Consider the following 72,089-nt stretch of genomic DNA (forward strand, 5'->3'; position numbering starts at 1 on the left):
AAAGTGCTGATAACCCTAATGATTATCTTCATGCACAGAAAGGATTGCTCTCTTTCAAGCCTATGTCTTCCGCTATGTATATGTTTCATATGATTTGACTTGACCCTAAGTCTACAAATATAGTACCTTTTCAATTTTTACTTCCTGACTGTTACTGAAGAAAACTATGTGGCTTAGATATGTCAGTAAAGGAAAAAAAGGGAGAGCCAGCCATGTGATGTCATCAGTGATGCCATCAATGACATTTGTGATGTCATCTTTGATGTCCTGGGTGTTAGTGTGAACCATAACGTCCCTTTAACAAAGTTTTTTCACTGAATATATATATATATATATATATATATATATATATATATATATATATATATATATATATATATATATATATATATATATATATATTACATGGACGCGGTAGCGTTCATGTAGTTATGGTTAAGTTGGTGTTTCCATAGGAAGAGCATTTTTTGGGTGGTTTATAACTTCGCTCCCTCTGGACGAATCCTCACCAAACTTTGCAAAAAAAGTACACGGCCCACTCTTCCTCGTCACAGTACTGACGACCCTCCTCACCCTCCCTGCGGGGAAGGTCCCATGCTCCGGCTTGGTAATATGAAACTGAGTGATGTGGATGTGGGGGAGAAGTTATAGGAATTTAAAGAAATAGAAGAAGGTCCTGTGTCGGAGGCAGGGGCCTCATGAAGTAAGTACTGGGACGAGAAAGAGTGGACGTGGAGGTAATGTTTGCAATTAAACAAAATGGGGGTGTTCTGAGAACGCTGTTCGTATTGTTCGTTGTCAGGTTGAAAGTGTTCTAAGAACCCTCCTTATGTCCGTTGACATTACAATTTCCTATGGGCCTTACCCGACTTTTTGTCCACTAAACAAACGATAAATCAGGCTGCTGTGTGCCGACATTATGTGATAATCCTATCACTTGCCCCATCGACCTGGCTGACCTGCTTTTGCGACACTAAATCATATCTCCCGCCCCTAAGCCTGACATTATCAAAGCATTCATATTCCCCGTCTCTCTCCGTGACGTTACAAGGTGCATAGCCAAACGCGCCCAGTCGTCTCCAGTCCTATGCGACTTTACACAGAACCCGGAAAACAACACAGATCATCTCACAACACAGCATGCAACAATTCGGAATATGAAACTGTGATTTAAAAGCAAACAGCAAGATTGTACATTTCGTAAAGTACTTTTATTTGACATCAAATGTTTAGAGAATATTCAGCGATTTGCATTTGTCTTTGCTGTCGATCCGCAAAAGGGCATTAGACCACCATAATGGTTGGTATGTTGCTTCTAGCCCCTAGTACCGCGTAAGGGCATATTTGTCTTGGGCGATTGTCCCATAAAATGGTGAGGGTCATGAAGTTGTTTAGAAGTAGCTGCACATGGCAGTTAAAAAATCCGTCGGCCGGGGTCTGAAAATCGTGGCATTGACAGTAGGGAAGGACGTACCTGTTTTAAAAAACATAAATTAGTCTCACCAGCCGATCTTCATTAAAAATATTAATTTTATTTATTAGGGCGTGAAACTATTTGCTAGCGAGGATAGTGCAACGGAGTATGTTAACTTTTTCCCATTAACCCACCCTCTGTACTCTGCCTTTTTCAGAGCCCTCTAAGCGACAGGCAACCAATTAGGCGGTGATAGTGCGCGGTAGAAAACACTATGCCACATTGAACGAACAAGTACAACTTAATCAGGCTTTAACGCCATGCTATTGTTATTATATTCCGGTATAAAATAATCTAAAGGGTTACTTACATTATATTGGCATTTTCCATTGTCTAAGCGTAGTGCAGTCCCAAAATACGACTCTGTCTGTGCCAACGATCTTTCTCATAGTGATATAATATATAAAAGTGGTTTTGTTTCAGAAATTTCATCCTTATCGTGTCTTACGTTTTTGCAACACTCCTTCTGTCTGTCAAGGTCAAAAAACAATAGAACCTTATAGTGCGAGTCATGGGCCTCTCCGGCACGCAAGCAAAAAATGGAAGCAGCTGACCTTCACTGTAAACGACCATAAATTCTTAGTTTGCAACATTCTGTGTACAGCCATCTCTGAAAAATTGCTTTTTACACTCCATCTTTGTATATTGTTTGCGTGCTAATAAAAAAACTTTGTTAACGGGACGTTATGGTTAAGATACGCTGCTAAAAACCTATGAAATTCAGTGAAAAAATCTTTGTTAAAGGGACGTTATGGTTCCAAGTAAAACCGGAAAACCCCTGAAATTCGCCAGTTATGGTAAGCTAAGCAACCATAACTCGCGCCACCACCGTGCACTGCTAAGACTAACAGCCACAACATCAAAGATGACATCACAAATGTCATTGATGACATTACTGATGACATCACATGTGTGTGTACTTTTCATGAAATATGTGTACAAGGGATTCTTATTATAATGTTGCGAAAAAAGTGTCAAGGATCATTGCAATAAATATCATACCCTAATTAGTGCTTTGAACGATGCATTGATATAAATAGCATTCTATTATGGGGTTCTATCTAGTATACTAAGCTACTAATGTACAAACATAGCATTGTGTGCAGCGTACAAGATGAAGGTATAATATTTGTAATGTTAATGTGTTGAATAATGAAATGATAATTGTTTACTTAATAGATTTTTGTGTACTGTGAAATATGTAATAAGTAGCTAATAAAACCCATGTATTACATAATTGCATTACTATAGAGAAAACACAAAGAGACAAGAACACATACCAATATACATATACATAGGGTAAATAGCAGCTTTGAAACAGAGAAATCATCATTTATTTGCATGAAAATAATGCTGTCTTTAAAGCTTGTGTCTTCCCCTATGTATATGTGTCATATGATGTGACTGGACTCAAGGGAATTACTGTAAGAACCTACTTGTAGGATACGTCTACAAACAAAATACAATTTTTAGTTTCTGATTATTACTGAAGGAAACCATGTGGCCTAGATATATCAGCAAAAGAAAAAAGAGTGAGCCAGAAGAACACTTGCGGTGTCCTGAAATGTTCGTACATAAACAAAATGGGGGTGTTCTGAGGACGTTCTCCGTATTGTGTGACTGCTTAGCTGTATGCAATGAGGAAATGGCACAGAGAGTGAAGTGGAAATGGTAGAAGGGCTGTCCAAGAGTTACGCGGTCCGCGGACACCGCGGCTGTCCGTGGACAGGGCGTGCTACATCCAGGGTTTTCCAGCAAATCCAGCATGGAAAGAAGACTGTAGGGATCAGCCAATCAGATTTTGAGGTTGCGGATTTGTGTTGAAAGAGACTGTGTGTAGTGAAGATGGCAGACATGTTTGTGCATGGTTTACAACAGTATGCTCAATGCAGGCATGTTGCAAAGAATTTTGATGTTAAAGGAGTGGAGGTGGTGTGGAGCACTGTGCCTGATTGCAATGTACAGGGAATTGTACAAGTTTGTGAAGATATGGGCAGGATCAACAGTCCCCATGTGGTAGTTTTGCACTATGGTGCTTTCCGTTTGGGCTATGTCAGTGCCCTACTTTGTTGGCAGATTTGGAACACTTGGTTCAAGCAGTAATGAACATCCTTCCAAATGCCAAAGTAATTTTTTCTGGATTACTACCTAGGGCAATATGGGACAATAGTTCAGTTTTTGTCCTCAGCAAAACAATGCTAGGTGTGTAATCAACCAAGGCATGTGTGCCTTCATGCTTAGAGCTGGTATGTTCTTCTGTAATAATGAGAATTTTGATTCCAGTAATGCTGTTTATTTTGAAGAAGATGGCATTTCCTTATCTTTTATGGGAAATGCCATGCTGTTTTGGAATGTAAGGCTTGCTTTGGAGAAGGTTATGTGAAGATTTTAGGAGTAAAGTAAGAAAAAAAAAATACAAAATAACAGGTGTCTGTCAAAGAAAACAATGAATACTACAAAGACATAAACATAGAGGAAAACTTAAGAAAAACCATCCAAAAAATTGAAGACTCACCAGCAATTGTCCAATTTGATTGTGTAGATCATGTTACTGCAGCCAGCATTTTAGACCAGTATATGATTTAAAAATGCAAGTGACATACTTAGGGGGTAATTCATAGAATTTAGTGCACAAGTGGCGCACCGGCTGGCGCACAGTGTGCGCGTGCGAATCTCTGCGCCAGCCGAGTATGCTAAAATCCATTTCCGTGCACAGAGTATTCATTGATTTTAGCTACCAAAACCAGCCGTGGCATACAGTGGCGCAGCGACCCTGCAGCAGCACCAGTTACGCCCCCAAGAACGCCCTTCGCGAAGGGAAAAACAATAAAAATCCCCAATCCAGCGCAAAGGGCTGTGCTAACCCTGTACCAGTATACATGGCCGCCACACAGCACACGGCAAGTGGGGAACGTGTATTACTGGGGTGCGCGGGAAGTTTCACATGCGATTGGCCCTGTGCGAGTGGGGTACGTGTATTACTGGGGTTCGCGGGAAGTTTCACACGCGATTGGCCCTGTGCGAGTGGAGTACATGTATTACTGGGGTTCGCGCGAAGTTTGACACGCGATAGGCCCTGTGCGAGTGGGGTACGTGTATTACTGGGGTTCGTGGGACGTTTCACACGCGAAAGGGCCTGTATGAGTGGGGTATGTGTATTACTGGGGTTTGTGGGAAGTTTCACACGCGATAGGCCCCGTGCGAGTGGGTTACGTGTATTACTGGGGTTCGCGGGAAGTTTCACACGTGAAAGGGCCTGTGCAAGCGGGGTACGTGTATTATTGGGGTTCGCGGGAAGTTTCACATGCGATAGGCCTTGTGCGAGTGGGGTACGTGTATTACTGGGATTCGTGGGAAGTTTCACATGCAAAAGGGCCTGTGCGAGTGGGGTACGTGTATTACTGGGGTTCGCAGGAAGTTCCACACGCAATTGGCCATGTGCGAGTGGGGTACGTGTATTACTGGGATTCGCGGGAAGTTTAACATGCGATTGGCCCTGTGCGAGTGGGGTACGTGTATTACTGGGGTTCGCTGGAAGTTTCACACGCGATTAGCCCTGTGCGAGTGGGGTACGTGTATTACTGGGGTTCGCGGGAAGTTTCACACGCAATTTTGCAGTCAGAGCGTGTACGTGTATTTAGTGGGGTGCACAGGGAGTCCCACATGTGAATTGGCAGTGTGGGTCCTCCCAGGTGTGCCCTCCACCCCATCCACGGCCCATGCAGGCAACCTAGAACACAGGGGACTACCCTGCACACCTGGGCATGCCCCCCAGCCAGCACACATGTCACCTTCCACTAGTGATCACCAACTCATGTCCCCTGCACCCCCGCCCCCCAGCAGTGAGGGGCACCTGCCAGCAGACCCCAACTCATGTCCCACTCATATCCCCCTGCACCCCCACCCCACAGCAGTGAGGGGCACCTGCCAGCCAGCCCCCACTCATATCTTCCTGCACCCCCACCCCCCAGCAGTAAGGGTCACCTGCCAGCAGACCCCCACTCATGTCCCACTCATGTCCCCCTGCATCCCCAACCCCCAGCAGTGAGGGGCACCTGCCAGCAGGCCCCCACTCATGTCCCTCCCTACACAAAATAAAGAAGCACAATCATGGGCCACTTCTACACCAAAAAACCACATCACGCCACCCCATTCTTGTAACGCAATGGTTTCCCAATCCACCCCACACTGACATGCCTATATCAAGACACAAACCAAAAGTCAACTATGTACATCAACACATGTCCTTCACACAGATACACTGGTTGGCATCGGTTGTGTAAAAACATTTTCAAATGCATCAACCCAATGAGCGAATCCCACACATGGAAATAAAATATGAATATCTATTATGTACAACAAAAAAAAAATGAAATGAAATCATACAAAAATAGAAAACATGATATGAAAAGCATGTGCAAAAGATTAGTGAATGAAAATTATAACCAATCCAAAAAAAATTGAAAGAAAAACAGTCCAAACGCTCCCTCCACCAACGCAAATCCAAAGGAAAGGTAAAAAAAAAAAATCCATTGCTTCATGTTCATATGAAAAAAAAAAATTCAAATTATTCCATAGTCCAACTATTTACAATACATTGTCCCAAAAAAAAATCCATTACTTCATGTCCATAATGAAAAAAAATATTCTAATTAATCATTGATCAAACTATTCCTAATCCATTGTCCAAAAGAAAAATCCATGAATCCATGTGCAAAATCCAAAAAATAAATCAAATCAATCCATTGTCCAACTATGTAAAGAGTCCATGAGCCCAACCAAACAAATGAAACCTACCTAAGAAACTACATGAAAATAAAACTATAAACAAATGTGTGTGGCATTGTCCATTGACCACAAATAAAAGGAAAAGGAAAAGGAAACCTAACTCTAAAAACTATTTACAATGGCAGCGGGCTAGTCTGACGGCTCACTTCCTGATTTCCCAGGCCAGGGCATCATCGAACTCCTGCTCGATGTCCCGGAGGCGGTCGTCTTCCACGGCCCCGAGGGTTCGCAGGGACGATAACATGTGGACCTCCAGGTCCCTGCGAATTGCCTCAAGGCACTCGGCCAGCCTCAGAGCCCTACGCATGGAGTTCTCCGTCCTGACCATTGTGAGCCGTGCCTCTTCTGCTCGCTGCCGCTCTGCATCTATAGCATGGCCTAAACGCTGCCACACTGAATACATTTCCAGTCCTGGGTCCTCCTGCCCTGTGGCCAATGCCTGCACCTCCGATGTTGACGGCCCCGAGCCATCATGGCTCCCACCTTGTTGCTGCTGCTGCTGTGTCTGTGCCTGTGCCCTGGCTCTTGCTGCCTGTACATCCTCCTCCGGCTGGGGTGCAGTTGTTGAGGTGGCCACCCCTGCTGGACGTCCGACTCCCGACTGTGGCAGGGTCAGAGGCAGCAGGGTCAGAGGCAGCTCCACATGGTACCTAGGTGATACATGGGTGGGAAGATGGCATGGAGGACGACTGGCGCATAGGGGGTTCAAGTGAGGGGGTCGGAACAAGGTCCAGCAAACGGAGGAATCTGGCCCTGGTGACTCGTCCCAGTAGATCAACATGGTCAACGAGGCATTCCAGATGACGTGCAGTGTCCTCACGAAAACACTGCAGGTCACCTTGCATGCCCCGCTGACGCAACGCCATCCCACTCAAGACAGGCTCAACCCGGTCCCGGATAGCCACGTCCACAGGGAGAGGAAGGCCAGTTGTTGTAAGCGGATCCCTTCCCTGAAAATGGGTCTGGACGTAGGCATCCCTGCTTGTGCAGGATGATGCAGTCACAGGATCGGGGACAGGATTACACACATGCACCTCCGCGGTCGTCTGTGCTGTCTCCTGTACCTGCCCCTGCACTGCACCACTAGCACCAGTGGAATCCCCACCTCCCGACCCCGTGTCTGTCCCTTGCACGGCCTCCTCCTCCACCAAACCCCCCACCAACCTGGATGACTCCGTGCCATCTTCCTCCGTCGGACCCTGTGGTGTCTCAGCTGCCCCTTCTGCTGCCGAGGAGTTCAAATATGACCTTTGCCTCTTGGACCTACCCTCGTCAGCTGTGGCCTGGGACGCGGCACCGGACTTCTCACTCCCTGACGAGATGGCAACCTGGGAGGGGAGCCGGGCCTTGTTCTCCGGCTGGCGGTGCGATCCCTGCCGCTGTGCTCCACAGCACCCTCTCCGCCCTCTTCATCAGTTGACGCTGCAGGCAGGGAGAGAAAGGACACAGGCTTCAGGGCACTGTACAATGGACTGATACACACATGACAGTTGCACATGAGTGGCAGTGTCAAACTTCAGACATGGCATCACAATCCCTAACACACATGTCATTTCAACTCACACACATGAGCAATTCCACAGCCATATCACAACAGCCAGCACCATCCATACACATACAACAGCATGAGCATCCAAAGGTGAGCCAGACATCACATGAAACACAGGGAGTGCAGTAGACATGCACACACGCCACCACACTTACATGCATATCAACATCTCCTCCAACTGTTGCAGTGATGAGATCGCCATACATGTCAGATCTGCCATTCAGCCTTCTACATATCAGTGTCATATGCATCCATGTTGCATCACAATTGCACACTTGTCAAATACACACACATGCACATGTACACAATGCAGATACATGCATTAGGAACCACCATCCATGCCACAACCATGCCAACGTACATACACAGAAATTCAAACATGTGTGCTCCCACACCTGCATTTGTCCAGCATGCTTACCAACACATACACCATCAATGTGTCTCACACCTGAACGGACACACATGTGGCAGCCTCACGCCCATGTTCATATACATCCCTACATGGCCCTACAAAAACACATGTGTAACCTGCACACTACTGGCACACCACGACACGGTCAGCGTCCAATCACCCTGCATGTACACTTACACTTGACTCCAGACGGGTCTACCTCTCAAGGATCTGGACATAGAGCGCTGGGCATATGCGTTCCAGGACCCTCATTTGGTGGTCCGACAGCTGCCCCGGCGTACCTCGGCATCCGCTGCATTCGCGAGGTGCCGGGCCTTGTTGAGGGTCCTGGTACTGAAGTCCTCCCAGCGCTTCTTGACATGATGTAAGTCGCGGACTGCCACCCCCTCCGTGTTGATGGCAGTCACAATGTCCATCCAGATCCTGGTCCATCCTTCATTGTCGGCGCACGAACTTCCAAAGAGGGCATCATACTGCCCCAGGACTTGCTCCACCAGGACACCAACTATTCCTGGCACTGAAGCTCTTGGCCCTCTGCCTCTCTGGCTGAGTTTTGCCACTGCTGCCAGATAGTGTTGTGCTGGACATGGCAACCCCAGAGTCAGGAGTGGGTGGGCAACTGGGTCCTGGGGCTGGGCTGTGGAGCGATGGAATCCCAGTCGGGAGTCTTCAGTTCCAGCAGGGGTGGTCACAGGAACTGCACCCCTGGCTGACGTGCAGGCAGCAAATGGCAGGGCACGTGGGCAGCAGGCAGTGAGGCAGCAGCAGATTACAGGTGGGAACGTGCTTGGGGCTCTGGGGGGCAGTAATTCAGCCTTCTGGGCAGGAGCATGGTAGTCCGTGTGTTTTCACGTGGCCAGCTTGATATGGAGTGATTTGGCACGTGAAAAAATTGTACGTCAGCGTGTAATTGGAGGAAAGGCCCTAAACGTGTAAGCGCGTCAGCACACGTACGTGTTTTCATTGGACCAAAGGCACTTAGTGCGTAAGCGCTTCTCTGACGTTATGCGCGCGGGCCTTTCCCTCGTGACGTGGGCATAGTGGTTCAGCGTGCGTGAAAATACTGTGAATGCGTGTAATCTGAGGAAAGGGCCTAGGCGCATAAGTGACGTGATGCGCACTGGCGTTTCCCTCAGCACGGGTTAAAGGTGAGCGGGGCCAGCAGTTCACTGTATGTGCCTTTCGTGGAGACTGACATGTGTAGCTGCTTCGTGTTTTTTCGCGCGTCATCACATCTTCACAGCGATCGAGGATGTATCTCTTCTTTTGGCGGGGGTATTGGCTACGCGTGTTTTTCATTATCACGCTAGTCAGACGGTGAGTCACGCACGCTATTTTTCCCACTGCGGGTGCCCCTGTGTATAACACCCATTTTCGAGGTCATAGTAGCCTGTGTGTCCCACGCGTATGCATTTTTTGTGTTACTGGGTGCCACCGCGTACTGCGGGAGGTTGATTCCACGCACGTAGGCTGCAGGGTTGCGTGCACAATTTTACTGCAGTTCTGGGGTGCCTGAGCGTAGGGTGACCCGTCACTACATCACCGGGGTCACATACAGCCTTACAGGTGCAGGGGGGATGTTAACATCTTGCATCCCACACCCTTCACCCCAATTGCCCAGGTCAATTGTGGTGTACACCTCCCATTGGCACTACTGCATCTGTGCCGGCACTACTCCATCTGTGCCATGGTTGGGAGGCCACCGAAGGTGAGGGGCGCCTCAGATGGGCGTACTCCTCGTGGCGGGCGTGGTCAGGGACGTGACCGGGGTGACCAGTGAGTCGGGGGACTCCAGGGTCTCCAAGGTGGCCGCAGAGGGGGAAGAGGCAGGGGTGTGCCACTTGAGCTCGATGTTGTGCCATGTGTCGGTGCAGTCATGCCACCACCCTCTGTGGTTCCAGGAGATGCAGCTTCTGCATCTGGCACTGGCGCCCGTGTGACCCGGCAGTCCGTTTCATCGACTGCCACGGGCCCAAGGGTAGTGGTAGCTGCAGGTGCAGCTGTGGACACCACCACCCAGGCTCAGGGTCTGCCAGCGCAGGCTGCGTTGGCGATTGAAGAGCCCTTGGAAGATTTCCAACAGGACCGGAGGGAAACCGTAGGGGCACGCAGGTCTGCCCTGACCAAGACACGTGTCCCTGGGGCAGTAATGTCATCTGCTGCCCCGAACAGCTGGGTGTTGGCAAGTGCAGGGGCAGATGCAGCCAACAACACCCCGGTTGTGAGTCTGCCAACCAGGACAGTTTCACTCAATGACCCTGCCACAACGGATGTCGATGCGCAGGGTCCATTAGAGGGCACCCAGCTGCCACTGACACAAGTCAGCCCTTTGGTCGTCCCTCCACCTGCCACTCCTTTGGCTCAATCCACAAGTCCCACTGGCCATACTGATCAGGGCGGCATCAGCTAGCCAGGGTCTGTGCCACAATCCAAGAGGAGGAAGGTTGCACCTGCAGCACAGGCTGGGACCCCACACACAGCCACGACCTCCTGCATGTCGAGGAAGAAGCCTTTCTGCAACCAGGAACTGGACTTCATCGTGGGCTACGTGCGGAAACACAGCCGTGACATGCTAGTGGGTGCTAATTGTCAGACTACGGCTGCCCACCGTGATACCCACTGGGAGCAAGTTGCGGAACATGTGAGTGCATTCGGCCATGAGGTGCGCAAGGCGCAAGAGTGCAAAAAGCGTTGGAATGACCTCAAACGCAGCGCTAAGGCTAAGCGTGCCTCAAATTACAACTTGACTCTTGTGACTGGCAGTGGGCCTGCACCGGAGGAGGAAGACCTCTCTCTGTATGAGTCACTCGTTGCGGAGTTCATACCATCTGAATTGGTCGAAGGAGTGGGAGAGATGCCGGACTTTGATGCACAGTCCGGTGAGTGTTGATGTGTGTTTGTCGAGGACGTGTGTGTTTTACTTATGTGATGTGTTGTGCATGACTGCCACTACATGTCACGTGTACATGGTTATGATGTGTGAGTAATGCAATGCTTCCCTGATGCATGTCTACTCTGCTGGATGGAGGACATGTGGAGCAGACAGGGACTGCCCACATCACCACTTTTGCACCATAGTCACATGCTGGTTACCAGTATGCCCCTCCGGTCCATTTTCCAGCTCACTGGCACTTCTGCATGTAGTGTGGGGTGAGCTTCCTCTCAGCCCAGGAACTATGCATAGCATGACCGACATGCATGTGTCCTCTGCCGGCAAGGGGGTAGCCAATGTGGGCATGCTCCCTTGCCCCTCAACCCCCTGCTCTGCACCCAATTCCATCTCAGCACTGGTCTGCAACAATATTGCTGTTGATTACTTCCCTGGTCATGCATCCTGTGTACATTCTAACATCCAGCGGGCAATCTGCCAGGCATATCCATTGTTGTACATCCTTATTGCTTGATGCAGGGTGTATCACTTGGACTGTGCAGAGGTCAGATGCCCCGCAGGGACATGAGTGCCGATTCATGCTCCATGTGCACTCCATGCATGCCCATATGTGTCCATGACTGGATGATCACTGTTATACAAGTCCTTGATGACCCAAATTGCATGGCATTTCATCTGCCTTCCCATTTCAACTGTGGCTCAGTACTGCGTTGCACACATGTTTAGGGTCTGACAATCTGTGAGGGTCACAGGCCTCAGCCTGTTTAATGGCCAATGACTCTTCTCCAGCAGCAGGCGGCACGGTCCATGGCCCGCTCGCTCAGGCTGGGCATGGCGGCCTCAGACAGTGCACGCCAGGCTGAAATGTCGTCCCTGCGTCAAGCAATTGCTGCTCACGCAGAGGCACACATGAAGGCCCCGAGGGAGGAGCATGCTTCCCTCAGATCCACTCTGGGTGTCCTTCTGATGTCCCAGAGGGAGCGGGCAGAGGAGAGGTTTGCACAGCTTGAGCGTACCATCTTGGCTGTGCTACATGCTTGCCAGGAGGTGCAGTGGTTGTCCAGCCAGGCCTTGCAGGAGGAACTCCGTGTTATACGTGCTACCTTGCAAGAGGAAGCACGTGTATCACGGGAGGTTCTGCATGCAGACCTACTTGTCATCGCCACACATAACCAGGCTCACCCGTCCGGCAGACCTGCTGCCGACGAGGGGCAAGCTGCGGCTAGGCATGGTCATGCTCCTGTGCCACGTCCTCCTTTCCAGGAAGAGCCAGACTCGGACGACAATCTATCTCCCACATAGGTCGGGCTGTGCAGGCGTTGAGCCCATGGAGGTTTTTTTTTTCCTCAGCATCATCGCATGTGGGTGTTGAGCAGCACCCTTTACCTCCCCCTCCTGGGTAACTCCCCACCCAGGTCGTATGTGGCCATTTTTGATTTTTCTTTCAGTTTAGTTAGTTAAGTTTCTGTTTGATAGTTAGTTTAAATAGGTAAAGTAGGTTTTTCATAGTTAGTGTAATTAGTTAATATAGTTAAAAATTGCTAGTCTATTGTGCTTTCATGTGATGGTGTGGTGCTTTGTGGCTTTTGAAAGCATCCACTGTCTGTTCTTCAAGCTTGTCTTGTGTATGTGTTTGCTGCTTGGGGTCCTTGACTCACATATGCCACTCCTGCTTCCCTTATCCATGGGCTCGCAAGGATGGTTCGGTGTAACAGCCTATTACACAAGGGCAATGAACTGTCATATCTGTGGCATGTCTGCTGCTGTGGAACTTGTGTTTACAACCCTAGTGGGGATGATTGGGGTGTAATTGACCACTGTTCTTCTTTTGCTAGATGGTGTGTTTAGTGATTCATGTGTACATTCATTGCTATGCATTGTGTAGTATGTTTCTTATCTTTAATGAACATGTGCTTGTTGAAAATCATGCCGTAGATAGTGTGTTCCACACTGTTGCTGTGAAAGACGGACTGATGGTGTGATTTCTGATGTACGTCTCTGACATGGTCCACTCATGTAATTCCTGAAGTGACACACACAGATGAATATTAAGCATTAATCATGTGTTTCATGGATTTTCTGCAGGGGGATGAGCCTCAAGACCACCTTTGCCAGCAGACATGGGCCATTGGACGTCTGGAATCTGGACGCGTTTGGTGGTGCCGGCATGCGCATGTGCACGCAATCAGAGGCACAGGGGTTGCGATCATACATCCACCTGGCCAGTTGAACATGCATGCCTAGTAGCAGCACTGACGGTGAGCTTGGACAAATATTGGTGTTGAAGCACACAATACAGCTCAGATGTGTTGGTGGACTGATGGCTAGTTGATGGGAAAGTTGTCTGGGGCACCTGCATGGGCAGTGGCACATACCCTCCGTTCTACCATGGTCCATTGAGGCACTTGTATTAGGCATGTGGAGTTGCAAGACATGGAATGAAGCAGCTCACAGGGACAGAGAGCAAGGGACATACTCGGGTGCAGTCCATTTCATTTCCAAGTAGAATTTGATACATGCACTGGCTACTTTATTTTGGTCATGGTGGTACAGAACTTGTTCTGAAGTCAGACCTTGCTATATGCGTCTGTCTGCTTACCCAGGGAACATTGCATGTTGTGTGAATCGTGACACATTGGTGTTCCATTTGCCACGCACCCACTGGTGCCTGACTTAATGCATTTACTGTGTATGAACCATCACAGGGGTAATGTTACGTATGGGTATGAAGCATCCACACAAGATTGTCTGTTTGTAGAGTATTTTGTTACTTTGGGGCATATTTGGTGTTGTGTTTGTGTGTTTTGGGCATGCACAGATTATTAACTGTGGCTCTCTTTGCAGCATTGAACTGCTCCTGTTACCGGACCAGAGAGTGCGCAGGCAGGAGGCCAGCACTCACCCCAGAGATAAGTTTATCTTTGACTTCCTTTTGAGTAATTTGCTGCTATGTGCATGTGAACATGTTTGGTCTATTTGTGTATGTGTTAATGTGTGTACTACATTTTGGTGCATTCCCTACTTTCCCGTTCAATCCTACTCCCCTCTCCTGCCCCTCATTCCGGTTATACAGTATGCCAATGCCTGTGCCGACTGCATATCCCTGACCCTCCTTCCCCACCAGGGTCTCAGAGGCCTGTGTGAGTTAGACCTTGCAGGCACCTATTGGGGGTGGTTGTTTTGTGCCACTCCTGCGCCTGTACATGGGAGCTGTGACAGTAGACATCCTTTGTGTTGCATCATTCTATGTTATGTACCACACATGGTTCAGATCCTGTTGTGACATTGTTTTACTGTGCTACCTTGGTTGTTAACATCATTGTGGTAGTACTTGGCCTTTGTGGCGTACTGCTACTTGAAGTCATCTCCTGGAGGCTGTTCTGGTTTGTTTTACTGCCTGCAGGGTATTTGCTTGGCTTCTGTGTTATCCTGCTTTGAGTTCTCTTGGATTTTGTGCTTTTGCAAATCTAGGTGGACTCTGAGGGTGCTGGCAACTTTTTACACACAAGGTGGGAGATGGTGACAAAGGGGAAGGGTGATCCTGTGGCCAGGTGGAATTCAAGGATGTTGGATGAATAACCTAGATGCAGTTGTTCAGTGGGTCGTGATGATTTCTGAGGGAGGCGGGGTGTTTTGTTGTTGATAGTTGCCTTTCCCTGCAGTGTGATGGGCACCCTGAAATTGTAATTGTGCTTTACTATGTACATGATGTATTCTGCTCATCAATGCCTGTTCATGTGTTGTGTTTACCTTTCAGGTGTGAGGGGATAGTTGTGGTTTGACATGCTGGGGTATACACATGGTGAATGTTCACATGTGATGTGTAGAGTACAGTGATGGTCACTTGATTTCACATGCATATGTTGAGTGCATGTCCCTACTGACCCACACACTCGCACTATGATCCACTACATGTACAACCACCTTTACATGTCCACATGTACACTCTGTTTGCCTTCTGGTGCCCACTGTGTCCCTGCAGCGAATGTTCTATGACCATTTGTGGATCCTGTACATGCCTAATTTTGTTATTTTATGTAGTTTGTCGCTTAGATGTGATGCTCAGGGTGTGCATCACACACAATGGCTGTTCACTGTGCTGTTGCGCTGAGCAGTGTGTTGCAGGAGGTGGACATGGCACACAGTAGCTGCAGTGTTGATTATGCAATGCACATTGTGCATGTGGACAGGCATTCATTGTTATGTTTCAAATACGACTTTTGGAATGCATTTGGGTATGACTTATTTTGGGTGGGAGGTTGTTGGTCAGTCATTTCATCTGATTCCATGCCAGGCATCATTGTCTGATGCCCATTTACATTTTTCACATGGCAAGGTGTACCTTATTGGTACTGTGTTGGTGTATGGCTATTGCTTGCCATGTCATGTTGTGGTTTGGGAGGGTTTGAGTGACATACCAGTGATAGTCATGGCCTGTTTTGCAGGTCTGTGTGACTCACACCTTGCATGTGTGCCTTTTGGTCACACAGGATTGCTTGTGTTTAAGTATCTAGGGATGCACACAATGTGGCAATTCCATGGCAACAATCTCAGGGTGGTAAGGCTGTGACAGTTGGCTGTCTCTTTGTCATCAACGATTGTCACCTGGTATGTGCCAGGCCTGTGTGCACTCTGCAGGGTTGGGAGTTTAGGTGAAAAATCTGGCCGCAAGCTGGAACCGGGCTTCCTCGACACGTGCCCTATCCCCTCCCATGGGCAGTGCCTGTGCCTGTGGTTGGGGATGTGGGGGCACCACCATGTCCACCGGTATGCCCTGCCGTGGTGCAACATTGTGCAGGACACATGCTGACACAATTATCCTGCACACTACTGAGGGTGCATAGAATAGCTGCCCGCCAGAGCGGTCAAGGGAGCGGAAGCGTGACTTGAGCACTCCGAATGTGCGATCCACTATGGTCCTGGTTGCAATATGGGCCGCGTTGTATTTTAACTGGGGTGGTGCGATGGGGTTCCGGAGTGGCGTCATCATGTGGTTGCTCAGAGGGTAGGCACTGTCCCCTGGAGAGGTGATAATGGTTGTGATTATTGGGGTTTGTGTATTTGTGTGTGTGTGTGACATGCATGCATGTGCACGGGCATTTGTACTCACCTAGGAGCCATGTGTCGCCATGCTGCCCAGCTTCCAGGGCCCGGCTCAGGGCAGACATTCTGTATATGAAACTGTCATGGGTCGAGCCACGGTAGTTTGCATAGACAGAGGTGATGATTCCCTTTGCATCGCATACCACCTGTTCGTTGATGAAATGACAGTGCTTGCGGTTTTGGTAGATGTGCTCAGTGGCCCTAGGTGGACGTAGGGCCACATGGTGGCAATCTATGGCACCGAGCACTTTGGGGAAGTGTGCCACCCTGTAAAAGTCCTGGACAACGGCCGGCCTTTCTGCAGGTGTTCTGGGCATGTATATGTGCCTGCGGACTGAGGGGCGCGCTGTCATGATTGCCAATACCTGGTGTATGCAGCGTGACTGCGTGGCTGTGAGACCCCACTCACTATGGCAGTAGTCCGCTGAAAAAACCCAGTGACCAAAAAATGCAGGACATTGAGCACCTTCTCCAAGGGGCTCAATGCTTGGGAGCAAAGGGTGGGGGATGTTAGGTCATCTTCCCACTACCTGACCAGGTCTAGGATGATATGGGGTGGAAACCTATACCTGCCATAGACCTGGTTGTCAGGCATCCCAAAAAGTCTTGTCTGTGGTGATAAAATGCGTGCCCTGGCTAATCTCCTCCTCCTGCGGTGTCCCACGATCTGTGCTGCGACAAATGGGGCATTCATCGTAGCTGTATATACATGTTTGTTGTTTGTGTGCACTTTTATGCTGTGTGCATGGACGCTTCTGCCTGCCTTCGTGTGGCGGATGTGTTGACGCCTGTGTTCCATGAATCGGCCCCTTGGTGTTTTGCACTCATACAGTTTAACTAGAAGGTATCTCCTTTTAGTATGGTGTGCAGTCAGCATTGATATATGATTAAACTGGTTCTTAGATCTACTTTTATCAAGACAAGCAAGAGAGTGACCCTAAAGTCAAATTTGTTCACAAACTTCACAGTCATCTATTCTTTGTAGCATCTTCATCTGTCTTTGAACATTATCATTTTTGTGCAAAACTGCCACTCCTCACAATCCTTATTTCGGCTTATTTTTGACTGACCTACACTATCAATTTCTGTATTATTACACAGCATAATGTCTTCTTTTTTTTAGGAATCACACCATTTTGGACTTCATAGCTACGTCCACTCTCATCAATAGCTAGTGGAACATTCTTTCCTTGAATGTAACTCTCCCCATTAAAAAAAATCTTTCAGTATGAGAAGTGTGTTTCCCCTCTCCACCAAAGATGTCTCAAAAACTCTCACATGAAATTACACAAACTGCTTCTATTTTTGTATAGAATGGTGTAGTCACCTTAAGTAATTTCTTAAGTGTATGCAATACAAAAATGAACCATTTTCTTTTCATATCAAAAGCTTTATTAATCATTACTTCTACTTTTTTCTTATCTTTATTTTCTGTACTAGCTAGTAACATATTTGATACATTTATTTCTTGTTTTACTTTGAAGTAAAACATTCTTGTTCCCAGCAATACTTTGTGTTGGCAAATCTCTTATTTGAAATTGCACATTTTTAAAACTATCATCAACACCAGGTACTATTGTATTATCTACAGGATTTGTATCTACCGATATAAAAACAGTACCTTTTGAATTATGAAACTCTAGAACTTTGCTTCCCTGCAGACAACCCTTTCTTATGGATCCTTGTTGTTCCTTTCTTGACGGCATCTTAAAAAAAAAACTGTATTAAAAAAATTGAATGATTAAGTTCAAGCATTGTGTTTCTTTATGTTTTCAATATATATTATAACTTTCAAGCTCACGCTGATAGGTGGAGATGGAATTTAACGGCTAGCCAACCCAGAATTTGTATGGCCAAGTGAAACAAAAGACTCAGTCAAAGCTGCAGGATGTAAAATTGTGTGTCTGCCCGTAAGCCCAGATGTAATAGTTATTCGCACCCTGGGATTTGCCTGTGGTGCAAATCAATTTCATTTTTTTTTATTCCTGACAAAAGATAGGAGTACACCACCCATCAGAAAAAAAAAAAAAATTGCCCCCGCAATTTAAATCAAAAGAGCACAGGTCCCTTTTCAGATGACAGCAAACATAAAAAAAAACTGTTCCAAATTGGCCACTATGATTTAAATATTAACCTTTACTTTGAACTAATACTACTACTACTAGTCAACAAAACATATCAGCATGTATATCCTCTCTCCACTACCCATCCCCACTATCACTACAGTTTGAATGGCTAAGTCCCCTGGCAGCACCATAACACTACCTATCAAACCTAATCAATAACACTGTAATCCCCATACCACTATACACTTCTTAAATAAAACCTCACATACATAACTTCAGAGTACAATTCACAAACAACTATAGAAATAAAGTTCACTAGAAACAATGTCACATTTCTTAATTCACATTCATAAAGGATTTCTCAAATATGTAAGACATCTTTGCTCTAATATACCAACCAAATACTCATTCATCTAGGTTATCTTCTCAATTCAGAAGTAACGTGATAACAGAACATAGTACCAAAAAAAAAAGATAGTGCACTGCCACTTAGTTGGTCCAACCCACTCCAGTTTTCACATCTCACAAGCCTCTGATTTAAAGCTGAATGCTCGCTCCAGGCACACACCATTGAGTATAATAGTGGTCATATAACTAGGCCCTACCACACCTTTGCTTCTCCCAACACCCATTTAATTACTCATTATAAGCCATCATCACCAAAAAAAACATGCACAATTAACTACCTCACCTGTTTTCACCTATTTCAGCATAATAAGAATAGCCTGACTGACAAACTAATAACGACTACTGCTACTCAAATAAAGATGTCAGCATGTATGTCCTCCCTTCACTGTCCATCCTACTCCACAAACGTTTCAATGGCCATGTTCCCTACGCAGCCCCAGATAGCTTTCTTAACAAACCTCATCAATAATACTGTTTCCCCCAACCCACTATGCACCCCCATTCATCACATCTCCCTATGTCAGTGCAATGCATAACAACATATTGCATTACATAGCATGGAACCCAAATAGATTCCTACCCTTCCAAAACACACCGTTAGCAAGCAAATTGGAAACATTCCAAATATGATTGTTTATTATTATTTCTAAATTACTACCAACAATGACATGGCAGTGAAAATCCTGCATTATATAACAATGTGCCATATAATATCAAATCCTATCCACATATCCACTAAAAAAATCACCTTCTTCACTTCATGAATTCAAACTTCCACAATTCTAACACAGTAAAAAATCCCCAATATAGGGACACAAAAAAGCAGCTTAATATCCAACTACAAAGCACACACCCAGTGACAATATTTGTCAAGGGTAGAGTTATACTGCTTGGTTCACAATAGGTTTCTTATGCACTCTCATTTACATCACATCTTCCAATGTCACTGAAAAACAACATTTATTCGGAAATATATTTTCTGTCAAATATAAGCATAGCATAACATGTCATACTGCTTCATCACTCTCCTAAATACACTGAAGTAAAATATGGAAAACCCTAATTTGCAAACAATACTTATATACTTGACCAAATGAGACACCTAAACATACTTCATGTGTCTTACAAATACAAGTAAAACACGGGCAATTCTCAGTCACACTGCACCGACCATTGCAAAATGGGCATGTATTACAAGTAATTGAAAAGAGATGTAATCATGAGTCCAACGGATTTATTCAAGAAGTAGACTGACACGTGTTTTGAGTCTTGACTGACTCTTCATCCGAGGCAAAACATAATACAATGCACAATGATAAACAATTTGTACACCATTAAATAAACAATTAAAGTTGGAAAAGCATCCATTGAACACATTGAAAACAAAACAAGAGGCATAAAGTACAGGGGCAACAAGAAAGGGTGTAGGCAAGAAATAATGTCATATGTCAAGATATCAGATATAAAAAAACAAACATAAGTAATGAGAAAAAATCAAAAAAACACACATTACCACATTCACATGATGTTGAGTTGAATGGGAATTACATGGAGTCAGAATACAAGAAGTAGACAGGGAACAAAGCAAACAAAGGTGCAATAGTTAACATGCATCCACGGAAATGACTGTAGCAGCGCATTCAAAGAAGCAATGTTGACCATTAAAAACAATAATGGGGGCTTGTTAAGTATATGAACCCTTGTCAATTGAATGCGGATAAAAATTGCCAAAACGAAAGTACCTTGAACTGAAGATGGGACCTAATATTGAATAATTGTGGGACGCTACAAAAGGGGGATCGAATTGCAGCAGCAAAAAAAGGAAAAAAAAGTGTGTTTTCAAACGCCAGTCTCCACAAATATATCAATCCCAGGCATACAACCTGGGGCACAAGAGGGGGGGGTGGGGTAGTCCAAGGCAGCGGAAACGCACCACCCGCCCGAAGACTTACTAGAGCAATGTCTCAGCAGCAATTGTCCAATCTGAACCCACAAACTTATTCACTAATTTAAGCTCATATTCACTCTCTATGGCTGAAACAACTGTTCTTAACGAGAGTCTTTCCTTTGTTCCATCAGCCTCAAATAATTTTGTGGATATTCATATTGATCTTTTTAAGTTTACACGTAAACTCAAACTTCAAAAAAAAATTTGAGACGCAAGTTCGGAATTACAAACCTCCACCACCCACTCCTATTCCATCTCAGATCTCTATGCAAACACTCCTTACTACCCATGTCCTAATGACACTTGAGGACACAGCACCTTAAATGCAAACCAGTATTTCACAAGTATTAAAGGAGCTCAATATTGTTCAACAAAACGTCAGCATTAAGATTAAGAAATCAAAGTTTTCCCCTTCCTTTCCTTCCGATAATGTTATTGATACTTTCTATCAGGCAGTCATTAAGGACACTGATCTATTGGAAGACTCTGTTTCAACACACAAATCCACTTATAAGTGTAATCTTAATAAACTTGAGTTTCAAGCAATTCAACATTTGTCTGGCAACCCTGAATTAATCATCAAAGAGGCCGACAAGGGTGGGAATGTTGTTGCCATGAATCGTCTTGATTATATTACCATGGCTATGCAGCATTTGAATTCAGTTGGTTGTTATTCCATTTTTCCCAACAACCTCCTGAAGGCCATTCATGCGGTAGCTAATGATTTAATTTCCAAATGGCACAAAATGGGCCTGCTTACGGATGTAGAAGGGCATTTCCTCACCGTAGACGGACCCATTATGCCCATCGTATATTTCCTTCCCAAAATTCACACAAAATTCACAGATATACCAGAAGGGAGACCAATAGTCAGTGGTGGTGGTGGTGTACTGGAACCAATTTCTATTTACATAAATTAATTCTTGTTACCAGTGGTACTTAAGACTCCAACATATATCAGAGATACAATGCATACACTAGAAATTCTAGACAATCTGGATTTTCCAATCAATTGCTGGTTAGTCACATTAGACGTTGAAGCATTATACACTTCCATAGACCACCAGAAAGCACTAGAAAGTGTTGATTTCCTTTTCCATGAATTCTCTGCATCCTGTTTTGATCATATCGAAATGGTGAAGGAGTTTTTGATATTTACTTTGCAGAACAATGTTTTTGTTTTTAATAATAAATACTTTAAGCAATTAATTGGGGTGGCTATGGGTGCTAGATTTGCACCAGCACTCGCCAATGCCTTTATGCTTTCTTTTGAGCAAAAATGTGTATTTGTCAATTCTGCTTATCTTCCCTACATGAAATTGTGGAAATGATATTGTCTTAATTTGGACTGGTACACAAGAATCACTGCTAGAATTTGTTGCTTATCTCAACAATAATGATTGGGGTTTACAATTCACCTCCACCATTAGTCAAACTCACATTGATTTCTTTGGACCTTTCAATTGATCTTAATCCAAATGGTTTGGTGACAAAAACTTTCCGCAAGGCTACTTCTGTTAATTCAACTTTACATGCGGACAGTTGTCACACAAATCATGTTAAAGCAAAAATCCCCAAAGGTGAGTTTATTCATGCCAAGAGGAACTGCTCGGATTCCAAGGACTTTCATTATGAAAGCATTGCTGTTAAATCACGGTTTCTTGCGAGAGGCTATCACCATAGCTGTCTCGACAAAGCAATTGCCCCAGTTAAAGAGAGCGGATTTGCTAGCACCCAAAACTCGAGAGAAGTCATCTGCGACTCAGAAGATAAGGTTCATCACCAGATTCAATTCAGATAGTCATAAGATCCACAGGATTTTGGAGAAACACTGGCACCTGCTACACCTTGATTCTGACATTGCCAACTGGCTTGATCCTACTGTAAGAAATACATTCAGTAAAGGCAAATCGCTTAAAAACAAACTTTGCCCATCATTCATGAGCTCACCTACTCCCAAAACTACTTGGTTGGACTCTGCACATGCTGCGGGTTTCCACAAATGTGGATTCTGTAAAATGTGTAAGTATACTTTGGAAACTTCACAGGTCTCTTTTGGTACTCGAGGAGACCATATTATCAATTCATTTCTTAATTGTAACTCTAAATTTGTTGTTTATTGTGTAATTTGCACTTGTGGACTTAAATATATTGGTAGCACCATCCGACCGCTGAAGATTTGCATTCGAGAACATCTCACCACAATTGGTAGTCAAGAATCCAAATACCCACTAGCCAATCATTGGCAAAAACTGCATCAATTAGACTGTAAGGACGATATCCGATTTGTGAGTCTATGCAAAGTGTCACTGCCGCCTAGAGGGGGCAATTTAATGCTTAAGTTACGCCAACTTGAAGCGAGACTAATTTGTAAATATCGTACTGTATTTATTGGGTTAGATTCCGTTCATGAATTTGCTACCTTCTTGTAAACACTATTTCGTTTATTATTCATGTTTATACTCAGGTGTCATAATTCCCACTCTCCTGTGGATACGTTTTGAATTCATTCCTTCTCCTGTTGTGTTCAACAGGATTAGTGTCACAAGTACTGTTACACTCAGCTCTATTTACCCTGGATGATTATTACATTGTTCCATGTAACTATGGGTGTGTAAATTCATTTTTGCATAACTGATTAAATCAGTCATACATAATTGTCAATAGCAGCGCACTCACAGATAGCGCCTGCACCCAACCGGATCGTTTACACCTTTGATAATGCTCTGTTTTCCTTTCCTTTCTAATTCTGGGATGATCTTCTCATTATTTAGGTTTCCCATCATTTGGTTCTTCATATTATCACCAGTTTCACACGGTCCAGCCCGACATGACTGCTATCACATTACAATATATTTTTCCGCCAATATTGATTTCTTTTTTTCCCCTTTCAAATCTGCAAACATAATTCTTCTTAATTTCTTTCATTAATATTTCATCTCACTGGTACATAATTAAATTGGTCGCCTGATTGATTGCAGCCTTTTTCACTATTGTTTCCAATAGCATTGAGTGCTTCCAATATGGCGGCGCAATCCATATTCAATTGTGGCCATATTTGGACCATTTAGCCATTAACCTGCCCTGAGGCTGTTTTCTATATAGTCCTTTTTATATTCCCGTGACCCGGGCAATCTTCTCCGGTTCACTTTTGCTTATATGTCGTGCTGGTAAGACCTTTTTCTACAGCCTCTGCACGTCGCAATTAAGTAACTTATGAATCTTTTCCTCACCAGTCATTTAATTACTGTGGCCTGATCACGTGGAATCGTGTTTTTTCTATTTGTTTACGGTGTTAATTTTTAATTTAGTCGGTCAGTTACAATAGCGCTGGTATTTCCTTATGAATAGAATTTCTTGTGTCTTTTACAGAATTTCCGCAATTGCGAAACCTCAGGTATATTTCCAGTTTACTTACCTTCTTGCTCCTTCAATTATCTTTTTAGGCATAATTCTTGATACTATTCTTTCCTTTCACTTTTTCAGAGAGTTGTCCTGGCATTGTCCCACAAATATTCAATATTGGGTCCCATCTTCAATTCAAGGTACTTTCGTTTTGGCACTTTGTATCCGCATTCAATTCATAAGGGTTCCTATACTCAACAAGCCCCCATTATTGTTTTTAATGGTCAACATTGCTTCTTTGAATGCGCTGCTACAGTCATTTCCGTGGATGCATGTTAACTATTGCACCTTTCTTTGCTTTGTTCCCTGTGTACTTCTTGTATTCTGGCTCCATGGAATTCCCATTCAACTCAACATCATCTGAATGTGGTAATGTGTGTTTTTTTTATTTTTTCTTACTACTTCTTTTTTTTTTATATATCTGATATCTTGACATATGACATATACCATTATTTCTTGCCTACACCCTTTCTTGTTGCCCCTGTACTTTGCCAGGACAGTCCACGCGCATACAGAGCCTTTTTCACCATGCAGCCCCCACCGTGCAATTCCGCATGGTGGGACCGCATGGTCCCAATTGCACAATAATACAGTTACCCATTTGCAAAATAATTCACCACTAAAACAGCAACTAATACATTGCAGCATAATAGAGGTAACCAATCCCCCTCCTTTTATTACAGGGAAAGCTACCTTCCTTGGAATCCGGTTTCGGACCCATCATGTCAACGCTGGAGTTCCCTGTGCACACGCCAGCGACCCCCAGGTAGTTATATTGCGCCACTATTCCTACCTTCATATTTCATGCACTATCAACAACTGACTCAGCAAGCACATGGGTCCACTTCATGTTTTTCAGTTGAGACTGAGCGTTGGCCGACAACGTAGAGATACAGGAGGACCCTTCTTCTTTCTGGGACGACTAAAAAACATCTGTGTTCCCCATGGTGAAACTAACCTCCTGGAACATCACCGAGGTAATAAATGTGGCCCTTCCTTTTCCTTTAAATATGGCACCCCATACTTAGAGACAGGGGTACCACACAATTTGCTCCCACTAATTTGAGATCCCCTTCATTTTTGCTCTTTGTTTTTCGCACAAACAGGGAGCACCACAAACAGAAGAAAAGGGCCCCCTCAGTAAGGGCTCGACCCGTCAACTGACTGGTTGGACCACAATCAAGCCAGAAGAAAGCCACAACATTTGAGTCTAGGGACTGCTTGGCGCCCAGGACTGGAAGTGACCCATTACTTTGGATTACAGTATCGGAAGGTAAAGCCATAACCGAGAAACTTGAGGCTAGATTCAGATCACTAATTGTCTGACACATCCCGACTTATATTGAGATGGGGAAGTATAATGTTTGTTTTCTTTTACACATTCACACAGGGTCTTAGAACAAGATGCCTGATGAAGGCGGCCTAAAAGGTGTCACATGACCGCCGAAACGGGCAGAGCTTGGCTGGAGACCAAGCCCCACATAGGCAAAACATTCTTTAACTTCAAAGACCCAGTTACAGGCTGCATTCAAGCTTCAGGACATTTGTTATCCTTTATTAAACCTGGTACTCGCCCCATAATAGAATAACTGGTGAGGAGAGACACAGGGACTTTCTTAGAACACCCTGATTGGGTGCATGAGTAGGGAACTGAATTTAAGTTCCCCCAATAATTTCTTTTAACTTATTTTCAATGCCATATTTAGAAACTTTAATTCTTGTTTGTATGTTGATCAATGCTTTTTTTGTCATGATGTGTCACGATTGAGTTTATCACTATGTGTAGATTTCTGAATATTTTTTTTGTAATGATGCTCACTTTGAATTAGAACATATTTTTTGAATCATGCAAATTAAAAAAGACATGTTTTAAAAAACATTTACTTCCCTCCTCAGTATGCTCAATTATTCAAAGACTCTCACAAATAACTGATTGGGATCAATTGAGACATAACAAGTTTCACCCATAGAGTAATTATTGAGTGATGACTTAAATTTTTGTTTTAGACTTCTTCCTTACAGGGTGGGATACACTTTTACTTACACAGCCCCTGTACTTTATACCTCTTGTTTTGTTTTCAATGGATGCTTTTCCAACTTTAATTGTTTATTTAATGGTGTACAAATTGTTTATCATTTTGTATTGTATTATGTTTAGCCTCAGATGAAGAGTCGGTCAAGACTCGAAACACGTGCCAGGCTACTTCTTGAATAAATCCGTTGGACACATGATTACATCTCTTTTCAATTACTTGTAATACATGCCCATTTTGCACTGATCGGTGCAGTGTTGCTGAGAATTGCCCGTGTTTTACTTGTACCTACAACAGTGGGTTTGTACTTGGCAGTGCTCCCATGCCTCTCAGACACCTGCAGGATATGTGCTTACTCATAATTGACTCATAAAGGCGCTGTGGTCTGTGACTTTTTCTGCCAAACCTGTGTCTTTCTTACAAATACAACACTTCAATATGTACATACAATATATAAAACACACACTATCACTCACCTTCAGCAGCTCAACTAATGAATAGCATTCACCATAGCCAAACTCAGAACATGTGCACACTCTAAGTTCTGGGATCAGACTGTCAAAAGTTCACAAACAAGTCACATTTGTATAGCTTTCACAAATTAAAAGCACAAAAAGAGGACTATAGAAATCAAACAAATAAAATGCAGAGCACATGTTTATTCCAACCTATATCAATCAATAAAGCCCAACACAATCCTTCAAAGAATACTTTATACAATATTTACAAACTATATTAAAAATAAAACTTTTTCCATTTTTTGCCAAATACCATAAGCGTGGCTATAAGCCAAGTTACACAACGGAAATCCGCCTATAGACGCGGTTACACGTACATTTTTCAAATGTGCTCAAAAACACATATTACAAAGATTTCAAAATCAATTCACATTAGCCTTCAGTTGAGAACATCCAAACAGGAACACATGGACACATCTGAGCTAAAACATCCATAATACAGTATGATCACTGCATCAAAATACAAACAGCTATAACATGGGTACAGCAAACAGATTCATACCAGCGGCTATCTAAGACCACCATAAAGTACGATGTGCGATTGGAGCATTCATACCCATGGAACGAGTCAACCTCCAGTAGTCCCTGCTACCTGTAACATTTTTACAGATTCAAAAAAATATTGACAAACTGTAACAATTCAAACATAAAGGGCATGGAATCAGAATCACATGTGAAATTGTGTAGTTTAAAATCAATGGAGCAGCATGAACAATGCATAGAAATTGGAACCCTTATACCTGCGGCTAAGGCAATAGTTATAAATGCAGCTACACCCATCAAAAATACACAATGTTCCATTTACTTGCTTGTTCCAGCGGCTATAACCCATATTATGGTTGGTACCAGCGGCTATATTACATCTCATAGGACACAATGTTTCATTGGTTGCTTTCGTAACAGTGGTTATTTAAAAAAAAAGGCATCAAAGATTTTTTCTTTTTCCTATATACATAAAAAGTTCTCTGGATGGCTCTTAAAAGAACCCTTGGGTTCTTTTACCAACATATCACCAAAAAAATATATTTTCAATCAGAGAAATACTCTAAACCTTTCACGGAAATGAAATGTCTAAGTGTCTAACATCTGGTGCAAATCCACTGGGATGATGAGACTGATACAGCTGAAACAAAATAATAAAATAAGAAATGACAAATATGAATTTACAAAACACCATCAATTGTACTACCTCAGAAAGGTCAACACTGCTACAAAATACGGCATAGCTTAAAGTGCATTAAAATTGCAACAAATACAATAAAATAAACCTTCAACCTCACTAACTTGAATACAAACATGAAATGTCTACATGTAAATGCCAATGATTGACAAATCTAATGTTGTAGGTCCATGTTAATGAAAGTAAAAATATACATTAAAAAAGACTTGCCACTGAATCAGAGCATATGAAACACATGATAATAAACACCATCTACTAGCAGTAACTACTATAACTAACACACACTACACTGCAAATAAACCTTAAAACATATAAACATTTAATAACACTTACTTTTACTTTATATCACCCACACCTGACATGTATACAGGCAACATTCTGCAATCAAAAGGATACAACTGCAGAAAATCTGGCTTTTATACTTTCCAAACTGAATACCAAAAGAAGAGGACTATATACCAATACAACTAACAAAATGGATGACATATTTTCCCCACAACCTATCACAGTCACCTACACAAAAGGAAAGTAACAATAACCAATAAAAAACAATGAAACTTCCCCACCTAGCAAAGTTCGAAGCCGCAGCTATTCGATGCAGATACTGAACTTGGTTTCTCTCTGCGGTTACACGCACAGTTTTCTGCAAGCCCCAAATCAAACTAAATTGGCCTTCAAACTTTGAAATAAAATAAGTGAATACGTGAACAACTAAGCACATAAAATAACTAAGTACATAAAATAACACACCAAATAAAAATATAATTATCGCACTGAAAATGTATATTTATAGGCACAATTTAAAATATACTCGTGGTTCCACAACAAATAAAACGCAGAATAATATTGATGCGCCTACGCACGTGCTTTTCATAGATGTGATTATACAAAAGCCCCTACTAGACATTTACTGATACCACGGCTAATCACAAAAATTAAGGATTCAAAATTGCATTTCGACTAAACCAAACTCCAAAAACTGTCCACAACATGAACACCAGCTTCCCTCCAATCCTTGTAGTCCTCCTCCACTCCCCTAGTCTCTTTCAATCCTCCACTCAATTCATATAAGATGCGACCCCACCCAAAATGTCAGTAGCCATGGCTACCACACGTCCACAAACACACAACGTGTCATTTGACCAAATATAGCCGAGCTGTGGGGTGGGGTGGCGGGTGTTGGTATCTACCCACGAATAGTAACCCAGCATGCTGGGTAGCTGCTGTATAGCTGCAAATAATATCAACAGCACCATCAACCAAGTAGAAACTAAAACAGAAACACACATAATACAAACCCACTCATTCAAACTACTAGAAATTCAAACTAGGAATCATTTTCCTGGAAACAGAGACATACTACCGATATTATGGCTGGTTTGAAAACTGTGTGGCTGATTGGAGACATTTGGCAATTTTAGTTGCTGCCTTTTTTTGAGATAATAAATATTAACATGGACGTAGGTACGAGAGAATTAATATGGTATGGATTGTGGTGAATGCATTTGTTGCAAGTTTTGTAATGTTAATAAAGCATTTTCAGCATTGATGATAGACCACAACCAATTATGGATTTCGAACAACAACACACAGTTCAGCATGGCCAATTTCTATAGACATGACAAAAGTACACCTAACCAATGCAGTGTTCCTTCATAACATCAAAACAGTACTCCCAATGTGCTACTAAAGTTCTACACTCAGTGTACCCTAAAACAGTCCTTTTAAGGACTACTCATACATAAATACACAAATACAATAATTAATAACAAAAAATGTGTTATTATACGCACAACTACAGTCCATTGACTTTTTCCACAACTGCGGTTACAAAAAGTCAGTTAAAAGGGGGACTGACTTCAAGTTTTATACTACAATCCAACTTAAATGATCAATACAGTTTAGCACTACTCATGTACATATGTAAAGTAACTGAAACATAAGAAAGCATAGAAAGATACAGAACAGTAAACTAGATAGGCAAACATTTCACAGCCACACAATATAATACCATAAGTGAAAATACACAACCTAAACTACATTGTATGGCCACATCTAATACTCGACTACAATTGCTCCTTTTTATATTCATTGTGTTAAACTATTTTCTTGTATTTTTCTCCAAAGTCTCACCTGCTCAAAAGTCTGAAAACACATATCCAAAAAAAAAAGACTCTCCAATACCTACCAGGTCACTGGCCATGGCCTTTGGCCATGGCCAGCGATTTTCACCCCGACATCACTATACATATACAAATACATTTTGAAAATAAATGAAACATAGACATCCCCAAAAATATAGCCATGAATATAGAACTACTCTTAACCACGAGAATCTGTATTCCTTCATAGCCTCGGATATAGCCAGGAATATCTGCAAAACAACCAGAAAAAAATGATTCTCTTCCCCCCAGGCCATCACCTAGTGCCCCCCTCATTTGGGCCATCTCTGCTCACTCCCCAGACGGCCTCATCACCTCCCCTGCCCTCTCCCTTTCATCCCCAAAACACACTTTGCTTCTGTGATGCCGTTTGCTTTCAGATGTCGGCTATTTGCGGCTATAGCCGAGGCACAGAAAGCTTTGTGTTACAAACTCAGTCCCTAGACCCCCTCCAATTGCCAAATTTCACTCTGTGCCCTCTAGCCATCCCCCACCTCTACTCTGATGGCATGTGTATGTTTTTTTTTGTTTTGTTACCTCCCTATAGCTTTTTACGGCTTTTAATGTTCCATTAACCTCAGTTATAGCCGCAAATATCTCTTGCATCAAGAGAAAAACAAGATGGCAGTCATTTCATTTTTGAAAACCATGATCCTGCAATGCACTATGGGAGATATCTCTATTTTTTTGGGAAAGGGGTGCCCCCTTCTCTGTCAAATATTTAAATAACTACTGCACAGAATAACCCAAAACCATGCATTGTGTATGAGTAAACGCTTTGAGCCTAAGTTGTTTTGGACCTGGTCCAAATCCGTCCAGCAGTTTGGGCTGTGCTCTTTGGCAAAAATTGACCTTTTTTGTCTATGGGAAAATGAATGGGAAGTAGGCTGCACTTTTGAAAAAAGAAAAACGTTTTGGGACGCTTAATAATTTTTACATTTTTGAACCAATCTTTACGAAACTTTGCAATCTAGTGGGGTGGGCGGAGACTTTTAATCACTTTTGAAATTCCGGTCAAATCCGTTACTCAAATCAAATGTTATTGACAATTGAATTTTGAGGTGTTCCTATGCGTCTCCGACTCACCTTAACTATAGGGCGGCAACCGCAACCCTATGCTGTATCACTGAAAACACATTATTAAAAGGACATTATGGTTAAGTTGCATTAACAAAAACCTACTTAATTCAATGAAAAAACTTAGTTAAAGAGACGTTTAAGTTACAAGTAAAACTGAAAAACCCTTGAAATTCACCTGTTATGGTGAGCTAAGCAACCATAACTGGTGCCACCTCTGTGACCTGCTAAGTCTAACACCAAGGACATTGAAGATGACATCACAAAGTTATTGATGACATCACTGATGACATCACATACCTGGGATACTTCTTTTTTTTCACTGACATATCTATGCCACGTGGATTGGTTCAATAATAGAGACATGTTTACAAATCAAAAGGTGTTACAGATGTAGACATTAACCTTGTAATATGTTGTTAAGGCACTTTCCTTAGCATTTGCCCTTGGTTCCTGGTGCATGTACATGGGAAAATAACCAAGCCGCAAACACACAATTCATTTGATTACTTCATTATAAAGTCTAATATCACTGTAATTTTTTGGTTGTGTTGTTTCTTTCCTTCTTACTGAGGTTTCCCTGTAAGTGCCTCAGAAATGTATTGTTTATAGTAAATCAAGTATGTAGTAAGTCTTGAATTGTAAGCTATGTATTCCATGTTCATCATTACTCAAACCTACAATTCATTATTTTACTATCCAAATTTACCAGATTAAAACTATTGTACAACTAGAGGGCATGCACCAATATCATGTTTTTTTCAGATGAGTACATTCCTTAATATATTAAGTACTTCATGATAGGTCTCCCGATCACCCATGACCCGATCACCCATGACATCTTGTTACTAACATTATAAACAGAACCCCTTTTAGAGTCTTTTTATCAAAATTAATTTCATTGGTGATGTCATCAATGACATTTGGGATGTCATTGATGATGTCCTGGGTGTTAGTCTCAGCAGTGCATAGAGGTGCTGTGAGTTATGGTGGCTTAGCTTACCATAACTGGCAAATTTCAAGAGGTTTTTGATTTTACTTGTAGCCTTAAAGTCTCCATAACAATGTTTTTTCATTGAATTTCATGGGTTTTTGTTAGTGCAACTTAACCATAATGTCTAGTGCAACCTTAATCTGCTACAAGTTCCTCATATAATATTCACCCCTAATGTGGCAGATATTGAGTCTGTGACAGTGCAGTAGTCCACGGACATTGAAAAGCATTTACAAAATCTAGAATCATAAGGGAGACCCCAAAAAGTTGTCCCCATCAACCAACAAAGAGATTTACATAACATCTGTACACTTCATATAATCTCCTGCATACAGATCGAGAAACACCAAGTGCTTATTGGAAAACAACTTCTCACTAAATATTAAGTGCATTGTATTTATTTCTCTATAATTAGCATTCATTATATCAACATTTCTTATAAGACAGAAACATTTATTTTCTCACAGAAATGGCAACCACACTTGAGTGGTTAGAGGGGAACTTCCCAAAAAGAAGAAATGAGTGATGATAACATCTATCATGGTATTCAATGCATGTTTTAATGTAAACAAATAATGTAATTTGTATAGACCTAACTAAAATAATAATTTCTTCTTTTCATAAAGTACCCAGTTTTTTATGAAGAAACCATGCCCAAGTTTAATTATACACAATCCCATGAATCACAAGGAGAAGCCCTATCCCCAACTGTACATAATCAAATCATGAAATTGTCTACAAAATTGGATGAACTAAGTAATGATTTTAAAAGAACGTTTATATTATGTGAAAAATCAAGTCATTAAAAATGTTCCCTATTACTGTCCTTCTTTGAACTGTCCCCCTTGTCACCAGCAATCATCCTCATCAAATTCTGAAAGTTTTAATCAAAGATGCTTTGATGAAACCTCACTTCCTTCCTCCTCTCATCATTAATGTACAAAAAATCCTAATTCTCCTATTTATGTTTCGCTTTCTGATACCACATCCATTTCATGAATAAATGTATGTGTGTTTATTATAAATATGTTGTATATCATAGTGTGATATATTTTTTTTCTTTTTTAAACGCCAATTATGAGTCCGTGGAAAATACGACTGTCCGGGGTGTCTGCACTCAAAATGGAGGTGCGATGTATGGACATGTCTGGACATGCCCAGTTTCACATTACACACTTTTAATTAGTCTGTGGCACCCGCACCTGTTCTACAGATCCCCAAGTGAATGCCACTACGATTCCGGCCCAATGGGTGTCCGCGGACAGCCGTCATATCCCGGAACATCATCTTGTGACCGCACCTGGTGTGACGCTGTGCCTACAAAAAGATTCAAAGTGTGTTTCCTGCCAATCCAGGGTGTTTCAAGCTGACACGTTACACTTACAGAGCCCCTAAACCCATTCTTGATTGATCTGGCAACATATTACACATTTTCAAATCATATTTTCGACTCTATTTTCTGCAGACAGCATGACTGTCCGTGGATGGTTCCTCAGAAGGGTCCCACTCATTACTTTTCCTCATTCTCAATCTGGCTATCTAGCAGAGAGCACGTGCTTTGCAGATCTGTTTTGTGGGGACCATCATTGCATCTGCCATGGCCAATTCTGCTCCACAACCACCACCACAAACACTATCTGGAGGACCTGGAGAGGGGAACAGGAGCAGTAATACAGAAGAGGAGGATCAAGAAGAAGATGAAGATAAGGTAGAGGAAGTCTCTATCTCCAGTACCCAGAGTGAGTCCTGGGTGTGGTGATTTTTCACTACCGTAGGCGGTGTACCAAAGGCTCAGGCAGCCATGGTTTCGATGCACTGAGTGAGTGTACTCAGTTGTGGAAAACTGTATTTGTTCTCCTAGAGGACCACCTTCATGCAGCGCCACACCAGTTCCAACCACCCAGGGGCAATGAGAAGGCGGTACCTTTCTCAGGGAAATGTAGGTTGATGCCCTCTACCCAATCTTCTTCAACTGCTCATGTCCCCACAAGGAATACTCCTTTGGGGCAGAGGATCCCAGCAGCAGCCCCACAAGCTATACAGAATGCTGTTGACCCTTCCCGGTCAAGGGTCACACTGCTATGTTTGTACTGTGATACACCGATCTGTGGGGGGAGACATTTTGGAGTGCTTTCGAGGCCGCTGTCAGGCAGCACGAGAAACACTCCCATCTGGCTGATTAAGGCCCGGCCAACATCTTCCTCTCTCCACCTTCCCCTTCATCCCTGTGGTTGGTGCCCCTTACCTCCCTTCCCTCCCCTAACTTGCCTCTGCTGCAAAAAAGCCAAAAGAATTACAAAACGAAAAACATACCAAAAAAGTTTCCTCTAGGAGCCACCTTTCACAGTAGAAAAATAGAACTGAGAAAAAAAATCACAGGCCCCTATGCAGCTTGCATAGTCTGCAGACAGCACAGTAGTCCACAGACATGAGAACAATTCCGGGAGTGGAGTGGGGGTAAGAAAATCATTTTAATTCTTTTGCATTAAAAATTGGCGGATCTTAAAAGAAACTTTTTTGTGTTTTTGGTGCTTCTATTATTTTTTTACTTTTCATTTTATAAACGTAATTAAGAAACATTTTACTGAACTTAATTATTTCTTTTTACCTCCACAAAATCTGCTTCAAAGCATTTTTAATGTTTTCCAGACAAATATGACTATACACATCTCTCAGAAACATGTGGTAATATCAAATGTAATGTTCTCATTATGAAATGATGTCATGCCAACATCTAGCAGAAAAGCTCACACTAAAGCTGATGTCCCACTTCTTTTTTTCCATTTGCAGACCAAATAAAGTCATGGAAAATCAAAGGAGTGGGTAAACTCAATTTCAGTGATTTATTCTTTAGTGGTGATTCTGAAAAGAAACTTTTTGGAGGGCTTGTTAACACACATCTTTTTTGCATTTATTTTCAGTAGTACTGTATACTCTACATACATTTCTTTAACAAACTTTTTCAATGCATTCCTAACATTGGAAAGGAAAATTGTAGTTCTGACATCTGTGGAATTAACTTCGTCTTCGCACAGAAAATGCACACCTTCAGAACTTATATTGTCATTCTGAAAAGATGACATTAATGTGGCATATAAAAATAGAGACACAGTTTTATCGACAAGCTGCCTTAATTCTTCCATGTGTGGACTGAAAACATTTGTTGGACATCTCCATGTTTAGCTCTGATTTATTTCAGAAAGAATAATCTTTCAGCAGGAAACAGTTCCATGAGGCTTTTAGAGAAATCCTTCAGTGCAACCTGCAAATACATTGGAATCACATACCCTCTGCACAATGCACAATTACAATGTCTAGACATTTAAAGTGAGCCATACTCTAACAAAATAAAAAAAAAGCTGGCCCAGTTTAAGCCACAAGCTGCAGGTCACAAAACCTCCACTTCTGCCAATCCAATACTTACAAGATGCCATGATTTTCAGCATACACCCCCAATGACTGAATTGAAGAGTCCCACAAAATCCACACATTCTGCCTTCTCAAACACATAGTCATTTTCAGTGCTCTCATAACTCCTGCAAACACAACTCCTGCTACCCTTTCTTCCTGTACACCATACCCAGCAAACCTAATTGGCTGATCCCGACAGTCCCTTTCTCATAGCAGGCATCCTCAAAAGACCTAGATGTAGCATGTGCCGTCCGCAGACTAACACAGTGTCCGTGGATCCAGTAACACAGGGGCAGCCCTTCTACTCTTTCCACTTTCATGTTATGAACACTCCCTCATTGGCTGCTTTCAAAGAGTCACACATACATCCACCAATCACATCCAAAACATCTACAGCTAACCCTGTCATCTCAGTTTAAGACTTCAGACACTTCATATGTACACTTGAACTCTGAGAATACATATTTCCTGTTAATCCAAGGCAGCTGCATCAGGAAATACTGTACAACTGTCCAAGATCTCTATTTCCAAATGCAACAAGATCTGCATCTAACAAGACATAGTACAGGTATGTTTATATTTTCTTCACCTCTTTCACAAATATATAATTGCACTTTATTCTATATGGGTAACCTAAAAAATCAGAATACCCTAATGCACTATGTACTGTAACGTGGCTGCTAGCACTATGCACTTTATGGTATAGACATAGGAACATTCAGACCTAGTTGAGCTCTATGCACTTTATACTATAGATATAAGAACATAAAGATGCACTATGCACTTTAAACAGAAGCCACAGACATACTAATGGGAGACGGAGATATTAACCAACATATGACTGTATGTTTATATATATGATTTGATGCAATGTTTAATGTGATGTATTACGGACAAGTAATGTTCAAGCAACACATATGATATAAACCTTGTAAATTAACCTTAAGATGCAGTAGACATTTTTTTAAATTGGGTTTTGGCACTGATGAATGGTAATTTGTATATTTAGAATCTCAAAGTAAGGCGGTTCCATCTAAAGATGGCTGACACTAAGCCATAACTGCGATGAAACACATAGCAACTAGTCCTCTTTTTTTATTTTTATTTTTAGGGTTACTCATTCGAAGATGGCTGACAGTATGCCATGGAGAAAACACAACACACAGTAATTTGTCCTCTTTCTATTCCAAACAACATGTCACATGGAGTATTTTAAAATTAATGGTAATGTGGATCACCTGTTGTGATCAAGCGGTGAGGAAACCACGAAAAGCGTTAACTTTACTATGTGTGGGCCGTACATTCTGGGAGAGACGCGATGTTAATTGATTTCTAAACAGCCATGTGCTGAGTATTTATATTCAATAAAAGGTACTTGTGACATTGGTTTCCTGAGGAATCTTTATTAAATGGGGGAGGGCTTTTCAATAACTGTGTAAACAACAGTCCCACAAATATATTTCAACGTTGATCTGTGGCTATTTCACGAACTGAAGACAACAAGTCCCGCTGCTGCTCGGATTGTTCTGAATGTTTTGCTGATTTCTGCTGGGAGGTGGAGCCAGAGACACGCTGCACGGCAAAGTAGAGACGGCTGACTAACAACAGACAAGGACATGAAGCCGGGGAAGTGCATCTGCTGTGGCCCCCCTCCTGGTTCACATGACAATATAAATGTACTTTCTGCAAGGTTAGAGATAACAATCCTTCTTACCCACCACGCGCGCATGACATTATTTCACGAGCATTGGTGTCCCCATTCTAGAAAACAAAGAAAATAAAGAAAATAAATAAAGTTATTTCACTTTGAAAATGTATGCCCACGTATTTTGGGCATATAAGGAAAACTAATTATTTTATTACGCAATCATGGATAACTCCCTGGCTAACAAAGAAACAGCAAGAAAAGCACAAGCCATCACCCACTTCAATGAAACACTGAAACAAAGTAAGTCGGCTCAAAGCACTACTAAATTAATAGAAGGTGACAGTGAGACTGGACTTCTGAAAGAGATGGAAAAACTTCAGAAGAAAGAAGTGAGCAAATGGTGGGATGAACACTCCCTGAAGAATTATATCGAAGTAGGGAGAATCCCACGTGGTCTGAGAATTTGAACTATTCCTTCATTCGAAGAATGAGACCCTGAAATGGTCAATGAGTGGAGCGAAGCAACAAACACTTGCTCGAACACCTTTCTCCAACTTCTAATTAAATATGCAGGAGCCGATCGGAAGAAAATATTAGAAACGATTGATGAGGCAGAGAAGAAACTGACTGAAATACCTGAGAGTGAGGAAGGAAAAAAACTGAAGAAAAATATAGAAAAAAACCTTATAGGATACGAGGATGAAATAAAACAACGAAAAGAGCGCAAATTATTGCGCGATAAGGAAGTCTAAGAGAGAGGAAGTGTCTACACTTTTGCTCGGGTGTTTTAAAATTTGAGACACACTTCTACCAGCAAGCCATCAATGTCTATGGAGGAAAGTGGGAAGGAAAGCAATCCGGAGTCTTCAACATCTGAGTCAGATGCCACAATAAGTGAAAATGACAAGCCAGCCATACGTCTACATTTTTAAGACGAAATGAGACTTCAGCACCAAGATGGCAAAAAACAAAAACAATCAAGAGGAGGAAACCAAAGTCGGGGAAGAAGCAGAGGCGGCTGGGCAAAATGAGGAGGGGGCAGGGGGGCAACCAATGCTATGAGCAATATCCCAGACAGATTGCTGCACTCTGGGAAATAGATGATGTCCCCAAGGATGAAGCATTAAAAATCATTAATCTATCTAACCATGCCCTAACTATTCATCAAAAAAGGGTCCTGAGCCTTGGTTTGAATTTTTGCCCAACTGCACATTTCAATTATGTTCAAACCCGCATTGATTTTGACCACTTTATGCGCGAACTACGCCTAAAAAGGTTTGTTGCCATCAATGAATGCATCATTAAGCAGATGCCCAAAGAAGGTGGTAAAACGGAAATAACCATAAACTACTTAGAAGCATTAACAGACTTGGCTGAGTTACAGAGAGAAGCTCATTCAGATGAAGTAAATGTGACCAGTGCAATAGACTTCAGGGACTATGACATAAGAACTGATTGGACAACTAAAAGTAAACTTAAATCTAAGTCTAAATTTAACCCAGTGAATAATCTAGGCAACAACATTGAAGCATTCCAAACCCTCATCATTGAGGACCTTAAAGAGTACCAGAAGAATAAGAAACCAAGATTCAAAGACAACTTGTCAGTAACGGAAAGGATGGCAGTGAAAGAATTACAGAACCTCAGCAGTTGTATAATTAAGCCCTAGGACAAAGGTCGAAATATTGTCCTCATGAACAGAGAAGATTATATTAAGGGGGCTTATAAACAATTGAACGACAAAAAATGCTATGAAAGAGTCGGAAGTAATACAACAAAAATCCTAGAAGGCAAAGCGAGGGATTTCCTTGCAATATGGGAAAATAAAGGCATTCTAACTGAAGATAACTGAAAGTTTCTCCAGACGTCGAATTCTGTTATACCCACAATTTACTTTCTCCCTGAAGTTCACAAGGATATAAAGAAACCTCCAGGAAGACCAATAGTCTCTTCAATGGGTTCAGCCCTCGAAAATATTTCTAAGTATATAGACGAGACACTGTTCCCCTTTGTGTCTTCCCTCTCATCCTACCATAAAGATACAACGGATTTTCCAACACACATTGAAAATATGCCCTGGCAATCAGAATATATGATGGCAACAATGGATGTGGTTTCCCTGTATACATCAATAGGGCATGAATATGGTAAGAAGGCATGGGAAAGCTTTTTAAATACTATGGGCCTCATTAGGACCCAGGCGGTAAGGGGTTTACGGCGGCGTAAACATCGCCGACCCTTACCGCCTGATTCCGAGGTCCCTTAGCGCCATGGAGGTTTTAACACCTGCTTTTAGCAGGTGTTAAAATCCATGGCGCTAAGGGACCTTGTTGTTAATTACGCCACCGTAATTTACGGTGGCGTAATTAACGCCTTCCCCACTCCCATTATGCCCTATGGGGCAAAAATGGGAATGGGGAAGGGTAAATGGGTTAATGGGGACTTACCGCCCCACTCACCTCGGAATGGGGCGGTAAGTCCGCCAACCACCATGGCGTAAACGTAGTTTACGCCATGGTGGTAAAGGTACGACCCAGGCGGTAACTTACCGCCTGGGTCGTAATGAGGCCCTATATCTCTTAACTATTTGGAACATACCAAGATGATTCTTGAAATGATCTATTTGTGTTTAACCAACAATGTTTACATCTTTAACAACACATTTTTTAGACAAGTGCAAGGCACTGTGATGGGCACAACTTTTTGCCCTATCCTATGCAAATCTAAACATGGGAGCATGGGAAGCATCAGATGTCTGGTCTGAACACAACCACAAAGAAGTTGAAGGTGGGCACCACGTCCTGTTACTGTAGTTAGTATCTTTATTCGCTTTGTATTCATTGTTCAAGTTTTAGCCTGGGGCAACCAGTCTGATGAGGGTCCTATGGCATAAGGACCAAAATATATGAACAAAGAAAAATAGAGTGGAATAACCCTATTAAGACTGGTGCTCTCAGTTTGCCCTTATGGTAGGGACTTTCCAATTCTGTGCTGTAAATACTTTATTTACGTAAAAATTCAATTTAGACATAGTCTGTCTTTTTCTCAAAAATATAATATTTATTGCGCATCTATTATTGTTCTCATCACTCCTGAATATTCATTCTCATATTCAATGTGGGTGGGCTTTAAGATACTGGCTCTAATATTGTGTACATTAGCCAATGCATTTCGGTTATTTTAACCTTCGTCAGGGCCGTACAATGATTTTAATATGCCCAATCTATCGCCGTTACAAAACAATGATTCAACATAATGCAGGAACAACCATTGCACAATCAATTCAAAATCAAACGTATATAGACACACATACCAATTCCAAGATGCGTTTAAGTGCTCCAACGATATAGTAGTGGTTGTCAGAGTGGAAAGAAAAAGAAACAAGAAACATAATCAAAGATATGCAATAGGACTATTTTGGCTATCCTTAGTGTAGCGTTTAAAAATATGGATAATCAATCAAATGTACCTTATGATTCATAGGACACTAATGTTCGTTATGGACCAATCCAGTCTGAGTAATCAATCCTGTTAAGGTTATGTGAAAAAGTTATCAGAATGCAGTCAATCTTTAAACATGTTCTGACCTTGAGCGCGAAGAATCCGCTTACCGTTACTCAGCAGAAACTCTCCTTCAATGTCAGACTCTGCCGCAGGAGTGCGAGCACGAATGACAAGAGCGGTATTTATTAGTTGCCATGGTGATACCAAGGCGTCGCGTGGATGCACGTATGCCTTGGGTCCCGCCCCTGTGCAAGCACAGGAGGCGGGACTGTCACCATGACTACTATATGCTTGTTGAAGTAGTGTAGGGTTATACAAGAACAAATGCTCTGTACGTTAAGCGAAAGCCTAATACCTGTAAAATGAATCAAAGTGAATGGAGGATGATATAGGTATATCTTGCCTGTGTTGGCAGAGAAGCCTATTATTTACGTGATTTGTAGTCAAAGTCAATGCTGGGTAGAAAGCGAGTGCAAGGTATTTAAAGAGGTACACTACTAGAAAACACGGGTGCATGTTGCACTCGAATCTCACATAGGCGAGCAATGAAAACTGTTATTTAAGAGGAACATGGTACCTGTGCTGTACTTACTATCATGCACATACTCATTTAACTGTGGTATAGATAGATGAGTGCCTTGTGTTGTTGCATGCATAAATCAACTGGGGTAGATTTTACGTGCGTAAAGGCCCTCACCGAAGGTAGCAGCGACCTTAAGGGATCCCAAAAACATTCTAAATTAATAGAAGAAAAATAAAAATAAAAGAAAAATTCAACATCAACAATCAAAATTCTAAATTCCAATTTTCAAAAGGTAGTTTCACTCATAAAAAGCACATATAGTTTATCTCTTCATTCAATCCCCTGGGTCTTAGAGAGCTGAGGCGATCTATCCAAAATGTTTCTCGTTGGTCGAGTCTTTTTTGGAGATTTTCATACTTGTTGTATTTCTGGACCACTTCCAAAATTATGAATCTGATCTGTGCCAAATTGTGGTGTTTTTCTTGCCAATGTCTGGCCACCGCTGAAGTCGCTGTGTTATTCCTTATGCATGAACGATGTTCATTCCATCGAAATTTTGCAGTCCGTTGTGTCTTGCCAACATAGTATAGCCCACAAGGGCATTTTATGGCATAAACAATATTTTGTGTGTCACAAGTGGCATAGTCTTTCAACTTGATCTTCGTTCCAGAATGTGGATGGTTTATGCTTGTTCCTTCGATGATATAATTGCAATTACTGCAGTTGAGACATGGAAAAGTGCCAATCCGATCTGTTAACTTTTGTTTCCGCATGGGTTTCGTGTGAACCAATTTGTCTTTTAGGTTCTGGCTTCTTTGATATGCAAAAGTGGGGAGTTCTTTGAAAAGATGTTCTATTCTTTGGTCACAGGTTATGGTGTTCCAATTTTTCTTAGTTATTTGATTCGACTACTTTGCCTTGAATATTTTGATACAAAGACCAATGGCGTCTTTTGTTCTCTCTTGGTTTTGGGTTTCAATAATTCTTCTCTACTTTGTGTGCTAGTACGAACAGCAGCTGTGTCTATTTCATCCCTAGAATACCCTCTCTCCAGAAACTTGTTCCCCATCTCTTTCAATGATTCTTGGTACTCTGTAGGGTCACTGACTATTCTCTTTACCCTTAACATCTGGCTGTAAGGGAGATTCTTGATGAGACTTGGTTGATGGAAGCTTAACCTTTGTAGTAAATTGTTACGATCAGTGCTCTTACGATAGATTGTGGTGCGGTATTCGCAGTCGGTGACCTTTATCTCCACATCCAAAAAATGTATGCTTTTATTTGAATGTTCTTGAGTAAGCTGGATCTGGGGGTCTATATTATTGAGATAGTCAAAGAAAGTAAAAAAGTTCAGATTCTGTGCTTGTCCAAATGCCGAAGATGTCATCTATGTATCTGATCCATATTAACAGATTATTTTGACATTGTGGATTTTGAAGGACATCTTCAAGTTCGAATTTGTACATAAATGCATTAGCATAAGAAGGTGCCATAGTGGCCCCCATAGATGTGCCTGCAACTTGCAAAAAATATGTGCTCTTGTATTGGAGGTAAGAATTGTCACTGATAAATTCCAACCATTTGTTGTCCTTTAACAGAACCTACGGGAATAAAAAGGGGTACACCAGAAGTGGCACCTTTTGCACAGCAACATACGGCCACCAAAACTGAAGTAAACAAAGGCAATATAAAAATACACTGCCTGGATGCCAAAATGGGTGAGTTGCTCCTCCAATTTGCAGTTTTTAAACATTTTGTAGACAAACATATTATGGGGAAAATAAGATATCACTGCCCGACTTGCACATGCCCGCCTTCCCCATTTCCCAAGCCCCCATCCCTGTAAAATGCGTGTCATGATAGACACTTCGATGAGACCTCAATCCCATCTTCCCCTCACCAGCAGCTAGTTGAAATGACAAAATCCCCAGTATATGTATCTGTTTCTGGTCCCCCTTCCCTTTCCAAATAGTGGCTATGAATGTCTGCTAATAAACATTTATAATTTAAAGTGTACTGATTGTATATGTGCCTTTTCCTTTGTGTTAAGAAGGGCATTGTAAGTGTGAAGGGCACAGCACTAGTGGGCATGATTGCAAGTGAGGAAAATGGAGGAGTCGTATGACAGCCGCACCTGGCTGCCCTTTGAGCAATCACAATTATAGCATCCGTAGGACGCCAGTACGGGCCGCATGTTTGCATGCACAGAACCACCTGTAAATAGTTGCAGGACCATACGTTTCTCGGTTGCACAACTGCGCACATGCGTATCTCGTCCTGTGAATCCTGGTAACACCATCCCTTGTCATGATATGCGAAGAAACGTGTGATGTAGTTGTAGTAGGTGGAAGCACACACCCACGTCCTGTGAGTACCTTTGCACGTAAACATTCCACCTACTGTATCGTGCTCACACCAAGCTTGAGTGCAAATGTTTAATGAACGTGTGCCATACATTTAAGTAGTCTGGGGATGGCAAGAGTATCCGTTGGAGAGCTATGCACATGGCCACAGTATTATGGCAAATGTATGCCCCGCAGACAGTCGTCCAAATGGAGAACAATGGCGATGTCACCATGGTAACGGAACAACGCTGCGCGTTGTCCCTTATTTAGTGGACACGAGCCAGATCTGTGCACATCAAAAGAGGACAATTTTCTGCAATGTATGGAATGGTACAGTGACAGTGCACCCTTACAGAGATCCTACACTCTTTCTTCTACATGTAGGAACTGTAGGTAAACACTTAGGCCCACTTTGTGGCAGCACATGCTCCACAACATTCCAATAAAAGTGCGCACCCCACAAGTGCACTGCAATCCCTGTTTTGCTTTCCAGAGAAGAGCAGTGCTCCACATTGGGTTGTGCAGAAATTGATTTGTCACCAATTGTGGGCCTCCAAAGTACCTCTCCAAGTAATGGCCACCAGAGCTTCTGCTACTACCTCTGACTACCCACACCCTCACCATAAACACCTCCTGCTGAAAGTCCTGAGCAAGGGAACAGGCATCATAATGTGGACTGCCATCAAAAAGGAAATGAGAATAAAGTAGAAGGAATCCCCATTGCCTGCAGCCAGCGTGAGATGTGGGGGTGGAAACTATTTAGGACCATTGGAGATGTGCCAAAATCTCGTGCAAACCAGGTACAATGCGCTGAGTGCAACTCAGTCACAGAAATCCTGGCTTGTACAGCTACGGTACCACCTCCATGCTCCGGCACCTGAAAGCAAACCACCAGGCAGCTATTCGGAAGGTTTTCCCCTTCCAAGCTGGCAGTAGGTTATTTTCCTGTACAGCATCCTCTGCATCTGCATCTACCACCACTAGGGACACTCCAGTGTGCCACCGCATCTTGCAAGAAGCCTTGGAGTACATTTGCACTGCAACAGACCTGTACCTTTCAAAGGTCACTGTATTGTGCACATACTGCGATGCGGTACTGTGTAGGGAGGAACATTGTCGAGTTGCTTTTGAGGCTTTGGTCCGGGAGCATCACAAAGAGTGCCCCCTAACAAAGTGAGGAACACCCCACATCTTCTACTCTCCATTTACTATTTCTTACCCCTGTGATTGGTACCCTTTGCTAAATCTCCATTCCACTGCTGGCTTTTTTGGTGTGTCTCATAACAACAGGAAAAATGCTACAGGACCAGAAAGGTGCTGGGGGGAACAAAAAGGCTCTTATCAGAGCCACATTGAACCGTTACAAAATAGAAGTTGAAAGAAAGCATGCAGGCAGTGTTGCAGCCGATGACCGCTGTGTACTGAGATGTCAACAATCGTCACCGGGACTCTGGCAAAAGCATTGTACTCATTTGCAAAACAAAGTGGTGGATCTGAAAAGAGCCTTTTTGTGCTGTTTTTTATTTGCAACGTTGGAAGGGGTTAACTACCACAGAGAAAATGTTTGCTACACATGCAGGAAGCGCTGCACTCCATTTTGGATACTACTCAGGGACAGCTCATTGCCAGCATCAGTCAGATGAACTCCATCTGAATGAAAAATGTTGGTACTACGAAATGTAATGTTTTCATCATAGAAGGAGAACATGCCAATGTCGCAAAAAAAGCACAAACAGCCCTGTTCACATTGCGCAGCGCTTTCTCCATTTGTGGCCTACATGAGGAAGACCGCAGCTACATCTGTCTCTGGTCAATGCGAGAAAAAATTAGGTGTGACTTTCAGTTGCCGAAATGTCTCCTTAATTTAAACTGCAATGAGATGCCGCTAACATGCCCTAAACTGTTCCCTCCTCAATGAACAATAATCATGTCTGGATGAGGGAGTGTCACCAAACTGGAACAAAGAGAACCCACATGGAGCCACTGCATCCCATGTATTCCGTACCAGTGCACATCGACATTATGGAACCCAAGGCGTGCTGCCAGTGCACAGCGTTTTGCGTAAACGTGTACCCAATGCATCCAGGAGTCGCCCAAAAGCCATATAGTCTGCCTACTGAACGGCACAACCATACCAGTAGCTATCTCCACTTCTATTTGCAAACACACATTATGGCACAATCTGTTGCTACACACCACACCCAGAAAATCATATTGACCAATCCCAACTCCTGCACAGTCCCATTTCCATTGGAGCCACCCTGAAAATATCTGGATGTAGCATGTGCGCACCGCCAAATGTTGCGGCTTTCGCAAGCATGTTGCCCTTTGTGGGGGGCTGAGCAAACACATTTTAAGCATCATGGAAAATGGGTGTCTTGGTGGAAGTTGTGAAAAGTGTTTTTTTCTAATTTTGCTAAAGCAACGTGTAAAGAAACATCTTTTTGTGCGCTCCTTCTTACGGATTGCTCTCTGCTTTTCCTCCTTACATTACTACACAAGTGTCTGCAGCGTTCATTGTACATAGTGCAATAGATGGTTCATTTCAATATGGGGGAAGAATATCAAGACCACTGACACACGTCACACTACAAGCACTAAGGTTCTCATGGGCTAAGAAGAACACCCTAGCATGGAACAGAAAAGCATATATACACCAGAATCGATAATACGTAGTCCCATTTCCATGGCAAGCACATTAAGAAGGGCAGCATGTAGCACGTGCGGTTTGGCCAACTACTGCGAGGGCCGCGCCGCAGGAAAGCAGGGCCAGTCATTCTTCCATATCCAGTACTCAATTACCAGCACTCCCTAATTGGCTACTGTTAAATGATTACATACGCATCCACCCATTACATCCAAGAATTGTCATGTAACTCTATCGCATCTATTGAACAGTTCATACTAACCGTTAAACACGCAGAGGTCAAATGTCCTGTAAATCAAAGCACCTGCACGGGAAAGTAGAGTAAAACAACCTACGAGTTCAGCACCCACATACATCTGCATCATTACCCATCACCACGCCTAGTAGATATTACTATTTTTTGTTCAGTACAGTGGCAACTGTGTTATAACTTCGTACCAACAGGGTACCTAGCAGTGAATCTCCATAACATACTCAAAATTCTTACTGTTGTTTCTCCCATCACCATTAAATGGCACCTACACTGGTAGGTGGTGGCACAGTTGCCATTTCCCTATACCAACCATTGGTATGTGGAAACGGTTACTCTGTTCTTTTGTTCTGCCAATTTTACAAGGCTTTCCCCAATTAACGCACCTCCTATCAAATTTGTAAAAATCGCACACAAAATTATCTTGCAGCCTTTCCCACCAAACTAAGCCAAGTGCATACATTGCAATCATAATAACAGTTTCCTGCCACACGTGATAGATAACAACAGTAGTTAAGCAATAAAAAATGTATGTGTACATTTACAACAGTAACATTCATAAATATGCATAAGTAAAGTAAAGCCCATAAGCAATGCCTGCACTCACACATGAAGCATACATATGCAGAGAAGTACATGCACATGCACAAACAAAAACATTCTGATTTGCACTCTGTAAATCTTTCTACACCTTTTTGTCATCCTTCCACAATACCAGGTACTGCCTTTTGAAAGTAAATAAGCCTACACTAATACGCACACACGTTTCATAACAAGTCATACAATACACTCTCAAATAACCCACGTACACCCTTAACAAACATGCTTATGCTCCCAAGTGTGCATTCATATCAGAATCCTTCCATTTATACACACACACTTCCTCTTCCTGCCAAGACATCCCCCTATATTTTTCAAGAATGTATTGCAGAAATGTAAGCACTATGCCATTAGCTAACATATTTTGTTATGTTGGATATTTTGTGTAGATTTGGGGTCTGGCGGTATGTTCCTACCGCCAAAAATAATGGTAATTTGACGATGACTACTCCTTGCATTTATATTGGGTTTGGTCTTATTTCCTTTCAGTGACCATTCCTTATTACATTATATGGGATCAGTTAGTGGTATACATTATTGTTGGTGGTTTAGTAATGAGCATATTTTTTCTGTTTTATTTATGGCCCCGATATACACAAATCCCTTCCTATTCTTAGACTGTTCGTGTGATCTATAGAGGCCTCGGACCTACATTCAGAAATACCACAGTTTCACATATAGCATTCTCAATAACCTATGGTACTATCACTAATGTATATACATTAGTGAACTACTTTTCCATAGGCCTCTTTGCTGGTTCATGCACGCCCAGCAATGGCTATTGTATTAAATTCCACTCAGACACCACACACTGAGTGGAAACACGCATAAAGCTATTTATAATTGCTAGTGCTATTATTCCATCTGCATGGGAAACATGACACATGTATTACCTAAAATAAATCTCCCACCTCTCCCGAATATTATCCTAAATGCACCAAGAAAAGACAAAAGCAAAAACACTCTACACGGTTTGTGTCCTTAACATTTGTATTATAAACAGTTGCATTTCTAAATAACACCTTACCCTTCTTGCTGCCACCTTATTCAACAAACAGAAGAGAAAACAAATGCAGCAATAAAACGAAATGAAAGGTCATCCGTACAGCACACAACCTCATTTCACTTGGATAATTACCAGCTATCTGTAGCTCTCCAACACGCGACCTCCCTTCGCTCGCCTCAGAGGAATGGGCCCAGGTTTGTCCTCGTAATCTTGAAGTTTGAAGTGCACAGCGAGAACATGCAGTTCATCTGCAGTTCTTAAGCCGGTGCTAACTGAGACTAGAAATGCCCAGTCTCTGATGGTCCGTTTCAGCAGCTCAGCAAAAACCAAACTGAACTTTTTTTCTGTCAGACTCTTCCAGCAAACCTCTGTCTCATCCCCCTATGCTTACGTGGAATCACTGCAGACACTCTGCACCAATCAAATTACAAAAACCGTATCATCCTTCCTAACACAATAGCTCAATTTTGACAGTAAGAAACTGTAGCTAAATTCATTTCCTGGCATGCATATTTTGCTTCCTACAAAGACAGTGAACACAGAGAAAAAAAAATCCAAATGCACGTTTAAAATGAATCTCAGAGCATGTCTTTCTGCCTCTTTCCCACATAGAGTTTACATTATAATGTTATTGAGTTAGTACTAGTGTTAGTATTTGTTAATTAAGTCATCAATTAGACAGCTAATGTAGTCTCCTGTGAATGAGGCATTTCAAGTAAGAGAAAAAGAAAGAAAAAAAATATATATTCTGGTGTACTTTTAAACCTGCAGCCTGTCTCCATTTGCATATCCATATGTTATGCTAGCAACATAGGGCTGGCTATATGTGCCACATTATTGCTGTCAATAATGTTATCACATTCAGTGGCGCTGTACTCCAAGACACAATAAATTATACTACAGTTACCATCTTCTTATACAGATGCAGTACCCACTTCTCTCCGGAAAGCCACTGGAGTGTACACTTAAAAATACAGCCTGCAATAAACCTACTATCAACAAGCAACAAAGTAAGTACAATACCATCTTACTGTGGTATGACTTATTAGAAGAGTACACGACACAGAAGAGTACACTATTGTTGTATTGTAGCATATAGATCTGCAGCCATCCACCAGTATGTACTTCATTGTTACTCATGACACCTCTACAGGTGCTCAGTGTTTGTTATGTCACCACCATTAGACTAATCCCCACATTGTAAGATACTGTCCCCAACCGAAAGTTAGACACCACTGCACAGTGACACACTTCCAGTTAAATGCCTACCCTTTTATTGACCTCTTATTGACCCACTCATGCACATTGCACACATATACATTTAAAATTTTGAACACCCAAAGTTCCCTTTCTTTGCCAACAGCTAGTACACAATGCCTACCAAACTGCAACTCAATAGAAAACAATGCAGAAAGAGAGCCACACAACCTAAAAACACAGAAAGCAGCCACCCACTGCAAGCTGAACGTGAACAGAATGTTGAAGGAGAAGAGGTTATTCAGTCATTAAGGAAAACGCATGCATCTACCAGCACAAACAGTGTAGTTGATATATCAAAATGTGAAAATGAAAAGAAAACCACTAAGTACAGTGCAACTCACACTACTTCTAAGAGAGCATGTGGAAATGATAATGTAAGCACAAGCAAGCATTCTAAAAAAGTAATGTTACAAAAAAAATGTCCACTACAGATTCCTGAACTCAGAGGGCAGAAATCACACTCAACCCTCAAAACCTACCGCAGAAATTTTATCCTAGAAGCTCTTGTAGAAATTGTTTAAAGTAATTTTAAACAGAATGAAACCACTAACAAGATTAATTGGTAAATTGCAAGCACTACTTCGAAACAAACGCAATGTCAGCATAGAGTCCTTTGGCCCCATCTGTACAGGTGAGTGGAGTCACACCACCAACACATACCCATACTTCAATGAAGAAGCATACAAACAAGAACACACAAAACAAATTGCCTTATGTCGGAGTGGACGAGGGTAAGAAAAGATACACAATATCATAATGAAAGAGGAACCACTGCTTTCAGAAATATCCCCATCAAACTTAGATGTCACTTTCCATTCCACCAAAGCAACACGCCTCACCTACAAATGGACTTGCACATCAATGTGTACCGTTGCTTCATCAATTCTTCGCAGCAAATCCTCAATCAGCATGTCAAAGGCAACAACAAAAGAAAAAGAAAAATACTACAAACTGTGGACTTCTGTCCAGTACACAACTAGAATTGAAAATGAGGACATTCCATACCCTGTATTTCTGCACATGCTTGCAAAAGTACCTTCCACCATATCAAAATGATAGCAACCCACCCTCCAACAGTCAGAAATCTAGTTTACAAACTGTACTATGCAAAAAGTCCAGCTTTAGCACTCCAACATTTAAATGATAATCTCCTACAAGGTACATCCAAACAATTGCTCAGTGAATTCAAGCACATCCAAAAGAAATATTGTGGAACTGAAGAACACTTACAAACTCCAGCATTTTCAGACAACAGTACCAACAACAGTGCAGCTATGAACTTTTTATATCACACATACAGAAAAGAAATACAAAAGTTCAAAAGCACATCTGCTGAAATGCCAAACCAAGAATGTGTGTCTTGTCGTAGATTTTTCTTTAGAAAGAGCACCAACACTATTAATATAATGCAGAAAATAGAAGGCAATGAGGAATCCCAATGGTTTCAATTAGCTCTGTACCATATAGCTGAAAACAAATACGAAATTACGAACACCTCGATATTGTGCACATACTGCACTGCAAAACTTGACAATAACCAAAGGCCTTCACGGGCAATTAGTAATAATTTGAAACTATTTCCACTGCCAAACACACTGCAGCAGCTTAATTTGACCGTTATAATCCAAACAGTACACCTACAGCCTCCGACCATGCACTCAAAAGGCTAGCCCTTGACCACAACCACTGCAACATAATGCAGCCATGCATGGGGACATGTGGCCATTGTGTGGGAGGACAGGTCATTTCAGACCCCCTCCCCTTCATTCCCTTTCCCTGCATGCACTCTACGCCCGCCCCAGGGCTGGTCACGTACTTCTGGCCAAAGGTGCCGAACAGCCTTGGGTCGACACATAGGTGCAGTATCTGTAAAAGGACTAATAGCCAATTCCATTTTGTAACAAGCCCCGACTCCATTTTGAGTGTGCCCAGGCAGGCCTCAAAGCAAAGATAGTTCACAGGCCCGCAGCTCTCCCCGGGAGCCACGCACAGTCAGCCAGTTACTCCCCTCTGGTGCCCCTGCAGCTGCCCTGTTCTCACAGAAGACTGGGCATGAACGGCTAGAAACTAAACACTGTATCTCTTGCCTTCCTCCTTACATGACTGCCCTGCGTATTACTGTGCCAGAGCCGGGCCTGGAAAAAGCATTTGTCTCCACAAACCTGCCTCATTATTTACAGACGCTGCTCATAAGATATATAACCGGTATAGCCCCCCAACCTCACACCCGTTTGCTGTGGCATATGCTTGTCCCGCAACTGTGTGCCACCCTGCTTCACTCACAATGCTAATCCCATCTGAGACAATAAATTCCCTTCTGTGTTAACATGTGATGAAGCTGTCCTTATGAGATGTAACAGAACAATTGATAAATAATACATCAAACAAATTGAAATGAATATGATATTTAGAAGTATTGTGTATATTTGCAAATGTGTCAAGATGCTAGGAGACTCATGTGTGTGATGTAAAAGGGGAAGCCTATGTGGCCAATGTAAATAGAGCAATTTTGTAGAATGGCGACCATAGTATATGTGAAGATATAGCCCACAATATAATCAGACACTTCTTTCACTTGTTGTAAATTAAACATGTTCAAACCCCATTCCAATGGTTTACTCATAACTCCACTAATCTAACCAGGCCAAACTTGAAGAGTCAAAGGGCCTTCTCTCCCCTCTCCACCAGCGCCCCGCATGACTAGCGCAAAGCACTCACCTTTTTTCCTACTTATGATAGTGCTGTAGCCAAAGCCCCATGTCTTACTGATGCCTTAATGCAACAAATCTATTCTCTCATCCTTCCACTGGGCCCGCACAGAGTGTTCACCCCATGCCCCCTGACACAAGATAACCCCCATAACTTTCAGGGATACAAGACAAATATATGTATATATAACCTGTGAAATATATGGTTCTCCCCCCAACTGCCATGATGTTAATGGTTATTTTTTATGGGTGTATTTTTATTATGTACTTTGAAGTAAAGTTTAAATTAGAGAGTTAGTATCAATCACCTTATCCAGAGCCACATAACATTCACCTCACACTGACCAGACCGGTTGATGCACGTGATGTCCGGCTTCCCACCAAGCAACTATCCAATCATCTGGATGCAGCGCCTATGAAGCTATACTGGAGCTGCGGCTCCTCCAATGAACTGTAATTTCTGTAGCTTATACAATTTCGTCATTCATGAGGCCGTAACCCTTTTTAAAGTAATGTCAGAGTAATGTTGGGCAGAGCGTTCTCAGAGTTTGCAGAGTCCTCTGCTTGCCCTATTTTGGTTTAGATAAACTTTAACTTCACCCGCAGTTGGTCTTGGCCTCATTCCCTCCTGGGGTGTGTTCATTATTGACTCTCTCATTGGGGAGTTTTGAATTGCTTTTGAGGGACTACTCACTTTCATCACTTACCCCACCCCACAAACATAACACAGCCACCGGCTAACCTACCTAACCCCACAAAACAATGGAAATATCTTGATATCACCTACAATGCACTTCACACCCCCAATTCCGGCTCTGTGTAGGCACCACAGAAGCGAGTCGCCTGATGAGGCACCTGAAAATTGCTGCATTACTTGCGGACACCGCTTGCACACCACTGTTTTCTTCCACCTAAACAAATATATCATATCAGCCACTTTTCGCTCCCCCACGCTCTCCATCCCTTCTTCCACTCAACAAATAGTGTAAACCAAGTTTTCAAGCCCCTTTCGGCACCGCACTATCTTCTGATACAACATGGTGGCATCTCCTAAAATTGTGACACACATTACGCTTCCTTCCAGCCAACCACTGGGCACGTCCAATGTTCGCCGTCATCACGGCACACTCCAGGCCAATGAGACTTTTGACCGCGGACCGAACAGGGAATTGAGACCATGGAGCGGAGCCAGATATCACTAATTTTTTGAGGTGTATAAAAAATATGCTGGACGGTTTTTCACCACATTCACAAAAGCACGCTTTCAGAACCAAGCCCCCCTCCTACCGCAAATTTGGTTAAAATCTGTCCAGCTGTTTGGCCTGTAGGCATGTGTAAAGTTTTTGCCTATTCAGTCTGTGGGAAAAAAAAATGTGGGACCCGATCTTTAACTTTGCCCCCCCTTCACAAAACCTCTCCCAACTTCTCAAAAGAAATGTTATGCAAATTCCTCCATGGCGAGCTAAGTTATAAGCAGGCCAAAAAGTGGTCTTCCTATGAGATGAGCAACTTAACCATAACTACACGGCCATTACCGCGGGCCATGTAATACAGAGAGAGAGAGAGTTCCTGCTACTTACCCTGTAATAAGCTTCTCAATAAGCATATACTCTATTTTAACCACTCTTGCAAATACCATGTGTTCAAGCATGTATCATCTAATGAAGCAGCAAATAATTAGAATGCTCTACATTTAAAAATGTTTCATTTTAGAAACATTATGATGAAATTAAAAAACATGAATATGTGCATTTATAGCAGCACTGTGTCACTTATTCATAAAAGAAAGTTAAGGCAGATAAAATAGGTTTGTACACCATTTTTTAACATATTGACATACATGGATACTTTCTAACATAACCCATTCCAAACTGTAGCTGCTTATGCAGTCCTCATTTTTTCTCTACAATCTGGGACTTGTATTCCAATTTTTATAATGGGAAAAGCGGAACTACAAGTCCCAGAACAAACAACAGATCTGAGACTACAGAAACACCTAGAGATTAGAATGCTTCATGTTGGCAAGAATGCATATACTCCTAACATAATAATCTTTCACACACCAACTGCCATTTAAAAGTGTACTACACATCTTTTCCATCCACTTTTCTTCTCTTTAACAAAACGATACACACAGAGCTTCTAAAATGCACATGCGCATTTCTTAACTTTCATGAAAATGTTCCTAATTCAGCAATTTCATTTACTGTTTTTCCCAGCAACTCCTCCTACCTTCATAAATAACAACCTTGCTTACTAAAAGCACTTCACCATTACCACATAACCCCACTAACTTTCTTTTACAGTTACAGGAAAGAAGCAAATGGCCGAAGACAAGAACCAAAAAAGAATACCATTCACATCCTACAAAGTAAGTACATTAATGTACCATGTATATGTATGCAATTACAACAGCACAGTTCCACTATATATGACCCCAGACTACTCTTTTCGAACCAACATTTCTTTCATTCTAAGACATTATACTGCACCATTCACACTCCTTTTCCCATCTAAACACCGCCATTGCAACACTCACTGTTTTCCTGAAAACAGCACAATGTCCCTGCTGATTCAATCACACCACCCCTCCCATACTCACTAACCCAATGCCATCACACCTATAGGGACTTTTACCGTCACAACCTTCCCAACCACACCTCACATGCCACTTCAAAATCTCAAAATCAAACAGCACTGTATTAAGCTATCCAATCACACCCACACACCCATTCACAACACATGCATACATATTGCTCATCTTTCAAACCCAAACGTTCTCTTTTCCCAACAGACAACGCAATGCCCACTAAAAAGCAACTTTGTAGAAAATAAATGAAAAATAGAGCCGATAAGAATAACACCAACCCATATAATCATCCCCCTCTAAAACAATTTATACAAAATATTAAAACAAAATAGCTAGTAACCTCACTCAACAGAATTATATCAAGCCACGACTAAAAAAGTTAAGGTCCCTCTTGCAAAATGAAGTAAAGAAATATGTACAAAGAAAAGTAGACCTACTAACAAACCTAACACTGTATCTACCAGTGTTAATGAAGTCACGGTAAAGCAATCCAAAAAATGTATGTTACAAAAAAAATTCCACCGTACAGTTCTTCACAATCTTAAAAACAGCGGAAAAGTCACAATCTACCCTAAAAAACTATTGCAGGAGACTATTCTTCAAAGCTCTAATTGGCAGTGCTTTTCACTAAAGAGAAATTTGTTTATATTAATTTTAAACAGAATGGAACCACTAACTAAATGAATCACTACATTAAAAAAAGTACTTTTAAATATGTGCAATGTCAATATAGAGACCTTTCCCAAATTATGTGATGGTGAATGGATTCACACAAGCATCACAGAACCATATCTCAATGTAGAAGCTTATAAACAAGAACGACAAAAAACAATAGTCATAGACATTAATGGTCCAGAGTATTTTTTTGTTTTTTTTGTTCATTTTGTATATGGTTTACATAAGAAACATTTACAATTGAATACAGCTGAATACATAAAAAGATTAAAATGCAATGGTCATTACATATTTCACAAAGAAAGTGCCTAAATACATTCATCATTACATATTTTCAAAGATAAGGTGCCTTCATTTGCATAAGCTCCACATAGTCCTAAAATAGGTGGCAACAAGAAATAAATACAAAGGGAAAAAAGAAATAGAAGACAAGATATTTAAAATCAACCAAAGCTTTAAATACACATAGGACAATATAAAAAAACATTACTGTAATAGATACAATATTTGGATTAATATTGTAAAATCCCATGTACCTAATACAGGAAATATATATGTCTAGAATAAAAAGACACCAAATGTAGTCCCTCCAAATGCAGCAATATTCAGCCTTCTACTGAGGGCGCACTCACGCCAGAGAGAAACAATTCTGACATAGGGAATGGGGGCCTAATTTCTTCCATCCAATACCACCAATAGTAAGCCATCTATTAAAGGCCTACACAACCCAAAATATTAGAGTTCCACACAGCCAAAGCGGGATCAGTGTATAATTCCAGAGATTTAATAAGGCTGGCCATTGCCAGGGGGGAAATAGAAACTAGTAAATATCTCCTGCTTTCATGCCCGGAGCTAAAGGCACAAAGAATGACATATCTGGAGAAATGTGCTAAATGGGTTATTAGGGGTGATGATGACTATATTTGGTCTAGATGTATATCAATTGAGAATAATATGGAGGACCCCTATTTTATAACAACATATGTAGAAGACATTCAAAACGTCCACCATCTTCCTTCTCCTCATTTCCTCTCTTATTGGGAGAATATTGGGAGAGAGCAGCAGTATCAGTTAGGGAACTGTGTCATAATAAAGTAGGTCATCCCCCGTTTTTTGTGTTAATATTTTAGGTCAGAGAGAGAGAGATAGCAGTGTAATTTACATATTGTATTAATCCGATCCCTTTCATACAACAATGCTTTCACTCTCTCTGGGTTAGTTACCAGCGTCTCCCTATCTGTATCTAATTCACCCAAAGTATGGTCACAGATGTCTCGAAACGAGGACAAATATTAATTCTGCATAGATCTTCCCAACATAGGCACCAATTTGCCTAGTTCTTCATAAAGGGTATCACGAATGGGGTCTAATAAGCTACGGAATAGAACCAACATTCGCCATTGAGACCTTACTTTCTGGGTTAGTAGGCCCAGTTCGTAGCGAATAGCAGCCATATGGATATTATTGGGCAAGATAAACATTTTATTCCAGATCAATCCCTCAAGTGTTTCCCAGAAATTCTGCCATTGGAGTAAATGCAATCCCATCCAATATATTAATTTTGGGACTATTTTCCCCTCATAGAAAGACACTGCATATTTCACTGAAAATTGGCCAAATTTACAATCTAAGTTCAGTAATTGGGTTATCAGATGCAGCAGTCCTTCAGGGATTCTCCATTTTACACGTTTAGCCAAGATACGCGACCAGATTACATTATCAAAAGCTGTTGATAGATCAATGGAGGCCACATATAGATTTGCCTCCAAATGTTCCCCAAGCTGAATCTTGAAAGGCTCTAATTACAAGCCCATTTAAATTTGTCGAGTGCCTGTTACGCTCACCTGGCTCCCACAGAGGCGTCGATTGGAAATGGACAGCTGCGGTTTCCACCAATGTGGCGCATAGGGCCGAGATGACGGACTGGACTGGCCCACCTAGCTTTGCTTGCTTGGCCCGTAGAAATATTCTTCTGCAAATGGAGAAAGGGAATTAACCACCCATGGAGTTGAGCGTAAATTCCCCCACCCCCGCTGTTCTCCCCACAGTTCACCTTTGATGTCCCCTCTTATAGTCTCACCTGATGGTTTGAAAAGATGAGCTCTCCATCCTGCATTGAGCGCAGGGGCGCGTTGATAACCAGTCGCTTCACTGGTTCGAAGGAATTGGTGAGATCCAGAACAATATTGACTCCGAGATTCCCGGCTAGACGCCGTAAGTATAAAGTTTGTAAGGGTTCAAATACCTGACTTTCACTCTTGTCTGATTCCTTGCAGGTTGCAGCTTGACCCTAATGAAGAGTTCCTCGTGGCAACCGGTAGTATTCTGATAAGGATTTGTATTTTCCAACACAGTTCGATAAAAAAATGTCAATATGTAACCTGTTGCTTTCTCCCTTATTCAGGTGCTGAGAGAAAGTATGAAGTCTCGAAGAATAATACCTCCAGCGGTAAAATCAGATAAGTCTATTGTGGTGAGGAGGGTTCCCCTTGTTAGTCCCTTTGTTTCACCTTGCTGTCCTTTTGTTTCCCCTTAGGGGCCGGGGTTCGGCGAAGATGCAGTGGAAGCTGCGCCGACCCGTGAAGAGGAATAGTACCCCTGGTGGTAAAATCAGGTAAGTCTATGAGGGGGTAACTAATATTCCTCTGTGTATTCCCTTGGCTCACCTTGCTGTTCCTGTCTTCTCCTTAGGTGCCGGAGTGCGGCGGGAACATGCAGGAGGATGCGGTGGAATGTGAAGATGCTGCGAAGGCCGGTGAGTTCAGCGCGGCGCTGCAGCAGGCGAGGCGACGCGCATAAAATAACTTCTTTCTTCCAGCTCGAAGGCGCGATGGATCGGGAATTCAGGTAAGGATCAAAGGTATTGCTCTTGTTCTAACCTTTTCTCCTTCTTTCTCCCTTTTTCTAGGAGCTGCAAACTTGAGGCGGGCGTGGCAGATGGCTGGATGCAGACTTGCAGACACGGTGAGCGTTACGCTACTGGATGCAGAATAACGCGAAGCGTGTGCTGCTCTTCGGGCATGGTTTAAATAGCCTCCAAAGTAGTCCCAGCTAAGTAAAAAGAAATAGTCCCTAAGTAAAGTAGTCCCTTCGAAGTGTCTTTTGGCTTGGAGCTCTTGCAGCATGGTCTGCATCAGGTAAGATTGCAGCACGGTCTGCATCAGGTAAGTTTTAATCTAGGCGCCAGGACTGACTCTCCATATGAGCCTGGCGCCATAGGCGCCAGGACTGGACCCAAATAGTCCCTAGCAGGGGTTGTTGGGCTTGCTTAGGATAACTTGATGCCTGCTTCTGGGGTTGCTGGATTTGGTCTGGGACCCCGGGGGTAGGCATCATGACAGTGCCCTGCTCTGAAGCCAGTCTGGAATTTGTTTAGTAAATGAGAGCTAGCCATGCATTCATTTACATGCAAGAGCAAAAAAGAAGGAAACAATTTACAGTCCGCGTCTATTAGTGCTATCGGCCTGTAATTCCTTGTTTGGTTACGGTCTCCTCGCTAGAAAAATAGGGACTACATGGGCTGTTTGCCAGCTAGTAGGTATGGTTCCACTTTTCATGATGCTTCCATACAGCGTTGTGAGGTTCTGGGCCCCGGTGGCAGTATTGGCTTTCAGTGTGTTATTAGTTAATCCATTGGGTTCCACTGAGTGTGAAGTCTTACCTGTCTTGATTAATTTCAGTACTTTAGCATACTCAATATCAGGCCCTGTAGGAGATTTTGTCTTATTGGGGTAAATTCGGGATTTGGCTATATTTTCTTACCGAAAAAATACTGGCGGTAAATTAGTCTTACATTTAGAGTGGGTCTGGTATCACACTATTTTAGTGACCATACCTTGTTAGCTTGTATTGGTGGTCATTTTAATGGTATCTTGCTTTGCGGTATTTTCAGAATTATCTTATTCCTGTGGTATAGTGGTGAGCATGATTTTTTTTATACTATAACCCCATTATGAAACAAACCTTCCCTTTCTATTAGAGTACCTTCTAGTTGTCTGTAGAGAGCCCCATACTTAGACATTTGAGAGAACCCAATGAGTTTATTCAATGTGCCACCTATAGTTTGTGGCTGGTATTACTGGCTTATGTACATCCAGTAATCTATGTGCCAGATTAGGCACTGCTTCCCATCAGCATGCAAGGAAGAAAACACTAATCACACCACACACAACTTTCTACTTTGTATGTGTCTATTACTGATTTTCTATTATTTGTTATTTTAGGTACAGTGATACATTGGTAAATACACTGCTGCTCTGGTATAAACCTCCCCTGTGCACTTCACTCATATAAATGATTCACAGATGCATGAATCACACAGAAGTCCCAATTGTTTTTAAATACATTTTGTGGTGCATGCCAATTACAAGTCACCAAATCTTACCATGTTATTTACAGCATCATCTGCAAAATAAAAGAACAAAACAGAACAAGCAGCTTTTTGCAAACATGAATTAATGTTCCCACACTTTGAATATAGAGAGAAATAAACATACAATGATTTCTAACTTCTCCGCACTGCAAAAACCCTAGCCACACATGTACGGCATACAATCTATTCCTCACTTGGCACAAATCTCTTACCAAGGCAGTAATCTGAGATTCCCGCAAAACCTTGCTGTCTTTTGCAGTCCCAGTGTCAGTGTGAAACTCCTCCGTAAATTTGTGGGGGGGGGCACCAACTGATTAGATTAAGTCAGCGCTCAGCCCCCTTGAGACAGCTCCAGCCGTCTATCTCCTGAACCCAGCATGAACTGCTCTCTTCATTTCTTTTTCTTAGGAAAACTTTGACTCAGCCCTTTATTGACGTGGCTTGTCTGCCTACAATTTATACCATTCAGGGTAAAAAGAATGTGCTCTGTGCCAGCCTTCATTTTCAGAACAATTAAATCTTCATGTCCAGAGTAACTGTTTCATTTTGCTTCCTGCATCTTGCATATTTTCTTTTCTACACAAGCTGAAGAAAACGCTAGTGTTCATTTTCTCATGTAAAAATGAATTTTAAATAGTGCACTCAACACATGTACTGTACCTCATTTTGTATAGAAGACTACATTCTCATGTTAAAAGTTAGCACTTAGTAGTTGAGTTAGGTTACTAATGTTAGTCAGTTATGTATTCTAATGTAGTCTTCATACATGAAACATCCAAAATACATGGTGCACCTGGCAGCACACTAAGTTTTTCTATGTGTGCTCTGAATGCCTGCAGTTTCAAACTGGGCCTGGCTGTGTTATAAATCCTGTACTTTGCATGCTGGCAACAACACTATATATTATATACTGGCAAAATAATTGCTATATTATATACTGGAAAAACAGGCTATATTATATGTCCTTACATATCCTCCTTTTTCTGACAATTGTGGCTAACCAAACCCACAATTGGAGGAAACCCAAAGTATTCTTCTTTCTTTTTCCATCATATGAATCACAATTGAAATAATAGCAACTCAATAAAATGAACATTTAAATATTTCATAATGAACCACTGCTTAATCATAACAAAATTATAACACATCCCAAATGGGCTCATAAATCCTCCTAGAAATATTGCATATGTTTCATTCCAACCAAAGTGTCCATGTATGTTTGAATGTCTTTATTATCTTGGTTTTGACATGCATGTGAAATCAACACTTCATATATGGTCATAACATAATAAAATAAGTAGATAAAATAAATTACTAATATAATTAATTAAAACAAATAACGAAAATAACAACCATGTGAGTCTCCATCACTCTTATACTCAGTCACATAGGATAATACTATGCTTCATTAGGAACGCTGCAGACTTAAGTTCAACTCACTACTGTTCCATTGATGGTCCATTGATGGCATTGGCATTCACCATCTTTATGACAGCACCTCTGAGATGTCCTGATCATCAACTTTTCATCCTCATAATTTCTTTCATCCTGGCGCTCTTGGGTGCTTTTCCATAGAAATCATCTCTTTAGGCATCCCAATCTCTTTGTCTTCACCTCCATACCGTGGTTCGGAGGCTTTATTCTGGCTTCATCCCGTGGACTCCAGGACTCCATCATCTCTCACGTCCTCCAGTTCTGCAACCTCTGACCCCAATCAATAAGAATTTCACCCTTTCTACCACTTTGCCAAAAACAAAATGTAGTCCAAAACATCATGATTGACTCTTCCGATATCTGCATCTAAGGACATGTTAAACAGAAACAAAAATATACATATGACATCATTATACATAAAACATTTTTATGTAGAACATTTCAGCATTGTACCATATTAAGTTATCCTGATTCAGCACCTTCTATCAATATTTTTTACTGCTCCTTTCTCAAATGTGGTATTTTCATCTGCATTTATCTCCACAATAAACATTATATCTATTTTTTATGGCGTGGGACATGTAGGCCCACTCCCCGATTTATACGCTCAAAATATAAAGAAATAAGACACACCCCTGTGGGGAATGAGACCAGGAGGACAGGCTGCAAGAGTTGATCTTTTTTATATATGAGTTGGCATCCAGAGAACTCTGCTGCCCGAGAGCGCTGTGGCAAACATTATAAAAGTAGCAGCTGAAAAAGGCAAAACTTGTCATACATGACGTCATTATATAGGGGACTACATTGACACAGGATAGGGTAGAACAATTAGATACATATATATCATGTAATGTTGCTTCCACTGGATTGGTCGTTCAGTTGGCGGGAGGGCTTGTCCCACGAGGTCCAGTTGCCTGTGTCCGGGCGGGGTGAGGGTCAGGTCACGATGCAGCAGGGCAGATCCTAATCTAACATAACATATTGTTTTAGACATGCACTAAATACCAGTTACTGAGGCTCCTTTGAGCAAATCATTATACTCTATAAATTATAAGATTACAACAACATCATTATTTACTGTGGTCTTAGGGGGTTTATAACAACTCGGGAGGGCTCGTCCAGGTGGGATCATTGATCATAGGGTATGTCTAAACACATCAAAGAGACTAGGGGGCATGCTGACATTTGTTAGTATTGAGGTGCAATAAACTGTGACAGAGGTTGGCTTTTATTAGTCGTGGCACACTGGGGTGGGCATCGCACTGGGGTTACGTGTCTGGCACATCAAGAGAATACCTGTCGTGGCCATGGGGTTGCGTTGGCAGTAATTTTCCAGTGCCGAGGATGAGGGGGACATAGGCGGGTTTTGTAGAGATGGATGTGTTTGCAGGGCATGGTTCGAGCCAGTTCATGCACAGGACAGTGATCTGAGAGGAAGGGTGAGGCGTTACATTTATACCTCCGGCTCAGGCATGAGAACGGGGCTGCAGAGCCGTCAGAGACAGGGAGAAAAAGGGGGTGGCCTTTTGAGAGCGCTGTGCATGGCACTCCAGAGTGGAGAGAAGCTTTCTCGTAGTATCTCAGTGAGGCCTAATCCAAAGATGGATTCAGAGGTGTCCAAGATGGATGCCGAGTGTCTCTACAACAGCCCCTCCTGCGTCGTCATCAGCACAGGGACTGGTTATGTACACAGGGGCAAAAAGGACGCGTTCCCCCACTGTTGGTTGAGCATGTGGCATATACCATAGACTTAATGAGTGAGGGGGGCCCGATTGGCCCTGCCAATCCGACACATTCCCCCCTTTCGTTACATCTAAAGTAACAAATTACTTTTTGTTTTTATACCTCATTGTGATAGTACTCTGCTTCGGCCATTGCTTCATCCCATGCAGGGGTACCTTTTATGGGCATCCATGCGCTACATACACTTCCCAAGCTATGCCCATTCCTTGCATATATATCAGGTGTACAGGTCATGTAAATTCCTCCATCCCCATCCAGGTCCACCCTACTTCCCTATACCATTGCAGCTCTCTTGGTTCTTTGATTGTGGTATGATATATGTTGTCCACCCTATCCCCATTCTGATGGTATACTGCAGTCATCCTGTATGTTGGGGGGTTTGGCTTTCCAGTTTGTGTCTGTGCATCTATCATAGTTGCTACTGTTGCCTGTCGGCCCATTGTTACCATCATCATTGCTAAACTAGGCATGGCCTTTGCGCAACATCGGATCCCTAGTTGGCACACACAGAAAAATAGTAAAATAAAAACGATGACTGGAACAAAAATGTTCATCATGATACTGAACCAAGATGGTATTCAATTGAACCTATTGTCAAACAAACTGCTGGGCTCTAACTCCTCCTTCTTCCCGCATGCGTTCCCCCAAACTGTGCACTGCTGAAATAACATGGGTGAGGGTCCCATTGTCTGCGTCCTCAGAAGGTACGAATGTACAGCACGCGCTCCCGATTTTTCGGCAAACACTGCCATCCATCACTGTGAGGAGGTCTAGGACGTACCGGTTCTGCATTGCCATTAGCCGCAAAGCACCCAGTTCCACCTTGATGACATTGAACCCCTCTTCAGTGTCATTGGCCAGTTGGATCAGCTCCCAGCGGACGATCTGTAACCACTTGGAGTTGGTACGTGCCTGGAGCCCTGGCGTTAGGAGGGACGCAAAGAATGTTTCTGCTGCGTTGAAGAACTTGTATTTTGATGGAATTTCAGCTAGGAGTTTGAAAGATTCTGTGGAAATGTAATTTGACCTTTTTCTGCAGGACAGTCTCTCGTTTAGGTCATTCACGTATATTATATCTTATGCATACGATTCTGTTGGTGTTGGTTGGGGCGCTGCCGGTGTGCTAGCCGATTGCCCTGCTGCTGAAATGCCAGCCGATTCCCCTGCTGCCGAAATGCCAGCCGATTCCCCTTTTCTTTGGAAGTGGCTTTCTGGAATCACCATTGGTGCAGAGTGCAAAGTGGCCAGGGCACAAGTACCTCTACGAGCTGCTGGTAAATGCAGGTATGCTTGTTTGCCACATACCCAATACATATCCATAAGTGCAGCTTTGCCTTTCTTCATGTCAATGATGATAGTTTTGTTGCATTGCTTGTTGGTGCCCATTTGCACCTTCCCCTCTCCATGGAAGCATAGTACTTGCGAAATGTCCTTTTGTGTTTTGATTGGTTTTTCGAGGGCGTTAACCCATGTCAGTTTTCCAATGTGCTGGGACCAGATGGGATCACACTTTTCTTTGATCCATTGGACGTTTTCTTCAGTGAGACCACTTAATGCTTCAGCTTTGCACTATATTTCCTCGTCATGCCACTTATTGTCTGTGAATCTGGTCCCCTTTATGGGAAAGAATGGTTCTTTAATGCAAATAACTCCCTGGCGCTTGCTTGTACACGTTTTTTCATTCTCGAACATTTCTATTGTAACTGTGTGTGCCTGTAAGGTACTCCAAATTCTACATAATACTAGATTAATCAAACATTGCACGTCTTGCAAGGGTACTTCCTGGGGTACTAGTATTTTAGGAGTTCCTGATGCGTGTGGTATGAGGGAACAGACAGAGTAGCTCTCATTAGTAGCTTGCTTTGCGGTTGTGCTCATTTCTGAGTACCATTTGTTGGACTGGTCTGGGTGGCGGGGGTCTTCTATTTCATCTAAACCCAACCCATGGTAAATGTCATATCTCTTCCCTCCCGCCCCCCCTTTTCTGTCTCCTCCTCCCCACTTTGTTACTTTGGGACATTTTCACTTTTCAATAGTGTATGGGAAATACCCCTGCCCATGCTGTGTTAGTGTCGATGTTAGCAGCTTCCCAGGCCTGTGGGTCTGGTGTTTCTGGTTCATTGGTGTTAGTAATATTAAAGTGCATTATAGTGCTTTGTGAGGTAGGTTCTGCGGCTGTCTGTGCATTGGTATACATTAAATCATGTTCACTTTCCCAAAGATAATCCCCATCATATTCATTTGTCTCATTCACGATACTTGGCAGTGGTAAAAGAGGAATAGCTTTAGTTTGGTTCTTGTGTTTTAACACGGCCCATATCAGAGCTGAGCCTTCTCGTATCAGGCTTACCCCACCCCCCCTTCTTTTATGTCATCTGCAATAAAAGAAATTGTGTAGTACCAGGCAATGAAGAATAACATTACCGAAAACATTATAATACTATATTTCACGGCACACTCATAATTATACCATTTGTTATTTCTATATACTACCCTGTCACTAACTAATGCTTTGCTTTCGTCCGCGAGTGCAGTCCTTTCTGCCATTGTGTTACCTGAAGGTGTGATATGAAGTAACATGCATATATATTATAATTTTTACACATTTCAATTCTACTCTATTGTTCTACCACTCCTTTTTCTATTCTATGATGTGCACATCTTACTATTTTCTATTACCTTTTCAACTTCGCCAATCTTCTTCATATCATTCCACACACTGCGTTTATTTTATATTTTACTCTTGTACCATGGCATCATCAAGACGTTTATTCATATTTCACAAATGTTTTGTCAGGTCAGACAATAGGCGTAAAGTTACTTGAATGGTGATAATGTTGAGACGAGGGAGGGCAAGATAGACATCTCCTATGTTTGTAAATATAGATAAGAGATAGCTAAAGAACTCTATATAGAACTATACGTCTGAGTATTTGTAGGCAGTTAGCAAGAACCAGAGGGAGAGGGAGAGAGAGAGTGAGAGAGAGAGTGAGAGAGAATGAGAGAGAGAGAGAGAAAGAGAGAGAGAGAGAGAAAGAGAGAGAGAGAGAGAGAGAGAGAGAGAGAGAGAGAGAGAGAGAGAGAGAGAGAGAGAGAGAGAGAGGTAAAGACAGATACAGTCGGAATTCATATATTGTGAGACAGATAAAATAGTGAAACACAATTATGTGTCAGTCGATATATGCATCTTTTCAATTGATCTGTTGGTCAGTTCATCATTTTCTCATAGTCATAGTGTTGTGCTATGTACTTTCCATCAACCGCTCGCAACTTCGTTCCTCGTGCCATGTTCATTTTCAGGATTGTACTATCATGTGCCTTTCTCACATCAGACAAATGCACCCAATATTTCAATCCCTTAACTTTAACAGCTGTGGGTGTGCAATAAATAACTTTGTATGGGACATGAAACCTTGGAGAATTCAATCTCTGCACAAAGCTCCAGACGTACACATTTTCCCCAGGCTTTAGTTGACCCTTTGGGCTATCATTCACTGGCATGGCAGTATCATTTGCAGCATTTTCTGTAAATGGTGGGGCTATTTGTCTGGCTATGCTACGTACTGCACGAGTTAAGTTAGTGAGGTATTCCTTAAACTCGTCCCCGAACACTGTGGCAGATCTGTGAGCATCCGAAGCTGCTCTTATGGGGGATAGTGGTGTGTGAATGCGTCTGCCCGTCACTATTTCGTGCAGGCTTAAATGGTGGTCCTTGCTTGGTTGCGTTCTGAGCAGAAACAGTGCTAGGGGCAGGCAGTAAACCCGTTTTTTCTTTAATGTGCTGTACAGTTTTGATAATTTGCTTTTCAGTAGACCATTTATCTTTTCCACCATTCCGATGGCCATCGGATGACAAATCAAACCCAGCAGTGTAGTCACTTCGTTGAAGAGGCCATTCATAAAGTGTGCACCGCTATCTGACCGTATCACATCACAAATGCCCCATCTTGAAAAGACCTCCTGCACTAAAAATTTCGCAGTGTATTTGGCATTGGGGTGAGCGCATGGTCCAGCCTCAACCCACCTTGAAAATGGGCAAAAAATCACAATTAAGTACCTCGCTTCATTGTACCTTTCTCCCATATCTGCATAGTCAATATGCAGTTCCCTGAATGGACTTATTGGTCTTGGCAGTGTTCGTCTTAGTGTTCTTAGTGTCATACCTGAGCTGTATGTTTGGCATGTTGTACAATGTATTGTGAATTTTGACAATTGCTCTTGCAAATTGGGAATGAACAAATGTTCATATATGTCCACTGCAATGTGTTGTTTCGTTACATGTGTTGGGAAGTGCAGCTGCTGGAATGCAATTTCTAGGAGCTCTAATGGCATTACTATTTTTCCTGTTAACTCTTGCCTCCATATCAAATCAGTCGCTGATTGCTTGCCCGCCTTTGAAGCTCTATTATTTGGGAGGTTGGCGTACTGTTATACCCTTCCCCTAGTGTCTCTGCAGTTGGTGTTTTAATGATGCACTCTACTGCTTGTGGCATATTGAAATATGCGGCATCTTTCGCTGCTGCGTCTGCTGCCGCGTTTCCCAATGAGATTAAATCTGTATTGGCTGTATGTGCCTTACATTTTACCAATGCTATTACTGACAATAATAGTCAGTAATGCCAATGCATCTATCAATTAATTCAATAGGGCAGCATGTTGCACTGGTGAACCGGCTGCCCTCCGAAACCCTCTGCGTCTCCATCGTGATAGTCCTGAATGTACTGTTGTTGCGGCATATGCTGAATCAGAATGTATTGGTACTGTGCACCCCTTAGCAGTGCGCAGTGCTTCAATTATTGCAATTAGTTCTGCTGCTTGCGCAGAGTAATGGGACGATAGTCGCTTCTGTACAATTATCTCATATTCTTCCTCTTCCAATCGTACCACTGCTGCTCCTACATGTTTTTCTCCTGTTTCACTGTCTATTGATGCAGACCCATCAACAAAGTATATCTCCCCCTCGTAATGCGTTTTCGCTGGCCTTTGGTATGTCATCCTCTTCCCCTTCATATGTTGCAAAGTCGTGTGTTTTAATGTCCTCCACTGTGCATGACTCTGTGATGAACGTGGCGGGGTTTACTGTTTTACATCTGACCACATGGACATTCGGACTGGAGATTATTATTTCATATGCTGTTGCTCTTTGGGTTGTCAGTGTTGAATTTGATCTCTCTAGTATTGCAAACAGTGAGTGTTCAGCATATAGTGTTACTGAGCATCCCATTACAATTGTAGCGATTTTTTATATTGCAAAGGCTGCTGCAGCAAGACTTTGTTTGCATGCAAAGTGACCTTGCATCACATAACCTAGTGTGCTGCTGTAATAGGCCAATGGCTTGTGGCCCAATGATGTTTTTTGTGTGAGCACTGCAGTCATTAGTACACCATTGCTGTGTGAAGAGAGATAAAATTCTCAATCATAATCGGGGTTCGCTAATACTGAGCCATTGGCAATGAGCTCTTGTAACTTAAAGAATTGTGTCATCATCTCATGCGACCACTTTATTGGGACATTATTCTTTTGCGCGTCTTTTAGTGGCTGCAACAGTGGCCGTGTGTAAACTGCGTAATCCAAAATCCATGCGCGGCAGTAATTACATATGCCAAGAAATGTTTGCATCTCTTTTACAGTCTTGCGTATGACCATGTGACGTATTGCTATCGCTCTTTCCGGCAACATTCTTTTGCCATCTTTTGAAATCAATTGCCCTAAGTAAAGGACCTCTGCTAGGTAATTTTCCTTTGTCTACCTTGTACCCTTTTCTGGGCAACAAATTTAGTAGTGCTATCGAGTTGGCTCGGCACTGTTCCTCACTGTTACAAGTAAATCATCTACGTATTGTATTATCGTGCTCTCCACGGCAATGTTACCAAGATCTTCATGTAGTATCCTATTGAAAATACTGGGACTTTCACAATACCCCTGTGGCAATCTACAGTGCTCGTACCTGTTGCCTCCCAGTGTGAATGCTTGGAGGTATCAGGAGTTTGTGTCGAGTGGTATCGAGAAAAAGGCCTTTTTCAAGTCTACCACTGTGAAACATGTAGCGTCTTTTGGTATGCTGCACAATATTGATGCTGCATTGGGAACTAGTGGGAACTCTTTTTGTATGACGTCGTTGAGTGGGCGTAGGTCCTGGATCATCCTCCAAGCCCCGCCCTTTGCTTTTTTGATTGGGAAAATCACTGTGTTGCATGGTGAATTTGATGGCACTATAATTTCTTGTCCAAGTAATGCATTTATAGTTTCTTTTATCCCCTCCTCAGGCTCTCGTGATAGAGGGTACTGTTTCACTCTAGGTGAGAGTGCACCTGGTTTCAATTTTATCCTAATTGGTGTCACTTCTTGCAGTAATCCTACATCGTGTGGACCTACTGTCCAAATCTCTGGCGATACCTTTTACTTGTCCTTTTCAAATATCGTGGGAGGTATATTGACATTGGCCATAAGGGGGTTGTGTACCTCTCTGTGTTGTAACATGATGTCACATGGCACACTAATTTCCATTATTATCTCCCCATCACATTCATTATCAGTAAACAGCTCTTCATCACTTAAATTGCGCAGCAACATACTTGGATCTATGCATAGCACTGTTCGCCACTCGTACCAATGTGTCTCCAATCCTATCACTGCAATACGTTTACTTGACACTTGTACTGCTTGCAAATCAATGGACAAAATTGTCCCAAAGACAATTTCTGTATTTACAATTGGGCAGAAAACAAAATCTGAAGGCACCTTGCATTCCTTTCTTGTTATCTCAGGCACCACCTGTGCCAGAACTCTGATACCATAAATAAACATGTCCATATCTATAGGTACCCCTCTGACCACAACTTCATTTCTCATCATGCTGATCATCAACATTGCCCGCATGGGACACACTCCCGGGGTGGAGCAAACTATTCCCCGCTCAGTGAAGGAAATGGTCATATTCAACTTACTCAGGAGGTCACTTCCCAGCAAATTTATTGGCGAGTCTTCATGATACAATAGGGGCGCTTGCACCGTTTTTCCCCCCACTGTTATGTCAAGATCTTTTGTGTAAGGAACTTTTAAAATAGCCCCAGAGAAGCCCTGCGTCCCCAAATTTCTGCCCGAGAGCGGGAACCGGCCTTCCATGAGGCATGGTTTTTCAGCTCCCGAGTCCATCATAAAGATGAACTATTTGTTGCCTATCTCTGCCCCCACTAGTGGTTCCTCTTCTGCACGTAGGGTGGTGGATAGGACTGGACACTCAAGTGCTTTCTGTGAGCTGTCCTAATCTGCATATGTCTCTGTTCCTGGAACAGATAATACATTTTCCCCTACCACTGCTACACCTCGGAAAGGTGCTGGTGCACCGTTTGCAGATGTTGCAAAAGTATTGTTGTTTACGTTCGCCATAGTGTTTTGTCTTGCCGTTTGCTGCGGCATACCTCTCTGCTGTATATGCCGCTGTGGCGGCTGTCTCTGTTGAATTTGTTGCTCATTTCCCATGGGGGGCTGCCCTTGTAGTATCCCATGGGTCTCATTCTACATTCCCGTAAGTAATGCCCCCATCTTCCACAATTGCAACATGTCCCTTGCGGCCCTCCCCTTCCTCCAGGCCCTCCAAATCCTCTATTGCCCATTCCTCCGAACCCCCCTCTTGGTCCTCTGTACCCACCTCGTCCTCTCGGTGTCCTTCCTTGCCACTGTTGTCCTCCGTATTGCTCCTCTACATCCCATTGCTCCTGCCCGTTTCCTGTCCATGTTGCTGCCATTTTTATTGGGCCACTGCCTCCCTCTTCTTCTCCTTCCTCTTGCCTGGCTGTTGATGTTGTAGCATTCATAGCTGCGTCCTTCACTAATTTATTCTGAACCAACTTTGTCTCGTCTGCCAACATTCGCTGCACTATCTCCTTTTCTCTTTCTTTGATCCTCGTACAGTGGTGTCCAATTATGCTTTTCATCTCTGGCCAACCCTTGGCTTCTATCCCAGCTATTTTATCCAAGGCCTTCTGAACCTCCTTCAGGAGGCCCTTCTATATTATAAAATAAAAAAATGCTGTTGATTGGTCCCAGGGCATATCAGTTTCACTTCTCCACATGTCTTGCACCCGGAAGATGAATTGCGTAGGCCCCTCCTCCTCTCCCATAGTGCAATGCATCACTAAGTGTAAATCTGGAGTATCAGGAAATGTCCTCCGTAATGCATCCCACACCATCGCCCTGACATTGTTAAATGCTGACCCGTCAAGGCTATCACAACTCATAGACACTCCTGGGAACCCCGCCTTTAGCCACACTGCATCTGATTGATCACCTACCGTCAATACCAACAAACTCTTTACATCCCCTATCGCTAGCGGGACCCCTGCCGTGTGTTTTTTGAATGCATGTCTCCACTTTCCCGCCCCACCCGAGAGTGGGGGGAGGAGCTTCAACAAGTTGTTCTTGTCCATTTGCGCCCATGGTATGTAGTTGAGCCTCCCTGCCCCCTTGTGTATTAGAGGCATTTGTAGTTTTGTATTTCCACCTCTTTTACTTACCATTCCCTTCTTTGTTTTACTTACCAGCATGCTTCCTACTCTCTGTCTCAACCTTCCTTGCCACCTTGGTGGCGATCTAACATCTCCTTGATCAAAGTGGAACGGCAGTGTTGTTCCCGCTGCTGTTGCTCCTTCCTCGTATTCATCTAAATCACACCACACTTGCTCTGCCTCTACTTCTGACTCGATTTCCCCCTGTCCTTCTCAGTGTTGGCTATCTGGTGTTGCCGGTCGTATTATCCTCACCTGTTTGCCATTTAAATGAAGCAGGAACTCTCCAGACTGCCACTCTTGCTCTTGTCCCTTCGGTATCTGCAAAGGTGTTGGTAGTGTTGGTGTCCCCCCTACAACACTTTCTCCAGCAATACTTTATCCCGCAACACTCGACGGTGGTGTGAGTTCACCAGTCGTCAATGGTGGCATTTCCCCTCCCCTTGCAACATTTGGCTCCTGTCACACAATGCTCTTAACCTCGTTATCTGCATCTGTGCATGTGCTAGCAGTCTATATAAGTCTCCCGTCGGTCGTGTTATGCTTACCGTTGGCGCGATAGTTGGTCCATAAAGCCCTCCTGTTTCATAGGGGAGCGGGGCAGTGGGAGATGCTGCTGCTCTTGGTGTTGTGGTGGTGCATGTGGGAACATACAGGGGCTCACTGTACCCCAATGCAGGCCTTGCCAGCAACAGCTACATTTTTGTCGACTCGCTCTCTTTTGGTGGTGTTGAACACTTTCCCCCTACACACCCTTCTCCTCCCTCCTGTATCTCTTCCTTTTTTACTACCGTGTCTTTACTCACCTCAGCGCTAGGTGTTACCTCCTCGAACATATGCCACAGATCTAATGCCTCC

Source organism: Ambystoma mexicanum, chromosome 5q, assembly GCF_040938575.1.
Source record: "Ambystoma mexicanum isolate Mex_15411 chromosome 5q, UKY_AmexF1_1, whole genome shotgun sequence".
NCBI classification, from domain to species: Eukaryota; Metazoa; Chordata; class Amphibia; order Caudata; family Ambystomatidae; genus Ambystoma; species Ambystoma mexicanum.